Source organism: Miscanthus floridulus, chromosome 10, assembly GCF_019320115.1.
Source record: "Miscanthus floridulus cultivar M001 chromosome 10, ASM1932011v1, whole genome shotgun sequence".
In the NCBI taxonomy this organism is placed as follows: Eukaryota; Viridiplantae; Streptophyta; class Magnoliopsida; order Poales; family Poaceae; genus Miscanthus; species Miscanthus floridulus.
In genome coordinates, this window is record NC_089589.1 from 96,800,604 (window position 1) to 96,872,692 (window position 72,089).

Genomic DNA, 72,089 nt, shown 5'->3' on the forward strand with positions numbered 1-72,089 from the left:
TTTTTATCAAACACTAGTCACAACTTCTTGAATCTCATATATATACTTTCTAAAACTATATCACACACTTGTGAAATTTGAACTACATTTTGTTCAACCTTTCTCAAATGAAAAATGGCCTATATAAGGATTGTATATATTGATGAGCTTAACAAACTCGGTATTCAAAACTTTTCAATTTGAGACAATCTAGGGTCCCGAAAACTAGTTTGTAGGCGTCGAAATTTAAAAATCATAAATTTGAACCGTCCAAACTTTCTCAAATGGAAAGTTGACAAAAACAACAGTTGTAGATCTTTTTGAGTTTAACAAACTTGGTATTCAAAACTTTTCAATTTGAAGTCATTTAGAGTTCATAATACTAGAGTCAAAGTCATAACATATTACATAATATCCGTCTCTAAAACATAATATATTAAACATGCATCGTTGTATCATGCGGGCACAACAGTGAATTTTTTCTTGACGTATGACCCTTGGTTATAATCTTGTCGTAACCATGGAGTGTCTTCATCATTTAACATGATGCTTGGATCTTTCTTCACTATGAAGGGTGGAATTCGGACATTTCTTTCGTAATCTTCTGACATGTCTGACTTGTCTTCAATTCCCACTATATTTATTTTTCCAGAAAGAATTATGTGGCGCTTTGGCTCATTGATCATTGAGTTGATGTCTTCGTTTTTTCCTCTCTTTGATTTTGTAGACATGTCTTTCACATAGAACACCTGACTCACATCGGCAGCAAGGACGAATGGTTCCTCTTTGTACCCAATATTGTTGAGGTCCACTGTTGTCATTCCATACTCTTTGTCGACTGTTACCCCTCCTCCGGTCAGCTTCACCCATTGGCACCGGAACAAAGGGACTTTAAAATTAGGTGCGTAGTCTAGTTCCCATATCTCTTCTATGCGGCCATAATATGTTTGTATATTCCCATTTGGATCTGTTCCATCTATGTGAACACCACTATTTTGATTGGTGCTCCTTTTATCTTGGGTAACTGTGTAAAATGTATTCCCATTTATCTCGTACCCTTGGTACGTGAGGATATGCCACGATGGCTGCCTAGCCAACAAATACAGTTGCTCATCAATATTGTCATCGCCTTGACATTCTTTTCGCAACCAACCACTGAAACTTTTCATGTGCTGACGCCTAATCCAAGCTTCAGTCTTCCCTGAAAATTTGGATCGTAAGAACTCCTTATGTATCTCGATGTACGGATGCACCAATGATGAGTTCTGAAGAACTGTGTAGTGTGCTTTATTGAAATAATCGTCTTCCATGCCGATATATGTTTTCTTCCCTAAAGTTCCTTTACCACTAAGTCGCCCCTCATGTCGTGATTCAGGAACACCAATCGGGGCAAGGTCAGGAATAAAGTCAACACAGAACTCAATGACCTCCTCTGTTCCATAGCCCTGGGCGATGCTTCCTTTAGGCTTAGAACGGACTTTCACATATTTCTTCAAGACTCCCATAAACCTCTCGAAGGGGAACATGTTATGTAAGAACACAGGTCCAAGAATACTAATCTCCTTCACCAAATAAACTAGGATGTGTGTCATGATATTAAAGAAGGATGGAGGGAACACCAACTCAAAGCTGACAAGACATTGAACCACATCATTCTGTAGAGTAGCTAGTTCCACTGGATTGATTGCCTTCTGAGAAATTGCATTGAGGAATGCACATAGCTTCATGGTGGCTAGACGTACATGTGGAGGTAGAATTCCTCTTAAAGCAACTGGAAGCAATTGCGTCATAAGCACATGGCAGTCATGGGACTTTAAGTTTAGGAATTTCTTATCTGGCACATTTATTATACCCTTTATATTGGAGGAGAATCCCGATGGGACCTTGATGCTGCTTAGACATTCGAACATGTTGTCCCTCTCTTCTTTGCTAAGCGTGTAGCTAGCAGGACTTAAGTAATGACGTCCATCATCTGTCTTCTCTAGATGAAGATTGTCTCATTCTTTCATGCCCTACAAGTCCTGGTGTGCTTCAAGTGAATGCTTTGGCTTCCCGTACACACCCATGAATCCTAACAGGTTCACACAAAGATTCTTTGTTAGGTGCATCACGTCGATTGCGTGGCGGATCTCTAGGACTTGCCAATAGGGTAGCTCCTAAAAGATGGACTTCTTCTTCCACATGGGTGCGTGTCCCTTAGCATCTTTGGGAATAGATTCACTGCCTTGTCCCTTTCCAAATACTACTTTCACATCCTTGACCATTGCGAGTACATCTTCCCCGGTTCGGTTATGAGGCTTCTTCCGATGGTCTGGCTTACCTTTAAAATGCTTCCCTTTCTTTCTTACTTGGTGATTCAACGGAAGGAATCGACGATGGCCAAGGTACACGACCTTTCGACATCTTTTCAAATATATACTGTCAAGGTCATCAAAACAATGTGTGCATGCATTATATCCTTTGTTTGTCTGACCTGAAAGATTACTTAAAGCAGGCCAATCATTGATTGTTACGAACAACATTGCTCGTAGGTCAAAGTGTTCTTGTTTGTACTCATCCCAGACACGTACACCTGGTTTGTTCTATAAAACTAGAAGTTCTTCAACTAATGGCTTCAGATAGACATCAATATCGTTGCCAGGTTGCCTCGGACCTTGGATGAGGATCGGCATCATAATGAACTTCCGCTTCATACATAACCATGGAGGACGGTTGTAGATACATAGAGTAACTGGCCAAGTGCTATGACTAGTGCTCTGCTCTCCAAAAGGATTCATACCATCTGTACTTAAGGCGAACCTTAAGTTTCTAGCCTCATTTGCAAACTCTGGAAATTCCCTGTCTATCGCTCTCCACTGGGACCCATTAGCTGGGTGTCTCAACATATTGTCTACCTTACGGTCTTCTTTATACCACCGCAACAACTTTGCGTGGTCTTTATTTCTGAACAAACGTTTTAAGCGTGGTATTATAGGAGCATACCACATAACCTTGGCAGGGATTTTCTTTCTAGGACGTTGTTCACCCTCAACGTCACCAGGATCATCGCGCCTGATCTTATACCGCGATGCTTTACATACCAGGCATTCATCCAAATTCTCGTATTCATTGCCATGGTAGAGGATGCAGTCATTAGGACATGCATGTATCTTCTGAATTTTTAATCCCAATGGGTAGACAACCTTTTTTTGCTTCGTACGTAGTGGTGGGCAATTCATTTGGCTTCAGAAGCATCTTCTTTATGAGGTTCAATAAATTCCCAAATGCCTTGTCGGATATACCATTCTTTGCCTTCCATTGTAGCAATTCCAGTGTTGTACCCAGCTTTTTTTGCCCCTCTTCGGCCGTCGGGTATAGTAACTTCCTATGATCCTCAAGCATGCGCTCGAACTTAACTTTCTCTTTTTCACTTTCCCATTCTTGTTGTGCATCACGAATGGCATCGCCAAGAGCATCACCGAGATCATCTTCTACCGCTACCTCTTCTTCATCTCCCCCCATTGTAGTATCATCAAAGGCACCATACTGAGTAATAATGTCATCAATGTCTAAATCTTCTCCTTCACCTTCTTCCATCATGACCTCGCTTTCTCCATGCTTAGTCCAACATATATAGTTTGACATGAAACCTGACTTAAGCAAATGTGAATGAAGACTCATTGAGCTTGAATATTCCTTTAAATTCTTACATAGGGCACATGGACAGCACATGAAACCATCCCACTTATTTGCCTCGGCCACACCTAAGAAATAGTGCAAGCCCTCAATAAAGTCTTGGGAGCGGCGATCGGCATTGTACATCCAATGGCGTGACATAATCTGTATTACACGACAAATTATGAAAACCTTGAATATAATTTAGTATTTTATTACACAACATAAATGACACACACACGGTTGATTAATTAACTAAGTCTGGCTATAACGTAAGCAATCCCAACTATCACTAAACAAACTAAAACTACAATGCACTTCAGTAACATAATTATTTCGTGATCGTACGCAACTAAAACAGACAAATTATTCTTCTGTTGAATATCAATAAGCTTCTCCTGCTGGCTCACTGCCTCGTCAGCAGCAGCCGCTACCTCAAGCGCACCCAAATTCTGCACGTATGTAGCATAATCTTCCTCCCAGTACCAACCATCGCATCCATTGCCCTCCCACTGTAATTAAAGCCAAAAAATATTTAGTCAAAAATATTTAAGAAAAGCAGGTCAATTAGCCATAAAGATAAAATGCGTAAGAAACTCATATCGTGATCCGGGCACTTGTAGAAAACACAGCCCTTGTTGGGTCCCTATCTCTTGACTCGGTACTCCATCACAATCTTCTGCTTACACTTGCCGCAGATAATGAGAGGGAGTTCTGGCCTCAGTCGTTTCGCAACCGAACAAGAGGCCGATGATCCGGTACCAGTTGTCATCTACTTTCTATACTTATTTTTGCAAACTAGTGTAAATTTCATATTTTCTAAAATGATATATTTAAACAAAACTAGTACGGATTTCACATGTTTCAATAAATAACCACCCGTACTAGTTGACCTTGCTTACGTGATCATCTCGGCCAGCATTTCTCTACCGGACGGCACCGTACTTGGCCAAGGAAGAGCTCCGATTCTACGAGAAAGGGAACATGGTCTTCCACGACCGTTGCAGCTCTCCCTCGTAGCATCAAAGTTCCTCCTTGACGTCCGTTACCGCTCGGCAGAGAACATGTTGGCCGAGCTGAACACGGTCCGCAAGTTCAACTAGTATGGATTTTCTATAGTTTTCTAACTATTTACTAAGTTTTTCATTTCATGGAAAATTTAATTCTAAAAAAAGGCATGATTTCTATGTAGTTCATTTCATGGAAAAAATAATTCTAAGTGACCTGCTCGATATCGGCGAGCTCGTGGACGTTTAGGTTGCCGAGGATAGTAACATTTGTAGATGACATTTGTAGGTCTGAAGTTATCAAATATCCATCAAATTATAGCTCAAAAACATGTTTCAATAAATAACCACCCGTACTAGTTGACCTTGCTTACGTGATCAACTCGGCGAGCATTTCTCCACCGGACGGCACCGTACTAGGCCAAGGAAGAGCTCCGATTCTACGAGAAAGGGAACACGGTCTTCCACGACTGTTGCCGCTCTCCCTCGTAGAATCAAAGCTCCTCCTTGACGTCCGTTACCGCTCGGCAGAGAACATGCTCGCCGACTTGAACACGGTCCGCAAGTTCAACTAGTATGGATTTTCTACAATTTTCTAAGTTTACATATAAAATCATAATAAAGTCCAACATATAAAGTTACACATGTATCTACATCGCAAAATGAGATAAGCTACTGATAAAACATAAGAGGATTAAGTTTGTTACCTCCAAAATCGAAGAGCAACACCAATGGAGGGGGAGAGAGCAAGAACAACAGCAAGCTGAAAAACAGAGGCAGTGAGTTTGAATGGAATGGCTCGGGCTCGGGGAGGAAGAAATGAGCTGAATTATAGGTCGGGATTATTAGTCCCGATTAGGGGTCCAAACCGGGACTAAAGATTAATCTTTATTCCCGGGGCATCACCCAAACCGGGACTAAAAGCTTTAGTCCCGGCTGGTATTACCAGCCGGGACTAAAGGTTTACCTTTAGTCCCGGTTGGTAATACCAGCCGGGACTAAAGGCCCCTGCCCCACGGACGACCGTTGGGCAGGGACCTTTAGTCCCGGTTGGTATTACCAACCAGGACTAAAGGGTCCTTTAGTCCCGGGGGCAAAAAATGCCGAGGCTAATATCAAATTGGGACATCGTTCTAAAGTCTGTTCTCTAGTAGTGCTAGATGAGATAAAAAATGCAGATGTATGAATGTGTAGAAAACAACTCATGATGCATTGTAACAGGCATATAAAGACAAGGACAAGGTAACATCATATTGACTTAAGCACTAGAGAGCAAGTCATTTAACTAATTATTGCACATGCCTATAATGGTAAGGTAGCAAAAAAATAACACCAAGCATTCACCAATGAGGCACTCAAATTAATCTACTTTAAGAAATCATTTAGCACAAGCTAATCCTAGTAATCATACAATCAAGATCAAGCATAAGCAATCAACTCCAAGTATAAGCACAAAATCTAGACAACAACATAACAACCACTCAATTTAACCATAACTAGAGTTATAAGCCTCCAACAAGGGTGATCCTAGACTTTCTGGAAAGCTAATAAAATTATCTAAAACTTTGTTATTAACACCAAAAGCTGATTCAACAAATAACAAGGTCAAAATATATCATGAAGCAGAGCTTATACAACTAAGGACATAAAACTGATAGTAACTTCAGAAATGCATAACTAGAGTTCTAATCATCCAACAAATATAATTCTAAACTTTTTAGAAAGATTATTAAGTTATTTATAACTTTGTTATTATCATCAATATATGATTTTATGTTTAAATAAGCCAAACAATATAATCATTCAGATCTATTCAGAGCACATGCAAAAGCTGACAGCAAACTTGTAAAATCTATAACTCCTAAACCAACAGGCCTAAAATCATAAAATTTTAGGACAAGCAAGATAAGGAATTTATCTACAACTTTGGTATTAAACACATTCATAAAAACATCATTTGCACCATTAAGTTATCATAAGAACAGAAAATACATATGTAGTCATTTTAGAATATAACAATTTAATGTTTCACTTGTTTTGCTAACAAAGAGCATACACACATGAGCCATTCAAGAAATTCAACCACCACTAACATACTTAGCAACACTTTATTGAACACCAATCATTGAAAGCATCACCAAATACAATTACAAGCTTTATCTATAATTATGCTTTTATTAATCCTTTCACCTAATAAACATATATATAAATTTTAGTGATATATGAGAACAACTAGTTTGGGGCTGAGATTTTTATGAGTGATAGATGTCATCAAAACATGGCTACTACATGGATTTCACATGCTCAGGTTTTATAATTTAATTACTATGAAAAAAACAAATTGCTATTGCAAGAAAACATGTAAAAGCAAGATAAATCTAAAGATCTTTATTTTCTATAAACACATAGCCATATTATGGTTTCTCATGTCACAATATCACCATGCAAGGGCAAAGGAACCACATTTCACATTTTTGCATATATAAATTATTTATAAACCATTTCAAGCCATTTATCAAGCATTAACATGTTAAATTCATAACTCAGCTATAAATGCACCAAAAGTTATGGAATTTGAACCAGAGCACACACATGCCATAAGTATACTAGCATAAAAGTTTAGGTAATTTGGAACAATACAACAGTATGATAATAGCAAGCAAAGCAAGCTAGAATTAACCATTAATCATGATTAAATCAAAACATCATAAAAATAGTGATCAAATAACATGTTTAATATTTTTCTTAGTCAGCACATGCCAAAACAAGACTCACAAAATTGGAATCATATTTTTAGGACATTCCTACCTCGAGATAAGCATCTGACAAACTTAAAAGGATTTCTAAAAGCACTTTATAAGAATAAATAAAAACATCAGAAACTTTCTACTAACACATGTCATATTATGACTCCACTGCATATACCAACTCTCAAGCATTTCAAAAAGTCTTTATTTGCTATTTTATGTTTTTTCTATGATTTATTATGATTTTCAAAGTTTTAGCCAAATAAATGCAATAAAGGGAAACACATTTGCACCGAGGACCCCAAACTTTCACGAAAACAGGTTCCAGCGAACATGTCCTTCTAGGCACTGTTCATATGAGTCAACAACTTTGTAGTTAGGCCCTTCCCTTTCGTCAAATTCTTGCACAAGGTCCTTCACATGACTTGGAGCAGAGGATGCCCGTGAGCTCACCGTTTAGGGTCGAAGGAGGCCATGTCGTCAGGCAAGGAGTGGCGGTGGAGCATTAGGGGACCAGCATGCAACCGTGGGTGGCCTCGGCCCGGCCTGAGGTGGCCCTAGGTGGCGTAGCCATGGTAGCAGGTGGCAGCGACAGCCAGTGCTTCGGTGACAGCAAGCTGTAGGTGGCTGCCCGAATGGGAAGGTGGCGTAGAAGAGGCAGTGCTGAGTGAGGAGGTTGAGGGTGAGACCGGATGGGATGGAGGGGCTCAGAGGACGAGCGAGGACGGTGGCTATGGAGCTCGGTCGACAGCCATGGCGGCGTCTGTGCGCGCGGCATCGAGGGTGAGGAAGAGAGTCAGCGAGCGCCAGGGAAGGAGAGAGCGAATGAGGGAGGCTGAGAGAGGGCTCAGTCGCTCAATATCGAGGCAGCAGTGCCTGTAGAGATGGGGGCGCACGACATCCATCCACGTTGGCCATGTTGACATTGCATCGAGCACGTGGCATGCGGTGAAGTGGGCAATGTGGGAGCCAAATTGGGCTAGATACGGGCCGATTTGGACCTTGGGCCAAAGAGCAAAGTTGAAGCCCACCTAATTGTCTACAAAACTCATTAAGGATGCCTAGCCATTAGAGCTCTCCATTAGCAGTTAATTAAGCCCAAATTTGACAGTGTCAGCAACTAATCAAGGGTTAAGCTTCGCTCTGTTTGTGCTCCAATTACTTGGTCCAAACATGGTCAAACCGATCCCAACCTTTTGTATGTCCTTCTTCAAGATGTAAACTCCAACTTTTATATTTGTCTCAACTTGAGTTACTTAACAAAAATCTAAGAACGCGAGATGCCAATCATCATTGCCACTGAAATTCCAGACAGCCAAAATTTTGAGATCCAAAACAGCACTGGGTTCAGTTTTGAGTCCTTAGTTTGACTAAGTTAGGGACCAAACTAGCTCATGACCCTTAAACAAAGTTTGTTCTGCACACCTTGCTCTGCAACTTTGGTTAAAGGATCATGGACTGGTTCAGCTTGGTTAGAAAGATACAATTATCCAAAGTGGGGTACATGAAACTAAAACCGAGATTCAGTTAACTCCTAGAAATAGTTAGTCTTTGCTGATTTTAAAACTAACTTTGAAGATCCAAATGAACTCCAAACTTGATGAGACTTGCTTCATTATTTCCAGCACAAAGTGTACTTCAACTCATATTAAGGAATCCAGTCGAGTTACCATATGAATTTGGAAGATAAAAAATCACAAACATGTTAACTTGTCGGCCAGGGACAGAAAAATCCTAGAGACCAAAACAACACTGTATCCAAACTTGAGGCCACTGTTTGAGCCACTTAGGTGTTGAATCAGGGCTTGGTCCAAAAATAAAGTTTGTTGTACTCCATTCAACCTTCAACTTTTATTTAAGATCCAACTCCATATAAACAACCCAAATAGTTGGTCAACATAGGTCAAAACCATATCATGAGAAAGACAATTTTAGCCATTCCCACACTTAGAAGCATTTTTTTGACATTTGCTCAAAACAAACCCTTCATGACTTTTGTTCATGAGTTGAAGTAGAGTTGTTTGAGCAAGGTTGCAAGGTTTGGTCGACATCCCATGTTCCCATTTACCTGATGAAGCAATTCAAGAAAGATTATAACTCATTATTTCATGTGACTTCTTGATTCTAAACTTCATAAAACTTTTCCAATAGTCAATATAAATGGAAATAGATGTGAGGCACATGAAAAGGGGCCACTTACACATTACTCAAGCATACCTCTGAAAAGGGTCAATATAGAAGCAAAGGTGTGTTGTCCAAGTTTAAGTTGGGGCTCATTCTTAGAGAGTTGATCCCAACACCTTTGTCACCATATACAAGTTTGAACTAGAGCTCTTGATTACCACTGAACTTGTCATGTTGGAGCTTAAACCCACTGCTTAACTGGTGACAAACACCTAGGGTGTTACATCAACGTCATGCTGAAGGTGGCGATGGCTATCTTAGCTTCCAAGAAGATCATGCTGTCGAGCCAAGGTAAAGAACTACAAGAGAATCAAGATGGCGATTAGCACAAGAAGTAAGGTGGGCATCATGGTGATGGAGTTTGTGGAGATGGATGAGTCCAAACTTCTCTATGTTGGTTCAATGGTCTTAGAATGGTGTCTGTTATGTTCTGCTCATTTTGTATGGTATCTGAAACTGTCGTATGGTGTAATGCTAGTTAGTGGTAAAGGCTTGGTGATGCAACTTTTCTCTCCCTAGTTAAGTATCCTCTTACGCTGGAGGTTAAGCGTAGTCTATGGGTTAGTTAGTTCACCTCTTGCGCTGGAGGTCAAGCGTATCTCCTGGTTCTGTCTCATGTTTTTTCTTGCTCCTTAAACATTATAATGATGCTTGTATTTCCGTTCTATGAATGGGAATGGGGATCACCCAAACCTATAAAAAAGAATAGTTGGGGAAGAAGAGAGTAGCAGCTAGTAGCGAACCCGATAGATGGGGTGACGGACCAGGATCCTAAGGGTTCTCTTACCGGGTTAAGTACTTGAAATGGATTTGGGTCGGCTCACGATCAACTTGAAGGCATGAGACAGGGCAGGGCATGTACACCAAGCTAAGCAGGACCTAGTCAGATTCTAGGAAGTTAGCTTCTGTAATAGAGCTAGAACTCTTCTATTGTATCTGACTAGGACTCTTCATCATTGAGTTCTACGTACGCAGAAGCCAACCAAACATTGTCCCGGGTAACCCCATGACGTGTTAACGGTCATCAAACACCGACATGACCACAAATTTTAGGCCATGGTTGGCTTGGCTAGCTACCAGCAGCGGTCCCACCTCTTCTCGGATCGTGCTTCGCACCGACCAGGTGGTCCCATTCCTCGCGGCTCGGCTCACTCGCTTCCCGCGTTTGCCAATGGCCCACTAGAAAATATGAGCAAAAGTAGCGTGCGTGGAAGAATTGAAGACACGACCTATAGCTTAAGAATGTTATTCTCCTACCACTACACCACAAGATGCTTTGTGTTATAAATATAATATTTTTATTACTAAATTTATGAAATCATTTAAGTATGATTAAAAATATTGCCAAAAACATACTATGAGACATCTCAAAATATGAAAAATATACGTAATAGAGACAACAAATAAGAAAAAAGCCATGTAAGAGTGGAAATAAAATTAAAACATCAAAGAAATATTGAAATAAAAAGGAAACAATAATCAAATGTAAATATGTGGAAGGCAAAATATAATACAAAACAACATAAAAATAGCAATAATCAAATGTAAATAAGTTGAAGGATAAATAAAATTAAAACATAATACGAAACAATGTACAAAAAATGGAATAAAAATCACAAAGAACATCGCATGGATACTGTTAGAACAACATAAAATATACAAAGAACATCTCGCGGGGACTATGTGAATACTCAAAGATAATCGTGGAACATCTAATTTATACTAAGCGAACATCACGAAATACATTATAGAACACCATATGTATACTACGTGGACATCACAACAAGACATCTAGAAAAACACAAATAAGAAAATACATATAATAGTGGAAAGGAAAAAGAACATCTTGTAGATATTACTTGAACAATCACCAAACATATCACAGAACATCATCTCACAAGTACTATATGAACACTCAAAGATAATCATGGAAAATCTCAATTATACTATGACAACATTAAAAAACATATCGTAGAACATAACATGTATACTACACGAGCATCGAGCATCGAATATATCCCATGTATATATATATATAATAATTAAAAAAAGTAAAAACTAGCTGATAGGAAAAAGAAACAAGAAAAAAAGAGAAGACAAAGGATTAAATTCCTGTTAAATAAAAAGAACTAAAGGAAAACAAAAAGGTTGAAAGAAATGAAATAAAAACCCAAAGAATATTGAAAGGGAAAAGAACTAGAAGAAAGCAAAAAATATGACCATCGTTGAATTAAAAAATAAACATACACGAACAACATATTTATCGCATGGAATATGGAAAATAAACAAGAAATACATGAAAAAAGAGAAAATAAATTAATTAGAGTAAAATTGAAAATAAGATAATCTTAGAAAAACAGAAAAGAAAAGAGAAAGAAGAAAGAGTAGAAGAAAAGAATAAAATATTGTAAATAAACAAAAGTACATCATAAAATCACACATCTAATATTTGAGCATCATATGCATTCCATGAAATACAATAAATTTTAAAAGTAAAACATGAATATGATAAAAAGGAAAATAATTAATCATATTAAATGAAAATATAAAATATATTTAAATAAGAAAATCTATAGAAAACATAAAAATAAAAGATAATGAAAAATATAAGAAAATAAAGGTAAACAAAAAAAATATAATATCAAAATAAAAACAAAACAAAGAAAATAGTTAATTAGAGTAAAGAAAAATAAATAAAGAAAAACCAAATTAAAATAAAAATATAAATAAAAGACAATATAAATGAAAATGAAAAAAGAAATAGAAGAAAGAAAGAAGAGAAAAAAATGAACGTGTATACGCATCCGACCTGATCACTGACACCTTGGCGCGGATGAAAAACAGCCCCACACTTCGAGCGAGCCTTTGAATCGTGCGCTGGTCAGCAGGCGATTCCTGCCTCTTCTCCTTCCATCAAATGCCACGGAAGAGATAATTAGTGACTCGTCCCTTCGATAGCGTGAAAGCTCCACAATCGAAGTCCTCGCCGTCCTCACGCGCACTCAACATAGACTCTGGATCTAAGCATGGATTGCGTTTGCATCTATGGATTTGGCTGTTGGTTGAAACTGATTTACAGGGGGAGACATCAAGTAAGAAGGGAGGGCGAGTGCTAGCCAGGTCGAGTGTAAGTGAGGAGGACCAAAGAAGAGAAGATGCGTCGTGGAAGAGAAACTCTTGTATCGTGATGATGCAGTCAGGGAAGAGGGCGATTAGATGGACGTGAGCAAAGAAGGGCCTGATATTCCTAGAATTTTTATCGGAGTTTGAGGAAGTGATTTTTAATTTCTGATTGGATCAGTCCGATACAACCCAAAACTTAGGTCCTCTGTATTATCAACAAACTTTAGTTTTATAATAGGAGATGTGCAAAACAACTGTTTAAAAAAGGAGGTCAAGAGTGGAGTTTCTAAAACTCCAAAAAAGACTAGAACTTTTGCAATGCAATGTGGTTTTCAAAACTAGAATGATAATTACATCCAAACACCTTATAGATTTAAAACCAAACTATTTCACAAAATCATTGTATTTTTTTTCTAAAACAACAAAAAAACTTCGCATCCAAATAGGGTCTTAGTGGGTAGACAAGCAATCCAAACACATTACCTTTCAGTTCAAGACGGAAAAAAATTTTGGCCACTAATATACACAAGTTTTTAGTGCAGAAAAAGATTCCAAACAGGCCCTAAAATGTTAATGTATGTCTGTATCTGTATTTTTTATTAGACAGGAATCCAATATTGTCTGTATCTTTGATGGTGAAACAACCTAATGGATACATCACTCTCGTCCATATATTCTAAGCTCCAGCCTGGGCTGTTCGGCTGATGGTTTTTACGGCTGATAAGCCAGCTGATGTTGTTTTGTTGTGAGAGAAAAATACTATATCATAGCTGATAAACCGGACTGATTAGTTTCGAAACTGGAGCTATACTAATTACCAAATTAACAGTAATCGAACCTTGTTCGTATACATAATTTTTTATTTTTACATGGGTAGAAGTTTGATGGAGACATTAAAATTTATCATGAAATTACACTACTCCCTCCATGTTCCTGAAGAAAGTCGTTTTGAGGTTGTCTTAAGTCAAACACTTTTAAAATTTTACTACAAATAAATTCTTTTGGAATTGATTTTGAAAATCTAAAAGTGGTGTAAGTTCCATCTCGAAATATAGTTTTATAAAAGTATATATTGAATATAGTTTATAAATATTTTATAGCAAAAGGTTGTGGTCTAAGTTGTTTTCGGAGACCATGTCAATGTTCAAAACGACTTTTTTTAGGAACATGGAGGGAGTAATTATTATTTTTACTCGGGTAGAAGTTTTATGGTGACATTAAAATAGATATATCACTCGTCCACACATTCTAAGCTCCAGCCCATGAGTTTTGAAACGGGAGCTATACCAAATTGACCCTAACCGAACCTTGTTCATATACATAAGTTTTGATTTTTACTTGGGTCGAAGTTTGATGGAGACATTAAAATTTATCACAAAATTACACTGACTGAATGGTTGATATACATAAACACCATATATGTTGCAGGCTCATACTGTGCCACAAGTATTTTACTCACCAAATTACATGTACTGCATCACAAACAGTACGTAAACTGGATACAGAGTGCAAGTTTGATGCATGACAACATGCGTGTTCATGTATACACTTAAGATAGAAACCACGCTTGTGGAGTTGTCTTGTGATGTATGCTCCATCCTTCAGGGTTTGTAGAAGCCCATGACAGAATAAATGGTCTGCAGGAGGGTGGCGATGAGGAGGATTGCAGCAGCCATGAGGGAAATGAAAACCCACGGGTTCCTCATGTAGGTGTACCGGAAGATGGCCCAACACCTGTTCCAAGGCCTCCCGCAATGTGCATTCACCTTTCGACGAATTTCGTGCAGCCTGCTGTATGGGTTCAACACCGCCCCCCTGCTCAGGTTGTTGAACAGCTGTGCCGCCTCTTTGTCGCTGCTCAACAAGTTCTTGATGATCCCTTTGGATCTCAGCAGTGCGACATCGCTTTCAGAGTTAACGATGTTGTCCATGAAGATCATATAGTCTGTCGCCTCACTCCTGGCGTCACTATGTAGCCGTTCAAACGCCATCATATTAAGGAAGATTTTCGCAGTGCCATCATGGCCAATGGAGATTGTTGGTAAGCTAAGCACACGACTTTTGTAACCCATGACATTAGTGTTGTTGCACTTCCTCAAATGGATCCCTGCTTCTTTGAGTTCTACAGCACAGTGCATGCTCGGCTCCCACTTCATTTTTGTTCCTTGTGTGGCCGGATGGAGACCACAGAAGTGTTTATGATAAATGTCCAGGGGGTGGAGACACAGTTTGTCGTCGACAATACGATCCCTTTGCTTGTCTTTGTCCTCGAGTGGGTCCCACACAAAATTAAGCACCAAATTATTGATGTCTCTTGCGCTCTATGATCATGGTTGACAAGGAGATAGTATAAGAGCCAAGGTGACATACATGTTACTATTTCTGATCATAAATATACGTTTATATAGTGCTGTTCTAATAATTAAGTCAAACATTTTTAAAAAAAATTGACCATCAATTTCTGTCCTCGGTAAAGTATGTTATATGCAAAAGACAGAAAACCTAGTTGAGGAGCAAAGACCAGCCTTGTGTAATCTAAAATGAATGGACACCTTAAAATAGTCCACTAAACACATATTGTTGCAGAAGCAGTCTGTAGCCTCCATTGGAAGTTATTCAACAACCAGGAAAGGCAGCCCTTGCTTGGGGCCCCTCGGGTCAAGTAAGAAGCATAGGGACTGACAGAGGACGTTCGGAGGAAAGGACCTTTGAAGATCAGCGACCCTCGACCACAGGAGGAATGAAGAAGGAGAGTAGAGGGGAAGTTCAGGACCGAGTGCTTAGAAGGCCAATCTGATGGTCCTAGATGAGTTCCAAGACGACGAAAGAAATGCGAATCCTAAAGCACTGCCTTGTACGAGGATGGGAAAGATGCCGGGAGACTGACTGCTCAAGGAGGGGGTGATTTGGAGGGTGGGGAATGGATGGAATATCAAGATCTGGGCAGACCCATGGCTCCCTAGGGATGTGACCTGGAAGCCAATTACACCAAGGGTAAGAAATTTACTATAGCATGTAGAAGAGCTGATTGACCTGATAACTGAACAATGGGACACTCAACTCCTGTCTCAAACCTTTTGGGAGATTGACATCCGGATAATCCAGTCACTACCCAATCAAGTGGAAATGGAGGATGGAGTGGGTTGGCACTATGACAACAAAGGTCTTCGGTTCTCACTACGATCTGCTTATTAGGTGCACAGAGCTGCAGAGGCAAGAAAAGCACAGAGAGCTAGGCTGGGGGATCCGAGGAAAGTCGAGCAAGGGATGATTTCTGGAAGCAGCTTTGGAAGATTGAAAGCCCACCAAAAAGTTTAACATTTTCTATGGAGACTAGGCCACAATATCTTGGCTGTAAGGAAAGTGCTTCAAAAACGGGGCATGAAACTTGATACTAAGTGTTGTATGTGCGGAAGGATGGATGAGGATGGTGGACACCTTCTGTTGAAATGCGAAGAGGTGAAGGGCGTATGGCGTGAGCTGAACCTAGAAAATGTGCCCTGGAACCTTGCTGAGGCCGGGTCCACGAAGGAAATGATGGAGAAGGTGCTCAAACTGAAGCCTCCTGTGCAAACTACGGTCGTCCTGTTGCTATGGATATGGTGGGGGAAGAGAAACAAATGGAGGGAGGAAGGCAGACGGAGTCATGACTGCTTCTGAAACTGACAGACTGAATGCGAATCCGGCTAGGCGCCTATTGTCAGAAAGTCGACAGATTAACAGATGGAGGAAGCCTGGACCGGGAGAGATCAAAACCAATTTTGACGGAGCTTTCATTACCTGAAGTGGCGATGGGGGATGGGGCTTCGCGGTTAGAGATGAGACTGGTGCCGTGCTGAAATCGGTGAAATCGGGGGCTGGCTGGGAAGAACACCTGCAGGATGCTATCCATGCTGAACTCCTAGGGTGTGTGGTCGGACTGAGAGCGGCTGCTTCCTTGGGGATTACGGTGATTAACCTTGAAACAAATGCTCTGATGGTGAAGACGACAATGGAAGAGGATGACTACCTCTTGTCTGCCATGGGGGGGTGGGGGGGGGGGGGGGCGTGATCACAGAGCTCAAGCATTTACTAGCTACTAAGATTGCTGGTTTCTGGTTAAATGCATGTCCTCGTTCCTGTAATAGTCTAGCGCATGAATTAGCTGCTATTGGTTGTAAATTGCCCAGTGGTTCCCAAACTACTTCGGATGATGTACCTCGTGAACTTGAGGCTCTGGTGTCCAGCGAGTCAGCTGTGGTGATTGAGTAATATTAAGTGCATCGTTTCAAAAAAGATTCCCTAACAATTGGGCCGCCCGTTGGGACAAACTACAGCGTGTCGTGCACAAAACGAGCAAAAATGCCCATGCCCGATATTATATTCTAAGAAGCATAAAGCAAAAGTAGTGTGCGCTAAGCATGGATTTAAATAGCGGGCTATAGCAACGCTATAGCGCCGCTATAGCCTCTGGAGAGAGCTCCCGCTATGCTATTTCTATTTTTCCGCTATATCATTAATAACCACTATATTATGCTTTAACGTCGCTAAATTGATTAGCTGTGACTTTAAAATAGTGCTGCTATTTCAACTTTAGCTTTTAAAGTGACAATCTACTTATTATATATTTATCTTTTACTGTTAAGTTGATCTTTTAGAAAATTGAACACTTGAGTCTCACAAATTGTGCTATAATGCCATATTAAATAATATTCCCTAGACTCCTAAAGCCTTGAAAACATATTGGTGTTCAGTAATTTTCACGATTCTTGTGTTTTTATGAAATAATTACTTAATTTTTTTATGGTTTTCTTAAAAACCGCTATCTGTCATAGCTCCGCTATAGCTGCGCTATAGCTTTATAGCTTCTGGAAAAAAGATGCCGCTATTTACAATAACCCACTATTTTAAACCTTGGCGCTAAGGCTCAGAGGGATGAAGAGATCACATCTAGGTTTCGTCCCTATGTTCTTCCACCTCTATATTCCCTTCGAAGAAGTCAGGGCTCTAGAGCTGCAGCATTAGCTGAAAACCCTATCGGGCCTCATCATAGTCTGAGCCCTGGAAGAAATTTGTGCCACCTCTTAGGTCAGGGCCCTCTCGGAGATGTTCTAAAAAAGATTAATGAAGACCTTAGAAAAGACTCCTTCAATCTATATTGTCCCTATCCAGAAATACAACGTTAGGTGATTCTTGAGCGAACAGACACGCTCAAAGTGTTTGCGCCCCTTGACACGAAGCACAAGGAATATGGCACAAAAAGTTATGTATGGTGCAGTTATATCCACATACCTGGCCGCCCCCTCATCAAAGATAATGACCGTTGCCATAATCCAAACTAGGCTAGCTAGTTATCACCCTTTTCGTGGGTAGGGTGAATAGTGGCTAATGCGCTTCACTTCTCAAGCCAAAGATGCCACGTTTTGCCATGTAGCATGGGCATCCTCCCTGTGGATTGTGCTAAGCTTCTGCACCTTCCACTCCAAGCTTGCACCTTGTTAGCTCCTTTTTCTCACAATCTAGCTTTCGGGTAGCCTAGATGGCCCCTGCATCTGGTTGCTTTCGGGCAAAACCTTGACAATCTACAAGCTAGTGGTGTTCTCTACAAAATCAATGGTTTTTGTCCTAGCGGGGAATGGAGTTAAATGCGGAGGGAAAGATGATTGAGGCTCCTGGGGTAGTGAAAGGTTGAAGGTGGACAACCTGGATGCCCAAGGAGAAACAATGCAATTAAGGAGCACTTGGGTAGGGATCGCTCAAAGAATGTCATTGGCCTCATATCAGAGCAGCCTAGCCAACACCACAACTATGTTTAGTATTGGAAACACTGGTGTGCACCTTCATCATTGACGCGTTCGATGGCCTAGGAAACCCAGCGCATGCATGCCTCTTCCATGGCAGCCTCAAGCACATTCTAGGTGCCATCCATCTCCCTCATCGATTGTCTTAATGTGTTTTGTTTTTGTCATCTATGACGTCTTCTCCTTTGTGCCACTATCATATTGGTGTGCCCTCATGTGCCAGTGGCTTCTTTTGCGGCTCTACACTGCCTTCGACAACCTTGAAAGCCACATTGATGAGAATCCTCATGCTACTTCCGCTCATGCTCCATTAACTAGACATTGGCACAAAGGGCTACAATCTCCCTTGAGAAACATTCTTTGACTCAAGCTATAGTGTAGGGAGAGTCTGCACCACTTTTGGATTGAAGGGCATAGGGGGTAGAGGAGATGAAGGGATTCCAATTAGGGTGGCTGGGGAGTGGGAATCATATTGTACGGGCCGGTTAGCCTGATGCCGTGGATGTGTGCTCTAGATCTAAAGGGGAGCATGGTGTAGGCATGGATGGGAAGAAGCATGCCTCGGGGAGTGGGGAGGCATACAAGATGCTTATTAGCTGCTCACCATGGTCGATTTCAACTTTGAGGAGTAGATCAATCGAGTGGCCATTTCTGTGGTGAAAAGCAGAGAAAGAAATTATCACAACAACTAGAGATGGAGATCTATGAACTCGTCGTTGAGGATGCCTTGACCACGCTTGACCTTAGCCTCACCGTGCTGAACATTGGGCCCGCGTTCGTCGGTCCCATGGCCATGCTCTGTGCACTGGCCCCACATTCACCAGCACAACCCTTCTACTCACCGGCCCCACCACCCATCATCATCACCTCTTTCTGAACCATCGGTATTCACAACTCGAGCGGACTGAATTGCATTTATCTAGCCAGTGTTTTCTATCATATTGTGAGCTGCGTGTCTGTGAGTGGGAGAGAATAAGGCATGAGGGGCATTTGAGGTAGTACCACAATATGGTGCACATGGGCTAGATGGTGTTCCGAGCATACAAAGTGGGGTATTGTTAGATGATGAACAAACTTTAATGGTTGGGTTACAATATGACGAATACTAATAGTATATCTCTGGACCATAATAATTGTAGTGGCATGATTCCAATCATCATTTCAATAAATACTCCCTCCGTTCTAAATTATAAATTATTTTGATTTTTACATAAGTCAGAATGACTTATAATTTAGAACGGAGGGAGTACATATTAAAGACCCATAAAGGGTCCAATGCGAAACATGACAATACAGATCTTAATATACTAATTGGAATGTCTTCAAGTGAGTCTCCAATCTCCATGTTAATCCTTAAATGTGTTTGAACTTAGATGTGGATAAAAGGGTTTACAACAACTAATAAGATTAAGATGACAAATTAAGATTCCAAAAATGTAGATTAACCAATGTCACTAAAAGTAAAAGTTGATATAACTTAAGCTAAGGTTTCAACTAAATACATACTGAAAATCACATAGAGCAACTTAAACATAAAAACACATATAGAGTAATTGATAATCTATCACAACTGGATAGAAATTATAGTATATTTAAATATATAGGTATGTGTTATGAATAGTACGCTAAAAATACATAAAGTGCACTAATTAAATGTACATACCAGAAGTGGCGTGCCGCGCAAAATTTCTTCAAGCTTGTACAATGCAAGCAGAGGAATCTGGTTCTCAATTACGAGCATATCACACCGGATGCCTACCCACAAACAAAGCATGCCATGCACGCTGAAGACTGGATCGTTGGTCGCGTAATCACGAGGTGCTTCTTTATCTGAAACCGCCTTCAACATCTCCAACAAGAAGCACCCGTCTAGCAGCATTATCTTCACAAAGAGGTGTCTCTCTGCTTTGCGCCATTTGTCTTCCAGATTATGATATGCGTTCAGCAGCTTGTCTATGACCCCCTCAATCGCGGTGATGAACTCACTGAGCGGCTTGCCAGACCGCTTGACTATATGCAGCACCGCTCGTTCCTTGTGCTCCTCCATGTCGGCGAGGTGACCCTCGCCATGGTGGAATGGACCTAGTGACACCAACAACGGCCGGTAGTAGGCGGCCTGCTCGCTGTCGGTGGTCATATTCTTGACCCACTCCGGCACCCGGTAGATCGAGGGCTTGCTCCAACGCCCCATCTCGCCGAACAGGTCAGTTTCCACTAGCCTCTTCTCCATGTCTACTACCCAGCTTGGACTGGAACTAGCACTATTGACAGGCTCCCTGTCCATCTGAAACTCGTCAAGATGGATGTTGTGTGGTTTCCTAATAATGCCTAATGCGAGCAGTGGCCCTCAACTCAATGTGTACACAGGTGCGATGCGCCCTACATATATATATAGATAGAATAGGAGACCGGCAGTTTCTTACGGACGTATAGTCATACTTAATCCAGAGGCCAGGAATAAACTTTAACAAGATAAGCACGAATGAAGATAAGAATAAGAAAATGCATTTGTGTGAAGAAACAGTTATGTGTCGGCGATTCGGATTGGTTCACAACGGCGTCCCAAACGGCTTAATAAAGCAAGGCATTTGTGTGACAAAAGTGATTGGCATCGCTACAGAAAACTTGGTAGGAAGAAGATAGAGGAAGCTTCGGGTTTGGGGCCTTCGATGACACAAGCAAAGCACCTCGAGGAGAATATTTTTTTAACACTTTTTTGAAACTATTTTCAAATATGACACTTTTTTTTTCTTTCTAAAACTAACACTTTTGGCCGCGCCTATTTGCATGGCGCGGCAAAATCACGTTGCCATGTCATGCATGGGGGCGCAGTAGAAGCGATGATGTAGCAGCGACCAGGGCCGCTGAACGCTGACGTGGCCGGGGCTGCCGCGCCGCGGATCTGGGCGCGGCACGGACGCGCCATGGAGGCTGGCGCGACAATGCTCCCGCCGGCCACAACACTTCACGTGACCGACCGCTCTCTACAGCGCGCTTCCCCTGTTTTGTTCAACCACGCACGAGTGTGTCAGGCAACAAAGGGCACCCAAGATTCACCGATGCGCCGGTCGGGTCGGTAACACAGTAACACCTGCCGCCGCCCTGCCCTGCCGACTGGCCCAGTACACAACACTTTTTCCCCCTCTTCTCTCTCTCCGGGTCACGCCTCATGGAGGCGTGTGCAGTGCGTGTGTTACTCGTGATTTTTACTTAGAACCAGTCATCAGAATTACATATATTATTACTAGTGTTAGGACGACACCAGTACCTTGCATCGGCGCACTAATCTTTTTTTTTTTGTATGTTCATTCATCCTGCATGCACCAGCACCAGACGGATCCATTGTTTATTTCTTTAGGAAGTACATGCATGACGATGGATGCTTTGTCATGCACAACTCGATTGATCAAATCATTTTCTCTATTCTTTTTGTTAAAAAACGTAGGAGCAGACTCCCAGGCGTTACTGCGTTACCGACCTGACCGGCGCATCGGCGAATCTTGGGTGCCCTTTGTTGCCGGACGCACGCATGTGTGGCTGAACAAAACAGGGGAAGCGCACTGCAGAGAGCGGTCGGTCACGTGAAGTGTTGTGGCCGGCGGGAGCATTGCTGCGCTAGCCTCCATGGCATGTCAGTGCCGCGCTCAGATCCGCGGTGCGGCAGCCCCGGCCATGTTAACGTTCAGCGGCCCTGGTCGCTGCCACGTCATCGCTCCTACCACGCCCCCATGCATGGCGCGGCAACGTGATTTCGCCGCGCCATGCGAATAGGCGCGGCCAAAAGTGTTAGTTTTGGAGAAAAAAAAACAGTGTCATATTTGAAAATAGTTTTAAAAAGTGTTAAAAATAAAAAAAAAATACCTCGAGGACGACAAACCACAATCAGTATCTGAACTGTATGGTGTCATACAGAAATTTTGACGCAGATCACATGAGGAGAGCAGGAGAAGAAGCTAACGTTCGGTCACAATTAATTGCAAAAAGATCAAAACCAAAATTGGAATCGACCCAAAACAAACAGCTTCGAGCAAAAGCAAGGGCAAAGTATAGCTTCGCTCCCTAGGATCAAGTTTTCAACCAAGTGCGCACAAATGCAAGAAAGCTACTTTTCAAGAAAAAACACGCTACCAAGAAAGAACATGTAATACTCATAACACAACAGGTGTGCAGCCTAATTATATATGGCAAACGAACGGCACACATAAAAATGTGTCCTAAAATAAATAAAAGCATAGAAAAAATAGAAGAGGAAAAAAACCGGCTAGCCAACCCGGTCGTAAACTATACCTAATTATTAGCCTGTGAGGACTGAGATGATAATAGATCAACTCATTCCATTCCCAAACCAAATAAAAAAGTGAGGAGTGAAAAAAAGATAGGCCATCTTATTCCTCAAACCAAACACAACCTTGATGCTCCATGTGATGCCGACACCTGCGTGATTGGTTGGAGACTTGGAGTACTCACCCGCGATTAGTTGGGGAGGGAGTTGCATGGTGCTATTGCGCTACGCATCCTGGAGAGCATGTGTGGATGTTGGGATAAAAGCGTGTGTGGCGATTTGCTAGAATAGGTATATAAAAATCCAAATCGAACAGGAAGGCGGGGTCGCACAATGGGTCGTGAAACCGCTCATTGCACAACGGTTTACTAGTCCGTCTCCCTTCCATGATGCCGGCGAGCCCTGCCCCCGCCCACCTCAAACCACCGCCTAGGCCATCAGTGACCTCCCCGCCCACCGTCCACCCTCGCCGACAACTCATCGCCCCCACCACCTGCACCGCCCTTCCCAACGTCCTCCGCCACCCGCTCAGTGGCACCATCGCCGCCTCGCTCACCGCCCTCAACCCGCTACCAACGCCATGCCAGCCGCTACCCCGGGCCCCTCCTTCTAAGCCCGCTGGCCATGGATGGTCGCAATACCTAAAACCCTAACTGCCGCCTCGTCCACCACCCCGGCCACGGCGACCTCACCGCTGGCCATTCTACCCACTGCCCACCCCCTACCCCAACCCCGCCCCTTTCTTCCTCAATTTCGGCCACGGGTCGTCGTCTGAGCCGCTTCAGTTAGCGGCGCACGTGCACCCGATCGTGATTGGGTTACGCGTCACACATTATCTTGGTCTCGCACTTGCCATGTAATCTTGACTTTTGCCTTTATGTACGTAGTGTGTCATTTCTTGTTACTATTGCCCTAGTTCTTTTTTTAGATATTGTATTCCCCTCCTACAGCTCGACAAAGATGTATTCGTATATATATTTGTAAATTCAGTTTAGATATGCATTATTATGCCAATGATTTTTGAAGGGCCGTGCCATACCCACATGTATATCGTCTAAAGTAACGGTTTTGTCATTTCCCTTTACTAGTGTGCTCATATTTTCTTCTAATGGAGTTGCTCTTTCAGTAGTAGATGCGTGCGCGTCAAAAACGAGATACATATTATGACTTCGTCAATCTCAAGTTATGTTAGCTTAGCCTGAGCTCTAGCTAGCTCGTTATATCTATTGGTTCTTTATTTACTTTTTTTAGATAATGCGAAGAGTATCCAGCTTCATCCTCATTGAAGAGGAGTTAGACGAACTTATTACAACTTACTTAACAACTCTGGATAAACAAAGTTCTTGTAAGAAAACAACTGAAAACCCAATTTATAATCAAAGAAGGTCATCCATAGGATGCAAAGAGACTTATTGCCGCGGTCTCCAAAAGTTCAACAAGCCTCCACCAAGAGTGCTTGTTGAACCTCACACCGCTACAATTGGGCCCAGAACCAAAGCCAATGGGTCCCCTAGAATAACACCTGCAAAAGAGAATTGGTTTGACAATTATCGAAAACAACTTTGTTCCTTGTTATCTAGATTGACCATGTAAGGAAAATGGACCCTTCGTCCATTTAGTTTGGATTTTGGTGTTTGATGATCAACATGACCAAGTTGGACTAATGAGTTTGCAAGTGTTCATTTTATAGTCCAATAAGGTGCAAAAGTGATTCGGACTTAGGCGACGTGGTGATCCGAATGATTAACAGCTCAAGCAAGACATTAGAAGCTAAGAAGAAGACCTACAAGACACTCGAAGTCCAAGGCAACAAGGATGAGTAGAGATGTAGTGGGTAGAGATGTGGTGTTTGAGGAAGGAGAAGCTTGGAAGTGGGTACTGAATTTAGGGAAAATTCAGAATTTGTGCTTGATGAGACTGTAAGTGAGACAGCACAGTTGTGGAGTCGTGGCGCTCTAGGTGGTGATAACCATGAACACCATCCAGTTGATGACTCAGGGGGTGCATCTGGGAGTGTGCAAGCTACTGGAGATGTAGTGGGTTCAATCCAACAAGGAAGTGAAGCATTGTCTGACATTGTTCATGGTCAGGCAACAGATACAGAGAACTCTGTGAGTCAAGGGGCAGAACCAGATCAAGATCTTTCTGATGATGCAATGGATGTTATTCATGATGATGGACCAGTTAGATTTAGAAGTCAGAATGAGGTGTATCAAGATTCAGTAGAAGTGGATTTAGATTCAGATACTGAAACAGAGATCAATGCTCTGTTGGCAGTGATGGAGGAGCCATCAAGTTACTCAGATGCAGCTGGTGATAGTGACTGGATAGCAGCAATGGACAGTGAAATTCAGTCTATTAACAAGAACAAGACTTGGGAGTTAGCAAAGTTACCAACTGGTCACAAACCCATTGGACTAAAATGGGTGTACAAACTGAAGAGGAATGCAGAAGGTGAGGTAGTGAAGCAAAAAGCTAGGTTAGTTGCCAAGGGTTATGTTAAAAAACAATGCATTGATTTTGAGGAGGTTTCTGCTCTAGTGGCAAGGCTTGACACTATGAGACTGATTCTGGCAATGGCAGCAAATAGAGGTTGGAAGGTGCATCATTTAGATGTAAAGTCTGCATTTCTGAATGGAGAGTTGATTGAAGATGTGTATGTGTCACAACCTGAGGGGTATGTGGTGAAAAGCAAGGAGCAGACGGTGCTTAAGCAAAGCAAAGCATTGTATGGGCTTAAGCAGGCTCCTAGGGCCTAGAATGTGAAGCTTGATGGAAATCTGAAGAAACTTGGGTTCAGGAGGTGTGCAACAGAACCAGCAGTGTATACGAGAGGAGTTGGAGTGTCAGGAGTAATTCTTGGTTTATATGTTGATGACTTGATAGTGACCGGGGGAGATCCAGCAGAAATAGAAGTGTTCAAGCAGCAGATGACCTCAGAATTTGAGATGAGTGACCTAGGCTTGTTGTCATTCTATTTGGGAATTGAGGTGGATCAGCAGGATGACTGCATTACTATCAAGCAATCTAGCTATGCTAAGAAGGTACTGTTGAATATAATATGGGCTTGGCCCATATAATATTTAATAAATCAAATAAAACTCTATGGTACGTAACATTAAGTATTGTATGGCTTAATACCATACGGGATTTTGACTGAACGCTGACTCAGCTTATATGGTTGGAAATTATTCATCTAAATTGAAAAGTTGAGAAAAGGATAAAGGCGTGCCACACGCGCGCGTGCCGCCGCCGCCGCCGGCCGGGCCGTTGGCACGGGGGCGTGGCCAGTCTTTTGCCACTTAAATCCACAATATCATGGGAGTTTCGCTCTTTGATGGTGGAGGCGAATTGACTGCGTCAGTTACCGTCCCTTTCGCTTTCCGTCTCCTGGGATTCTCTGCTGCCTTCGTCTCCTTCCCCTGTCACAGCCATATATCCGTACCCCCGTCAGTCTGCACCCGTACACCGCAACCGCTCCCGAGAGAATCTACATCTCCACAGCCCTCTGTCTTCCCCGTCTCGTATCTCTACGCGCACGGAGTAGCGGGAGAGCAGGTGCCTCCGGAACCCTCGTCCGCGAGAGAACCTTGCACGGGGTGCGCGGCGATTAGGTTATTGGGGAGCGATCCACGACTGCTCGTCCAGATCCCGTCTCCTTCCCGGTGATTGCCCACGGAACCGCAAGCTGTCTTCTTCCTGGTGATTCGTTCGTGGGACAGCACTGCGAACATCTTCCTGCATCGACTGTGGTCCGCGACTTCGAGCAACGCACTATGTCGACTAGTGCGAATGGAGCCTCCGATGCCCTTGGCATGGGACCCTCCGCTGGGTACAGTCTAATCTCTGTGATTTTTATACTTTGTGTTTTTACTGTATTCACCAGTATGTCGTCTCTGCATGCTGTAGTGTTCATAAAAAATATACAGATACACATATATGTCATCACAAACCTGCTGATATTATTTTTCTGGATTAAACTGATAATGAAATTGCCTAAATTCCTAACAATCTAAAAACATAATGTTAGGCAATTTTCTGTCAGTGGTTTTGCTGCTGCTTTGAAGCCAAATAATTTTGATGGCAAGAATTTCATGATATGGCATGCCAAGATGGTAGTGCACTTCATCCCAAGTATGAGAAAAACTACATATCTTGCACATCAGGCAAAGAGTTATGGGATGCTCTTAAGGCAAAGTTTAGGGTTTCTGATGCTGGCAGTGAGCTGTACCTTATGGAGCAGCTGTATGACTGCAAAATGGTTGAAAACTGTTATGTGGTTGAACAGGCTTATGAGATACAGGCGCTAGCAAAGGAACTAGAACATTTCCCATGTTTTTTGCCCGACAAGTTTGTGGCCGGCGGTATAATCGCTAAGCTGCCACCTTCTTGGAGGGATTTTGCTACTTCTCTAAAACACAAGAGACAAGAGTTTAGCGTGGCTGAGCTTATTGGATCTCTTGATGTTGAGGAGAGGGCGAGAGCAAAAGACAATCGTGGAAAAGAAGTTGAGTCTTCCGCCGCCAATATGGCGCAGAAGAAAAACTCATTTGCATCTCGTAATAAAAAGAAGAAAAACATGCAAGAGAACAACAATGCAAAGCCTAAGCAAACTGCATAGTTTAAGAAGAAAAACAACAAGAAAGGTGGAGGTTGCTTTGTTTGCGGGAGTGATGAGCATTGGGCAAGTGCGTGCCCAGACCGCAAATATAAGCAAGCAAAGAAATCAGCAAATGTGATCATTAGCGAGACTGGAGGAGGAACATCTGGGTATGGTAATTCTTTACCCTTTGTTCTTTTAGTTTGTCTTTCACCTGAGTGGTGGATGGACATCGGTGCTAATATTCATGTGTGTGTTGATGTATCTTTGTTTATTTCCTATCAGGTCGGCAGGAGTGGAGCCTTGCTGATGGGAAACGGTTCGTATGCGCGTGTTCTTGGTGTTGGTACGGTCGTTCTAAAGTTTACTTCGGGAAAGACGATGCTATTAAAGAACGTGCAGCATGTCCCCTCCATCAAAAAGAACCTTGTTAGCGCTTCTCAGATGTGTCACGATGGCTTTAAAATTGTGCTTGAGTCCAATAAATGTGTTGTGTCGAGACATAAAACATTTATTGGAAAATGTTATGATTGCGGAGGCTTGTTTCGCTTATCTTTGCTTGATGATGTATGTAATAAAGTAGTGAACAATGTTAATGTTTCAGATGAGTCGAATATATGGCATTCACGACTTTGTCACATTAATTTTGGCTGTCTCACGCGGCTTGCAAATCTGAATTTAATCCCAAAATTTAACTTAGTCAAAGATTCTAAGTGCCAGGTGCGTATGCAATCGAAGCAACTGCGCAAGCCTCACAAGGCTGCTAAGGCGAGGAACTTGGCACCATTAGAACTCGTTCATTCTGATTTATGCGAAATGAATGGTGAATTGACTAAAGGCGGTAGACGATACTTCATGACATTTATAGACGATTGCACTAGATTTTGCTACGTGTATTTGCTAAAAACAAAAGATGAAGCGTTGCATTATTTTAAGGTCTATAAAGCCGAGGTAGAAAATCAACTTGAGAAGAAAATCAAGCGTTTGTGGTCCGATCGCGGGGGGGAATATTTCTCAAATGAATTTTCTGAGTTTTGCGCGGTGCATGGAATTATTCATGAGAGGATGCCACCATACTCACCATAGTCCAATAGGATTGCAGAGAGAAAGAACCGTACTCTAACTGATTTGGTTAATGCCATGTTGAAGACTGCCGGACTATCTAAGGAATGGTGGGGTGAGGCTATATTGACAACGTGTCATGTCCTGAATAGAGTGCCCACAAAGAACAAAGAAATCACACCATTCGAGGAATGGGAGAAGAAGAGATTAAATCTCTCTTACCTACAAACTTGGGGTTGTTTGGCAAAGGTGAATGTGCCAATAAACAAAAAGCGAAAGCTTGGACCAAAGACTGTTGATGGTGTCTTTCTTGGTTATGCTATTCACAGTGTGGGTTATAGATTTTTAATTATAAACTCTATTGTTCCTGTGATGGTTGTTGATACAATCATGGAATCTAGAGACGCTACATTTTTTGAGAATGAGTTTCCCATGAAAAATGCACCTAGCACAACTGGTCATGAATTTATAATTCCCTATGAGCATGAAAATTTTATTCCGATAGAATAAATTGAGGGACCCTATGTGCAAAATCCTGAGGAGGATGACATTATAGTCACCAGAAAAAGCAAGAGACAGAGGACTGCAAAGTCTTTTGGTGATGACTATATTGTGTACCTTGTGGATGACATACCAACGACCATTGAAGAGGCATATTCCTCTCCTGATGCTGACTTATGGAAGGAAGCAGTACGGAGTGAGATGAATTCTGTTATGTCTAATGGAACTTGGGAAATAGTTGATCATCCCTATGGGTGCAAGCCTATAGGTTGCAAATGAGTGTTCAAGAAAAAGCTTAGGCCTGATGGTACTATTGAGAGGTACAAGGCAAGGTTTGTGGCTAAGGGTTATACTCAAAAGGAAGGTGATGATTTCTTTGATACTTATTCACTAGTTGCCCGATTGACCACAATTCGAGTTTTGCTTTCCCTGGCAGCCTCTTAAGGTCTTATCGTTCATCAAATGGACGTTAAGACAGCTTTCCTAAATAGAGAGTTGGAGGAGGAGATCTATATGGATCAGCCTGATGGGTTTGTAGCAAATAGTCAAGAAGGCAAGGTGTGTAAATTATTAAAGTCATTATACGGCCTAAAACAAGCTCCTAAGCAATGACATGAGAAGTTCGACAGAACTTTAACATCTGCTGGCTTTGTTGTGAATGAAGCTGACAAATGTGTATACTATCGGTATGGTGGGGGTGACGGAGTCATTTTGTGCTTATATGTTGATGACATACTGATCTTTGGATCCAGCCTCAAAGTGATCGAGGAGGTCAAGGAATTTCTATCTAAAAATTTTGAGATGAAAGATTTGGGAGAGGCTAATGTTATTCTTAATATCAAGCTTCTAAGAGAAGGTGATGGTGGGGTAACTCTCTTACAAACCCACTACGTGGAAAAGGTGCTGAGTCGCTTTGGGTTCAGTGACTGTGCACCTGCTCCTACACCTTATGACCTTAGCATGCTATTGAGGAAAAATCGGAGAATAGCAAGGGATCAGTTGAGATATTCCCAGATCATTGGTTCGCTCATGTATCTTGCTAGTGCAACAAGGCCTGACATCCCATTTGTTGTGTGCAAACTGAGCCGGTTTGTGTCAAACCCAGGAGATGATCACTAGCGAGCTCTTGAGAGAGTGATGCGCTACCTAAAAGGGACCATGAGCTATGGTATTTGTTATACCAGACATCCGAAAGTGCTAGAAAGCTATTGTGATACCAACTGGATTTCTGATGCTGATGAGCTTTATGCCACAAGTGGATATGTGTTTTCGCTTGGAGGTGGTGCTGTTTCCTGGAAGTCTTGCAAGCAGACTATCTTAACGAAGTCTACAATGGAAGCAGAACTCACAGCATTAGACACTGCTGGATCTGAGGCTGAGTGGCTTCGTGATCTCCTTATGGATTTACCGGTTGTTGAGAAATCCATACCGGCTATTTCTATGAACTGCGATAACCAGACTGTGATTACAAAGGTTAACAGTTCCAAGGATAACATGAAGTCCACAAGGCATGTTAAGAGACGACTAAAATCTGTTAGAAAATTGAGAAACTCTAGAGTAATAGCGTTGGACTATGTCCACACGTCTAACAATCTGGCAGATCAGTTCACTAAGGGTCTATCACGCAATATGATAGAAAGTGCATCGAGAGAGATGGGTTTGAGACCCACTTAAAATTTACTATAGTGGTAACCTGTTCTATGTGATCGGAGATCCCATGAAGTAAGACGGTGAAACAAGCTAGTAGTAAATTATGAGGAAAGATCCTTAGTAAGACTCATTTCTGATGCATTTCTTTCCTTTCTGTAAGGCAGGCTGATTTTTACCTTAATGCGTTCCAAGTGGCTTGTCAAAGCAAAGATGTTGTCCTACAGAATATCTTTTGAGGAACACACCTATATAAGTCAGACTGTTGGTCATAGTCTATGAGATTTGGGTGATCTCTAAATACTCATGAAACGTACTGAAGTATGACTTATATGCTTCAAATAGAGGGGATGCCTTTTGCTGCCCAGTATCAGCTAAGGACTTTAGTGACATTCACCTCACACAAAACTATCAATTCAAGGCTTAGTCTATTGTTCAGTTGTGACTGAGTGAAACTATTGTTCTAGACGGATGTTCAATTTAATAGTCTCCATCGAAACACTGGTATATAAAAGAAATATGGTTCTGAGACTACTTTGTTACAAACCCTAGAGTTTGGTGGGGATTGTTGGATATAATATGGGCTTGACCCATATAATATTTAATAAATCCAATAAAACTCTATGGTACATAACTTTAAGTGTTGTATGGCTTAAAACCATATATGATTTTGACTGAACGCTGACTCAGCTTATATGGTTGGAAATTATTCATCTAAATTGAGAAGCTGAGAAAAGGATAAGGTGTGCCACACGCGTGCGCGCCGCCGCTGCCGCCGGCTAGGCCGGGTCGTGGCCGTGGGCGCGGGCGTGGGCCGTGGCGAGGCGAGGCCAGGCGAGGCAGGCAGGCAGGCGGCGAGCAGGCGGGCGTGGCCAGTCTTTTGCCACCTAAATCCACATTATCACGGGAGTTTCGCTCTTTGATGGTGGGGGCGAATTGACTGCGTCAGTTACCGTCCCTTCCGCTTCCCGTCTCCTGGGATTCTCCGCTGCCTTCGTCTCCTTCCCCTGTCACAGCCATATATCCGTACCCCCGTCAGTCTGGACCCATACACCGCAACCGCTCCCGAGAGAATCCACATCTCCGCAGCCCTCTGTCTTCCCCGTCCCGTATCTCTGCACGTACGGAGTAGCGGGAGAGCAGTTGCCTCCAGAACCCTCGTCCGTGAGAGAACCTTGCACGGGGTGCGCGGCGATTAGGTTTTTGGGGAGTGATCCGCGACTGCTCATCCAGATCTCGTCTCCTTCCCGATGATTGCCCACGGAATCGCAAGCTGTCTTCTTCCCGGTGATCCGTTCGTGGGACAGCACTGCGAACATCTTCCTACATCGACTGTGGTCCACGACTTCGAGCAACGCACTATGTCGACTAGTGCGAATGGAGCCTCCGATGCCCTCAGCATGGGACCCTCCGCTGGGTACAGTCTAATCTCTGTGATTTCTGTACTTTGTGTTTTTACTGTATTCACCAGTATGTCATATCTGCATGCTGTAGTGTTCATAAGAAATATACACATGCACATATATGTCGTCATAAACCTGCTGATGTTATTTTTCTAGATTAAACTGATAATGAAATTGCCTAAATTCCTAACAGGTACTTTCGCAGTTTGGAATGGCTGACTGCAATCCAACAATGATACCAATAAATCCAGGTGTCAAGTTGCATGATGACAAAGGTGGTATAACCATTGATGCAACTGAGTACAGGAGGGTTATTGGGTGTCTCAGGTATCTACTGCATACAAGACCAGATTTGGCTTTCTCTGTTGGTATGGCTAGTAGATTCATGGAGAGACATACTGTTATGCACTCCAAGGCAGTGAAACAGATTCTGAGGTATCTGAAGGGTACCATTCACTATGGGGTGGTTTATACCAAGGAGGAGAAGGAAGAGAAGCTAGTTGGCTACTCAGACAGTGATCTAGCAGGTGATTTGGATCACAGGAGGAGCACTGGAGGGATGACATTCTATCTGAATGACAGTTTGATCACTTGGTGTTCACACAAGGAGAAGACAGTGGCATTGTCATCTTGTGAGGCTGAGTTCATGGCTGCAACAGCAGCTCCAATGCAGGCAATGTGGCTCAGAAATCTGTTGAGTGAGCTCACAAAAACCAAGCCAAAGATAGTGACTTTGTTTGTGGACAATAATTCAGCTATTCAGTTGATGAAAAATCCATAGTTTCATGGGAGAAGCAAACACATTGATATCAAGTATCACTATATCAGAAAGTGAGTTGAGGGAGGAGAGATTGTTGTGAAGAGAGTTAGCACTTTGGAGCAGAAGGCTGATTCTCTGACCAAGGCTCTGCCAGTGGTGAAGCTGGGGGTGATGAGGCACCTTCTCGGTGTCCGTGAGCTTGAGGAGCATCAAGCTTAAAGGGGGAGAATGTTGATGTAAGCTTGCTGCTGTGATGACGTGTGTGGAGTTGCTGCAGAAGCCGTGGTGGCGGGAGCGGCAAGTTTGAATTCAAACAAGGAAGAGCGGGAGCAGTTGGCGGCGAGCAAACTGGTGACCGCGCCCACGTCGTGCTCCAGAGCGAGGCAATTGCATCGACAAGCCCTTGTATCTTGTGCGTGGTGCATTAGCTATTAGTATAAATAGCTGGGTGTTTTAGCTATTAGTATAAATAGCTGGGTGTTTAGAGAGCTCATTAGCGCATTGTAACCGCACTTTTCACATTTGTACTGCCATCGCATATCAGTGGAAAACAGCACTGCCATCCGACAGTTGCTGTTCGTGTACATCTGTGTTCTTGCGCATTCTTGTTCATAGGGCTAGCCAATTTGATCCATAGCGTTGTTATTGTGATCCTAATTCCTACACAGACCATCGCCATGGCAGCCAAGCAGGAGCAAAAGAAGAGCAAGGATCCACACGCGCGGACCGTAAGAAGAGCAGGAGTGTCCGATTTCTGCATCTGCAGTTCTGCACACCCCTGCTGCCCGCCGGTCCCATAAGAAGAGCATGAGCATCCCGAGGGCGGTGGTCACCGTCTAATGTTCTATTCTAATCTGCCTAGAACAACGGTCGCCGATGGCGTCCAGGCCAAACTCCTCGACCTCCTCACTGATGTCCGTGTCAAACACTCAAACGGAGAAATCATGCGATGGACAGGAGGTGCAGGCAGCCGACAGTGGCTCAAATGGAGAAATCAAGCAATTCAGCACAATTTGTCGTCAATTTGTATTTGGAAAAAATCAAGCAAGTGTCTAGCAGTGCTGTGGGACTGGATTTTTGGCGGCGAAACAGATATGAAGTTGGAGTCTCCACTGCCATTAATGCCATGAATGTGTTTCCGAGCAGTGCATAGCTGGTCGTCGCCGGCAGACAGGCATGCGAGGTAGTCAGCAGGCAGTAGCCGTGGCCGGGGATGATCCGCACGTGATGGAGAAGCAGATCAAGGCCTCGCGCTCTAGCGAGTGATAGTGTCCGGCACTGGAGACGGTGGCGGCACTCCGCGACAGGCCCGGCACATCCATTGACGCGGCACTGAGCGCTCTGTTGGAGCGTGCTGAATTGATGGGCTACCGCATTCTGTTGGAGGAGCAACGCAAGATGTCATAGTGTGCTATTTGATCCATAGAGCCAATAGTTAGCTGCTAATAATTTGTTCCATTGATTTAAACATGCTCAGCTAAGTAATAGCGTAGCTAATTGTTAGATGGATACTCAATTGACAATGACTATCTCACAAGTTATTGCAAACCAGTTAATAGCAGCTAATAGTTAGCTGCTAGCGCAGCAGGGATCCAAACATAGCTTTCACCTCAATAGTATACCATATTGCTCCGGGGCAGCAGCGCAATGGTAATTACAGTATAAATCTATGAAACAAATCAGGCCATCGATACCTTCAACATTAAAACTAGCAGCTCAGGCTCAGCGGTTTGGCCCAGATCTGCATCGGACGCCGTCTCAGAATGGACAAATAGCAGAAAACAGACCATCCATTAGTTAAAAACAACTAGCTAGAGTAAGGGCTATGCTAGGTATGTATGCACTTATTAGCTGGACATCCAAACATGCACGGGTTAATAGTTAGCTGATTAATTTTTAGCTCGCTAAATATTTTTTAACTCTAACTAATAATTAGTTTTAGGCTTTTTATTAGCCAATCAACACAGTTCCTATAGGTATATTTGTGACCACCACCAGTGCTAACATGGAATTAATACCATCGAATCTTTCTTCTCTCTCAAATCATTCCAACACACACAATACCTTTTTCACCAAATAAATATGATTATTGTAACATGAGTAGAAACAGTTTAGAGGTCTGCACATATACAGAATAGAGAGTCACATAATTAAACAGAGCTCAAACTTCCCGTAACATATATAATTTCTGTCCAAGTTGTACACACAAGAACTACCGAGGGAACAATAGTGGTCCACACATATACAAAGCCAAGGAAAGGTTAACCACATCCTGAGTTATTGTTAGCCCTTTCTGGTGTAGAACGGGACAGCCGTGTAGACGGTCGGCAGGAGGGCGGCGACGAGTAAGATGAAGGCAGCCACCATGGAGGTGAACACCCAAGGGTTGCTTAGATAAGTGTTCATGAAGCTGGCTCGCCACCTGTTCCGTCGCTTCTTGCAGTGGCTGTTTACCTTCCAATTCACATAGCCTAGCTTGCTGCCTCTCAGTGGTACCGGTGCTAACTTTGTGAGGGTGTTGAACATCTTAACCACATTCTTGTCGCTGCCTATCATGTTTGCAAAGAGCCCTTGGGATCTTAGAAGTGCCACATCTCTTTCTGACTCGATGATTTTATCGACAAAGGATATGTACGACGCCACGTACAAATTGGAATCAGGGTGCAGCCGCTCAAATGCCATCAGGTTGAGGAGATATATCTCCGTGTCGTCATGCAGCGTGAAGAGCGGCATGCTCAGCACACCCTTTTTGAAGTCAACATCATGGATGCTGTCAGTGCGGCTCTTCTTCAACTGGATCCCTGCCTCGCTCAGCTCAACCACACATGGCGTGCGAGGCTCAAATTCATGATCGGATTCTTTCCATTGCGTCGGGGTGCCACAGTAGCTTTTGTGGAAAATGTCTAGGAAGTGGAGCCCTAGCTCGTCAATGCCTTCCTCAAAGCATGGGGCTACTCCCAAAAGAAGTTGCACCATATTGTTGATCTCAGCAGCTTTCTGTGCTCACCATTAAAATAAAAACAGTATTTAGAGCCAAGACATTGGAGCAATGTGTCAAAGCAGATGGATATATTTGAAAAGGTGATTTATTTTTGTTCAGTACGTTTCTTTTCCCTTAAAAATATATATTTAGAGTTCTCATAAACTTAAATCCCCCTCATATATGGGTATATGCTAACAGAAATTCCTCTTTAAATATTTCACTCCTCTAACAGTTACCTTATCTTAAATAACATATAGGGTGAATAACATGACATGCCAAATTTAAGGAGGGGGATTATTTACGATATCACCAAATATAGGATGTTGAATAGGGGAATTGTTGGAGGGTGAATTTTGTTTCGTAAACCTTAATTTTGGTTCTAAGAGGGACTGATAGGTGAACTCTTAGAGATTCTCTAACAACATGAGAACTCCTTATTTACATCAAATTTCCGAAGCGTCACAATACTCGTAAATAATTATATATATGAACTTTTGTTTGAAAAAATGGGGGCAATACACTATGGTACTCCGATTACATAGTAAGAGCATCTCCAAGGGTCTTTTGTATACTCAATCTCTAAATTCTCATTTGGGGAGCCATTTGAATAAAAATGCATTATATATCTTTTCACTTTCCAACAACTTCTCTATATTGTGTGCGCTTTGGAGAGCCATGCCTGCTCTCCATCTTTGGCTAGTGATAGTCACGGAATAGAGAGTACGTGGAAACATTTGGAAACCAAATTTGCTTCGCAGAGATGTCAGAATGGTACCACATGGTCCTAATGGTAAAAATTGTACATGTAATCTTCGGAAAGGAGATGAAGGATGGGAAGAAAAGAATGAGATAGAAGTACACGTCCTGTCCCTAGCGTAACTTTCAAGAAGCAGTCCACCTTCTTTAAGTTTTTTTCTTATTGGTCATACTTGGAGGTCCCCCATTGCTAGTGCTATTTTTGTGTTGATCCTCGAGTTTGGGGACCTAGATGACACTATTTTACTAGTTACAGGATCCAAATATCAAAATTTAACAGTTGGGGAACGAAGTGACACCAAAGTACAAGTTTATGGACTCAAATAATGAAAAAAAAATGGGAGTTGAGGACCTAGATCACACTGACGTACAAGTTTACAAACCGCTAGTGAATTTTACTCTAATGGTTTTACTTGAACAGGCAGTGGCCGATGAGGCACTAGTGCTGCCCCCACTGTCAAGCCAGTAATGATGACTCTGCTATCACAGCTAAAGATGGTGAAATTCCGAGAAACATGGGCTCCACAGCAGCGCACATGTTTTTTCATCCTATACGGGAATCAACTCCTTGTGTGTAGACTATTATGATGGCCAGGCTTAGAGGAATAGATGAGGTAGCCACGAGTGAGGTATATCGTCCGGGCGGCATGAATCACTATCATCCGATCCCACTAGACTACACCAAGGTGAAGGTGAGCACCGTGAAGCTTTAGTTCTACCACTGGAAGATAGACCACCAAACTCCCAAGGGCATCCATTTGGTTGGAGGATGCATGAACATATGTTCATCCTATGACATAAGAGGGATATTATATTGACTGCTCCTTCGCCATCTCGGCTTATGCTACCTGAGTGGCAACCCATTCTTGAAGAGAAAGATCATCAATGAACACTGCCTCATGACCAACATTTGCTTGAGATGCAAAACTCGCCAGATCCTTAACCTCACCGAGCAGAAGATGAGCCTTTCACCACAAATAGCTGCTGGGATAATGAGGAAAGCCCTACACGACAAGCAGTAACAACAATAACATGCACAAAAATTCACACACCAGAAGGGGTCGCCAAGGAAATAGAACGTCAAAAGGTGTCCGTGTGATTATAAGATCCTCTGGGAAGGTTGTTGAAGCCTTAGGAGTGCCAAAGTAGCTGGCAATGGGCATGCACAACAAGGAAAAAGCCCCACATACTGAGAAAATCATCACCAGCAAACGGTAGCCCACCGCCCGAGGCACCAAGAGGAAGTATCCTACTATGGAGGCCATCAAAGATGAGCCGGATTACCTAAAGCACTATAAAAGAGCCAAGATTTTCCTACCCAACTAGGCACTCAAATTATGTCCATGGGGAATGAAGATGTTCCATGATTGATAATTTCGTGCACTTTTGATCGATATAAATGTGATTATTGCAAAATTCCCAAAAAAAAACACATTTGAAGGCCCCGTGGGATCACTTGCCTTCGACTCTAACGACATCCAGACAATTTTTTGGCTCGCTACATGGAAATCACAATCAGATTTGTGCGTGGTGCAAGTGCCTCTCCATTTGACAGAATTTTAATCTTTAGAAGTGTGTGTATATGGTTATATATTGAACTGAGACGTTATTTGCAGAATGCATATGAGGTTGAAAAGACACCTTAGGGGTACTTAGACCCTCAAGAAGTGCATATATAACCTTTAATTACCCCCCACAAAGTAGAAACTGGATGGCAAATGCAAGAGCAACCATGGAGGGGAAAGAAAAAATCCGTACTACAGCAATACACTCGGAGATGCTAAAGGTTGTGGTGTAGGTTGCACGAACTTGGAAGAACATGGAACACAAAAGTCTCATAATTTGCCCCTACAACTTTGAGTATGTTCGATTCTATCATGTACCCTACCATGGTTTCGAAAAACGTATTTGGTTTGATACACTACCGTGGTTTGTGAAAACGTATTCTATCGTGTGCTTCAATTCATACAACAACCACTAGATATGCATTGTTGTTGATGTCAAGGTAGGAGTAGCATGTCACGGATCCACTAGATATGGATAAAGAGACCTACAAAGACTTTCTATGCATTCTCCAGACTCATATGTACCATCCTCATTAGCTAAGATATGCACATGTAATTGTTATGCTGAGTTTTGAATACTAACTTTGTTAATACATTATTGGCATAAATGCATTATGTTGATCAACTTAAGGGGAGTTTAATCCAAAAAGGCCGAGTGAGTTATATATCAAAACAAAATGGCTAGTATGTCTCACTATATTTTAGTACTTCAACATTACTGATGCATTACATTTCTACCAACAAAAACTTGGTATTTTAATACACAAAACATGGTGTATCGACGGAGTACCACGTACAATGCAAATTGTGGATATTATGTATGCGAGCACATAAGGTCACCGAGAGGTACTTGAGACCCCCTGTGAATGTAATTAAGTAACTAGGCCATCTCTCTATACATTTGTCTCAAGCTAAAAGTGGGCCATGCATCTTTGAACTCGCTTTATAGAGAGGTTGACTCAAGCTAATATAAGTGGGTTCTAGATACATGGGAAGAAAAGTACGTACCGGGAATTCGCCACTCTGAACAGCTAAAAGCCTTTGCAGAACGATAAGAGGTAGTTGGTTTTCCATAGCGATCATGTCTCTCTTCATGGTTGCCCACAATTTTATATAGCTTCTAACACTGAAAATGGGGTCGTTGGTTGCATAATCAACAGCAAAATTTCCGCCTATTACGATTCCTGCTGTCCTTGCCCACTCCAACAAGAAGCAGCCGTCCATAACCATCATCTCCACGAAGCGACCCTTGTTTGCTCCACGCCATTTGTCATCATCCAGGTCATTGTAGGCAGCCTGTAGCTCATCTGCAACTTCATCGATGGCTGCTACAGAGTCCTGTAGAGGCTTCCCAGACCGGTTAACCATGTGCAGCACCGCCCGGCGTTTGTGGTCCTCCATGGGCAGGAGATGGGGCTTGCCATGGTGTAAGGGGCCCAGTGACACGAACCGCGGACTGTAAGCCTCGCTACTGGTCGTGTCCTTGATAAACTGCGGCACTCGATAGATAGAGTGCCGATTCCACCGCGCCATCTCCACCGAGGGGTTGGCGTCTTCGCGCATCTTCTCCATCTCCACCACCCAGCTAGAACTTGATGCGTTGATGTCATACTTGTGCTCCATATTATTAGGTAATTTTCACCTCACGTTTTCTGTGTTTTCCCAGTTCATGGAGTGGCACTCACCACCTATACATGAGGTTTTCTCTCTATATATATCGAATGGAAAAAGGTTTGATGGTACCTGCGGTTCAGTGAAATGTGCTGGGGACGTCATTTCGACGGTGGCTTTGGCTTACTTTGGTCGGGGTTCAAGAACAAAAGGACAAGCCGACAACCAGCAAGGCATATATACCCTCCCCTTCCCCTGGATGGTGGTGTCCGCTTTGATCAGATGCGCACGTACAGTACAGTACAGCGGTAGTAGTAAAATAAATGTGCAAAATACGCAGGTGATGAGGCTTTGCGTATACAGAGAGAAGACCACAGGATGCTGCTGTCAGGCGGCGGCCTGTTTGGTTTGGAGAATGACCCTATCTGGAATCATCCTAGCCACTATCCGAACCTGATTAAGCCGTTTGGTTTGTATCGTGGATTGAATACGTCCGTCACGAGTACGTTCCTTGCAGCACTTGGATAGGCCATTAGCAAGATAAGGCTCTCCTGGACAGATTCACTCTTGAAAAAACGTCGGACGAGCGCATGCTGGACCACCCCATGACGAATGAAGTCAATCCCGAAACCTAACAGCCTGTACTTGACACTAGTACACTCGAGATTTCTCTTGGTGTCACGCTTTTTTTTCATGGCGGTTGGGAAAGAGGTGGCGCCAGTAGAGAGAAATGTGTGGGCCAGCATAAAGGACCGCCTGTGTAAGAGCCTTTACACTGGCGGTTCGTATAAGAAAACCGCCAGTGTTAACGGCCTATTTACACTGGCGGTTTGCATTAGCCAGCTGCCAGTGTAAAACCCATTTACACCGGCGGCTTGCTTACATAAACGGTCAGTGTAAATAAACATTTACACTGGCGGTTTTGTTATGTGAACCGTCTGTGATTGTCTTTTACAGTGGTGGTTTTTTATGTCAACCGCCTGTAATACATCTGATATAAATACACACCTTCTTCCACCCCTGACCAGCACTGTTCTGCCGGACCTTCCATTGGTGGCGAACTTGGAGGTCCAAAAATCGCAAAATACAAGGGGGAAGGTTTTGCTCTTCATTTCTTCGGAGGAGGTGGCTTAAGAAGGTTAGTTAACACCTCTCATAGCTCTTTTTGCATTAGTGCTTCTCACTTTGAGCTAAAACTAGATCTAACCAGAGAGAGAGAGATCCATGCTTGTGTTTTGTCAGAGAGAGGTTTTGCTCTTCATTTCTTCGGAGGAGGTGGCTTAAGAAGGTTAATTAATGCCTCTCATAGCTCTTTTTGCATTAGTGCTTCTCACTTTAAGCTAAAATTAGATCTAGCTAGAGAGAGAGAGAGAGTTTCATGCTTGTGTTTTGAGAGAGAGAGAGAGTGGTAGTAGATTTTTGTTTAGGATTTCAATACATGGTATCTTAAAAATGGTAGTATTAGAGAGAATTGGTATTATCATTTGCTTTAATGGTTGTTATAAATAATGTGGGAGTTAAAATATGTTATGAAATAAATATTAAATATTGTTAAAAGTAGATCTAGCTAGATTTTTTGAACTAGTGTTTTGACAGAAATATTATTTAAAAAGATTTTAAACAATCTAGTTTATTCACCAAACTAAATGTTTTGAAATTACAATAATTTTTAGTTTATTCAAATAACCACAATAATTTTAATTTTAATCAAATAATTTTAAATGTACCCATTTAATTACACATTACCATTATAATTTCTGTACAGCTGAAGATAGAAACATCGTTATGGATGTACAGCTTATCAAGATTAGACCCGTCATACCATTTGGAGGTTCGTAAGTTTCTTGATGCCGCTAGGAGGCATGCATGCAGACAGAAGACGAAGTACATATGTTGTTCGTGCATCGAATGCAAAAATGTTGTTGTATTTGAGGCTGCAGAAGAAATCAGTTCTCATTTGGTTCGCCGAGGTTTTATGGAGGATTACATGATTTGGGTGAAACATGGAGAGGGTAGTTCCGCGCCTTCTGCAGAAGCCAACCCAGTTATGCAGATGGACTGAATATGGATGACGGGACACGACACCGTAGGCCCCAGACTGATCCTGTTATGGCGAATCTTAGTGATGATGATGATGTCGGCGTCCAAAATGCATGTGAAGACGTCGACGAAGTTCAAGTCATTGATGAAAGTGAACAAGCATAGTTTTTCGAGGCATTGTTGCATCGTTATCCCGATCCTTCTATGTTCCATATCAAAGGAATGGAGGCCTTAAAGAAGGGAGCGACAGAGCATTTGTACGAAGAGTCTAAGGGTTGTACCGATGAATTCACCACACTAAGAGTTGTCCTTCAGTTTTTAGGCTAAAATCTCGGTATGGCTGGTCTCATGCTAGCTTCAATGAGTTTTTGCGTGTTCTTGCAAAACTCCTTCCAAAAGGGAACAAAGTGCCTGCTAACACATACTATGCAAAGAAGCTAATCAGTCCACTGACTATGGGTGTCGAAAAGATCGATTCGTGTAGGAATCATTGTATCCTATATCGAGGTGAAGATTACAAAGACTTAGAGAGTTGTCCGAATTGTGGTGCGAGTAGGTACAAGATGAATAAAGACTATCGGGAGGAAGAGAATGGAGCTTGCGTAAAGACAGGGAAGAAGCGAAAGAAGACCCAAAAGAAGACCAAAGAGAGTTCAAAAACCAATAGCAATAAAGAAGTAGACTATTACGCGCAGAGAAGGATTCCTGCTTTGGTGATGTGGTACCTCCCCCTGGTTGACCGATTGAGGTATTTGTTCACAAACCTTGAGGATGCAGAACTTATGTGCTGGCATACTTCTGATGGGCACAAACACGATGGAAAACTTTGACATCCATCCGATGCCAAGCAGTGGCAAAATTTCAATGACACATATAAGGAATTTGCTGACGAACCAAGGAACATAAGGTTCACGCTGAGTACCGATGGAATGAATCCATTTGCCGAGAGGAGCAGCAAGCACAGCACATGTTCGATGATCCTAACCATCTACAACCTTCCTCCATGGCTGTGCCAGAAGCAAAAATACCTTTTGCTAACCATTCTTATTTTTGGACCTACACAACCCGGTGTCAATATGGATGTGTTCTTAGAGCCCTTGGAAATGAAAAAACTATGGGAAGAGGGTGTGGCCATGTGGGATGAGTTTCGCAAGGAGCCATTCACACTACAAGCAATGATTTTTGTTACCATAAATGATTACCCAGCTCTCTTTTCATTATCGGGGCAGTTCAAAAGAAAGGTTGGTTGTGTAGAATGCCTTGACGAAACCTCACACGTGTACCTTGCTGCATCTAACAAGCTAGTGTACATGAGGCACAGACGCTTCTTACCGAGAGGACACAAGTACCGCTTGAAGAGGATGGACAAGTACTTCGACAATAGGGATGAAGCAAAATATGTTGCTCCATCAGGTAGAAGTGCAGGTAAAAGAGTGTTCCAAATAGTCAGCAAAGTCACATTTGTTTTCGGGAAGAAGACCAAAGATGGAAAGAAAAGAAAGGATGTAAAGGCATCAGAAGGGGACACATTCAATAAGATGTCAATGTTTTTCAAGTATTTGCCATACTGGAAAGACTTAGACATACGATACGCGATCGATGGTATGCACGTCCAGAAGAATGTTTTCACTAGCTTAATTGGGATCTTGCTCGACGTAAAGGGCAAGACAAAGGAAGGACTCAATTCGCATTTGGACCTAGTCAATTTAGGCATCAAAAAAGAATTTCGCCCTATACCTCAACCAAATGGGAAGTACCTGCTCTCAGCAGCAAGCTACAACCTCAACCCAGAAGAGAAACATGAGATTTGTGTGTGGCTGAAGACTTTGAAAGTTCCATCTAGATTCTGCTCCAACATCAAGAGTCTTGTGTCAATGAAAGACCTTACACTCACCAACTAGATTATCATGTCATGCTGACCACTTTCCTCCCTATTGCTATCAGTGCTATAAAGCTAGTGTTTGTAAAGATGGCAATCACAAGATTGTGCTGCTTGTTCAACAAGATCTCATAGAATGTAATTGACTATGATGAATTGGAGTCACTGCAGGAATTCACCGTGGAGACATTGTCACAGTTGGAGATGTGCTTCCCTTCATCGTTCTTCGACATCATGGTACACCTGGTTGTTCACTTGGTGGGTCAAATAGAGGCATTGGATCCCATGTATTTGCATGAAATGTGGACATATGAGCATTTCATGTCAATTCTGAATGGGTATGTATCAAATCATGCTCACCCAGAGGGGTCCATGATAGAGGCCTACACTACCGAAGAGGCCATTGAGTTTGGAGGTCCATTATGCAATAAATGCCTAAAAGACCAGATTGCAATAGGTTTGCCTCTGTCCCGGCATGAGGATAGGTTGTATGGAAAAGGGCAAATGGGATGGAAGCCATTCATCCCGTTGGATTACAACACAGTCCTAGAGGCACACCACAACATCCTACATCAACTCTCGATAATGGAGCCATTGATCGAGCAACACATGAATGAGCTTCACGAACAAAACAATGGGCACATAGAAGATTTGGTCATGAAGGAGCACAAGCTTATGTTCACCACATGGCTACAGGATAAGAACATTCTAGATGAGAAAACAATGGAGGAACAAACCATCAAGAAGCTGGCATCTGGACCATCATGCCAGATCACTACATGGTAGACGTATGCCATTAATGGCTTCATGTTTTGTGTCAATTCGAAGGATAAAAAGAGTGTGGCACAAAACAGTGGGTTCGTTTTGATGCTTTAGATGAAAATGGTGAATATACTACATATTATGGCTTCGTTCATGAAATATGGGAACTAGAGTATGGTGTCAATTTTTAGATTCCCGTCTTTCGATGTCAATTGGTTGAAGGGCAACGAGGTGTCAGTGTGGACAACTATGGGCTGAGAATTGTTGACCTCAGTAAAGTAGGTTACAAGGATGACCCATGGGTCCTTGGTAACCATGTTGCACTAGTCTTCTATGCACAGGACGTAAGCATTGAGAACAAAAAGGTAGGAAAGCAAAGGCATGTAGTCGTCTCTAGGAAACAACAAATTATAGGAGTTGATGGTGTGCTTGATCCCGAGGATTTTAACCAGTTCAGCGATATGCATCTCTTTATAGACCTACCAGAGAAGATAATTAATGTAGATCAAAGTATCCCAACAAATTCATTGCCCTATTTGCGCCCCGATGGACATGCAAGAATAGTAGCTGGCTAAACTCTGTGCTTGATGTCATTTATCATGTAATTCATGTATGAGCTTGTATGAATGGTTTATCATGTAAACTCTGTGCTTGATGTCATTTATCATGTATCATGTATCTAACAATGTATGGTTATTGTGCTCACGCTTCCACAGTTTCCCAAGTTTCCATAGTCCAAATAAATGAATTACTTGGTACAAATCATAATAATTTAGATCAGTTCATTACAAACACATAATGTGGGGGGTACAAACCTAGATACCCACGGCAGACCACATGGGCTGCGCCCCCAGGGGCAGCCCAGCCCACAAGACGAAGCCTTGCGGGGCATGATGCTGCTCGATGCCTCCCGCAAGACATCAGGAAGATATCCTGAAGATACTACGAGATCTGTTAGGATACATATGATCCCATGATACCTGTAATCTGTTATTACTTTCTGGTTATCTCCTAGATCTAACCAACTTGTAACCCTGCCCCCAGACTATATAAGGTGGGCAGGGACCCTCTCCAAACTCACGCAATATCATACGATAGCCAATACAATCCAACAGACCACAGGAGCAGGGTATTACGTCATACTGACATCCTGAACTTATCTAACTTGTGTGTCTCTGTTGCCTTCTTGTTCTCAATTACACGCATCTCTACCGATCAATCTACCTTCGTAGGATACCCCTTGGAGGACTGCCGACGATATTCTATCGATAGTTGGTGCGTCAGGTAGGGGTGTGCGTGTTGTTTCCATGTCAAACAAGATGGTACATTCCGCAAGCTCTTCATCCTTCCCATAGCTCGGCCAGATCTTCAAGGTCAGATCGATCTCGTGGATCATCAACGCTCACAGAGTCAGAGAGCTCATCGAGCCGGTGTAGATCAATACTGCGCCGATCACCCCAACACCTGCGACTGCAGATCCAATCTCGGACCCGCTTCTGAGGTCATCTTCACTAACAACTCACCGCCCGCTCCCCTGCTACCAGTGGACGCGAATCAACAACGATGATCTAATCGCATCCATCGATCAGGTCGACTAGAAGCTCGCCGATTGCCTCTCCATCACAGAATCGGCTCTGACCACTCTGGTTCAGCGCCGACCACCCTCCGATCTAGATCTATCAGAGGCTGCTCGGGAAACTCCAGGTGTGATGGCCCTACCCTTCGGGCTCACCAACGTTGCCGCCGCCTATCAAGATGCTCTAAGGGGCAAACTCGCCGACCAGGTTGGAGATGTCCATCCTCTCAATGACTAGATCGACGACTAGCTCCCGCTAGCTATCAACATGCTACAGTCGGCCGATGCCCCAGACCATCCCTCCAAACCATCCTAGAGGAGAATCTAGACTCTGAGTCCTAGGGCTCTATGGAGACTGTCGCCAAAACCACCTCCGAGCAACCTCCCTTCCCTCCTTTCCGTGGAGGCGCAATCTTCAACGTCAGTGTTGATAGCCCCCCGTGGGAAGGGGAAACCGAGGAGGACCGCGCCGCCCGTGTCAACAGGAACATCAACCATGCACAGCGCCGAGCAAATGAGGTTGCCCTTGTGATGGCCGAGGCTCAGCTCAATTTGCAAGGAAGGCCACGCCAACTCCAATGCAACCTCAATGATGAGTTTGTCCATGTTGACGGCCACGACGTCTACAAGACCCAAAGCGCCAACTTGGCCGTGGTCGCCAACGAGCTCGCCCGACTTCTATAGACACTGGAGGTCGCTAGGGTTGCCTCCATGCTTAAAGCGGCGCACTGTCAAGTCAACGAGATCCGCCAGGATCAGAGGCCTTCATACTCCACAAGCTCAATTCACCGATCAGCCACCCAAGTTGTTTCACCGACCGGCACCGCGACGATAGATAACCCCTCCAGGGGGAGCTAGGGGCAACCACATCAAACATCCTCACCAACATGACTAGGAGGTTGACCAGGACATCCGAGTCCACCTCAATAATCTCTGAGATGCGCGATGACGTATCGACGAGCGTCGCTTCGATCGCCATGAAGAAGAAGTATGCCGCTGTCAAGAGTCAGAGCAAGAGTTTGGTAACCCAGACTCTGCTCTCAAGCTGCTCAATGTTGGCAATGCTGCGGATCATGGCGTCGATAATCCCGAAGGGCCCCCAGCATTCATGAGGGCACTTCGAACACTCCAGTGGCCCCGTGGTTTCAAAATCACTAGGGTTGAGCCCTATGAGGGATGGATGAACCCCACACAGTGGCTACAGGCTTACGCCACTGTTGTATGTGCTGTCAGAGGAGACACCAGTGTCATGGTGAACTATCTTTCCATCCTGCTCACGCCAACCGTGATGAACTAGTTCACAAGCCTTGCCCCAGACTCCATCAGATCCTGGGAAGAGCTAACGAAGGTCTTCACCAACAACTACATGGTTACGTGTACTTGGGCGGGCACCAAGCATGATTTGAACCACATCTACTAGAAGTCGTCTGAGCTCCTCTATAGCTACATCAGATGCTTTTTCGAGATGAGGAATTATATTCCTAACATCACGGAAGCTAAGGTCATCTCCGCCTTCGTCCGAGGACTCCATCACCACGACCTTCGCTCCAAGTTCAACTGCAAGCCGCCCGTGGGGATTGGTGAGATGATTAAGACCGCCAACCAGTACGTCGACGCCGAAGAAGCTGAAGTGCACTTCAATGAGGATGCAGGCACTCATTGCCTAGCTTGCCACAACGACGATCGCCCCGATGACCGATGCCACAGCGACCGCTGCTACGACGACCGTAGTCACCATCGGGACAATGGCCGTGATCGGCTAGAAGGAAGTCTGGTCAATATCACCACCATCGACCAGACCATATCGTCACCGCTGTCGATGAACCTCGCGCCAAGCGCAACTTTGACGAGCAATACAAGAAGATCCTCGATGGCTCGTGCCCTCTCCACAAGAATGCTAAGCATAAGATGAAGGACTGCCTCAGCTTGGCTAAGGAGTTCTAGGCTAAGAAGCTAGACGACGACAACAATGATAGAGCTAGAGGCTGCCGACCACCTAGGGGCAACAACAATGCCTTCTAGGATCACGACAAGGTGGTCACCACAATCTTCGGCGGCCTTGTCTCCACTAAGAGCAGAAGAGAAAGGAAGCTCACCGCCCGCCGGGTGCTTGCCATCAATGCGGAAGACGTCGTCGCCAACCCCAGCTATCGCCCCTGGTCTAAGGTCCCCATCACCTTCAGCAGGGCCGACAAGTGGGCGAACATCCCTTACACAGGGCATTTCCCCCTTGTCCTTGATGAACCGTCCAGAAAGTGCTCTTCAGAAAAGTGCTCGTCGACGGTGGGAGCGCTCTGAACCTCCTCTTCACTGGAGCCCTAAAGGAGCTAGGCCTCGAGATAGGAGATCTCACACCCTCTGACTCCGCCTTCTAGGGTGTGGTACCTGGCAGGGCATCCAAATCGCTTAGAGAGATCACCCTACCAGTATAGTTCGGCATGGCTAGCAACTACCATATCGAACACATCAACTTCTACATCACTGACTTCAACACCGCCTACCACGCCATACTTGGTCGACTAGCTTTGGCCAAGTTCATGGCCATACCGCACTACGTCTATTTGGTGCTGAATATGCCTTCGCCTAGAGTCCTGGCCCTACGGGCCAACCTCTCCATCGCCTACGCCTATGAAACAGAGAGTCTCGCCCTTGCCGAAGCCACCGACCTCTCCATCCAGATGGCTAGCATGGTCACAGATGCTAAGACAGTGCCTGCCAGTGACCTGGAGGTCCCATTGCTAGAGCCTCCTCGTGCTTCCACCAAGTCCAAGGAAACCAAGGAGGTTGGCCTTGGCCTCGACGACCCCTCCATGACCGTGAAGATTGGGGCTCACCTCGACCCCAAATAGGAAAGCGCGCCCATCTCCTTCCTATGTGCCAACGCCGATGTGTTTGCTTGGAAACCTACAAACATGCTGGGGGTACCACGGGAGAAGATTGAGCACTCCTTGAATGTCTCACCAACCGCCAAACCGATCAAGCATAAACTTCGACGATTTGTGCCAGACAAGGAGTCTATTAGGGTAGAAATAAAATAGCTCCTAGCTGTCGGATTTATAAAAGAAGTGTATCATCCTGAGTGGTTAGCAAACCCTGTTCTTGTTCAAAAAAAGAATAAAGAATGGAGAATGTGCGTTGATTACAATGATCTTAACAAACACTGCCCTCAAGACCCCTTCGGTCTGCCTTGGATAGACGAGGTTGTAGACTCCACTGCTGGCTGTGAACTGCTCTCCTTCCTCGACTGCTACTCTGGCTATCATTAGATATCCCTAAAGGAAGATGACTAGATCAAGACGGCATTCATCATGCCTTTCGGTGCGTACTACTATACCACCATGTCCTTTGGACACAAGAACGCCGGGGCGACCTACCAAAGGGCCATCCAGACATGCCTCGATCAACAGATCGGCTGCAACATTGAAGCTTACATCGACGATGTGGTCGTCAAGTCCAAGACCATCGATAATCTCATCGCCGACCTTGAAGAAACGTTCGCCAAATTGAAAAGGTACCGATGGAAGCTGAACCCTTTAAAGTGCATCTTTGGAGTTCCATCTGGTATACTCCTGGGCTACATCATTAGTGCCCATGGCATCGAACCCAACCCCAACAATGTCTCTGCCATCACCAACATGAAACATCTAACCTGCGTAAATGACATACAGAAGCTTACGGGCTGCATGGCTGCTCTAAGCCACTTTATATCACGCCTCGATGAAAAGGGACTACCGTTCTTTAAACTCCTCAAGGCCTCCGAGCACTTCTCCTAGTCGGAGGAGGTAGATATAGCTTTCAAGCAGCTCAAGTTGTTTCTAACGAAGCCTCCGATCATGATGGCGCCTCGACCAGATGAAACTCTGCTGATCTACATCGCCGCCACTTCTCACGTCGTTAGCACAACTATCGTCGTCAAATGCGAGGAGGCCAGGCACACCTATAAGGTGCAACATCTTGTCTACTTCATCAGCGAGGTCCTTAATGATCCCAAAACTCGTTATCCTCAGGTTCAGAAACTGCTATATGTTATTCTGATCATGTCACGCAAGCTCTGCCATTACTTCAAATATTACAAGATCATCGTGGTCACCGAGTTCCCTCTGGGGGACATTCTCCGCAACAAAGAGGCCAATGGCCGCATCATCAAGTGGTCTTTCGAGCTTGGCACTTACTCCATCAAATTCAGAAGCAGGCCTACCATCAAGTCACAGGTGCTCGTTGATTTCGTCGCTGAGTGGACCGAGATCCAAGAGCCCATCACTGCTACTTGCCCCGAGCACTGGGTGATGTACTTTGATGGCGCCCTCAACATCAATGGTGCTGGTGCTGGCATTCTATTCATTATGTCGACCAAGGATAAGCTCTGATAAGTTCTCCGAATACATTTTCTAGCCTCCAACAATGCCGCCGAATACAAAGCATGTCTCCACGGACTCCGCATAGCTGTTGAGCTCGGCGTCAAACGCCTCATGGTATATGAGGACTCCACACTGGTCATCAACCAGCTCAACAAAGACTGGTCCTACTCCAGTGAGAAGATGGACGCATATTGCGTTGAAATCATGAAACTCGAAGGAAAGTTCTACGGTATCGAGTATCACCACATGGTACGAGATCAAAATCAGCTTGTCGACCACCTATCTAAGATAGGCTCTTCTCGCGCCGTGATTCCGCCTGGGGTCTTTGTTCAAGATCTCTTTATGCCACCCATTAAGGAAGAGAAGGAAGTTCAAGAAATTCCCCCCGCCGAGCAGCTGGTACTTACAGTACCCTCACCGGTCGCCGATTGGAGGGAATAGTTCATCAAGTACCTCACCAGCACCGAAGTACCCGCCGGCAAGACTGAAACTGAACGCCTAATCCATCAAAGCAAGCATTATGTACTGGTGGATGGGAACTTGATGAGGAAAAGTGCCAAGGAAGGGATACTGTAGAAATGCATCACTTAAGAAGAGGGAGTGAAACTACATCTCGAAATTCACTCTAGTTCCTACGGCAACCATGTGGCCTCGAGAAACCTGGTTGGCAAAGCTTTTTGAGATGGTTTTTACTGGCCCATGGCCATCTCTAATGCAGAAGACCTCATTCGACGTTTGTGAAGGATGTCAATTTTTTGCCAAGCAAATACACATGCCAGCACAAGAGTTGCAGACCATCCTAGCTTCATGGCCTTTTGCATGCTGGGGACTGGATATGATCGGGCCCTTCAAGCCAGCGCTAGGTGGTTTCTGATACGTGTACGTTGCCATTGACAAGTTCTCCAAGTGGATCGAATACAAACCGCTTGTTTCGGCCACTAGAAAGAAAGCAGTCGAGCTCTTCGAAGATATCATCCACAGATTCGGTCTCCCAAATAGCATTATTACCGACCTCGGAACTACATTTACTGGACATCATTTTTGGGACTTCTGCGAAGACTGATGCATCTCCATCAAATATGTCTCTGTTGCCCATCCTAGAGCCAACAGCCAGGTCGAACGGGTGAATGGCATGATCCTTGATGCCCTCAAAAAGAGGCTATATCAGAAAGAAGAAAAGCATCCAGGCAAATGGCTCAAAGAGCTACCAGCTATGGTATTGGGACTGCGCACTCAAGCTAGTCGCAGCACCGGTGTGTCTCCATATTTCTTGGTCTATGGCTCCGAAGCCATACTACCAGCGGACATTGCCTTCCGAGCACCTAGGGTGGAACATTATGATGAAGAGTAAGCTGTAGCTGTTTAGACAGAGGATGTCGATAGGGCCGAGGAAGAATGCCTAATCACCTATGTCCGCATAGCCAAATACCTAGAAGGCTTGCAGAGATACTACAACTGCAACATCAAAGGTCGTTCATTTGCTGTCGGCGACCTCGTTCTCCGCATAAAATAGAAAACTGAAGGGATGCACAAGCTCTTCTCCCCATGGGAAGGGCCCTACATGGTCAAAGAGGTTACCCGACCAGGGTCTTATCGGCTATGCGACTTGGATGGACTCGATGTCCCCAATTAGTGGCACATCGAGCACCTTATACGTTTCTATCCTTGAAATGCTCCAGATATGTACTCTCCACTCCATAATGAATGAAATTTTGGTTGCCATGATTTGTCTCCATTATTTCTCCATTATGGTTTAATCTCCATTTGTGGTCACCAGCTCTAAGCTACTACTTAACAAATGCCAATACGTGATCTCCATAAATGCTCCGCCACATTTCTCCATATCTCCAAGATATTTCACCGATAACCGAGAAGCACACGTTCTGTTCTGTGCTCTATGGAGAAGACCCAGCCTCCGATCTCTCCCTACACGTGCTATGGGCTCCGCGCTCTATGTTATGGGTGGTTGGATGTGGTTCCTTTGTCATGCATGTTCCTCCTACATGTGCACGGGCTCTGCGCTCAACGTTATGGACTATGGGCTAGCTAAGGCCAAGAGCTCAGTAAAAGAACTAACTGCTTGGACGCCACTTATACTACGTATATCTCCAAGTTATTTCACCAACCGCCGAGCAGCACATGTTCCACTCTGTTCTCTATGGAGAAGACCCAGTCTCCGATCTCTCCCTACACGTGCTACGGGTTCTGCGCTCTATGTTATGGGTGGTCGGCTGCGGTTCCTTGGTCACGCATGTTCCTCCTACACATGCACGGGCTCCACGCTCAACATTATGGACTATGGGCTAGCCAAGGCCAAAGATTTCAGTAACGAACTAACTGCTCGGACGCTACTTATACTACGTATAATTATGTTAGGGTTAACATTACAACAATTCTTCAACGAAAAACTAGCAAACTACATAAACATGCACATGTCATTGTACAACATTTAAACATATATAAATGATTGTCGTGTTCTAACTACTCTCTCTAGTTATTACAGAATGTTCTCTGAGTAGATCATTGGGCTTTGCCATCACCGTCCATCTCGCCGAATAGGTCGATGTCGCCGGCCAGCTTCTTCGCCGCGTCTTCCACCTCATCTTCTAGCTGCTGATGCTCCATCGCACCCGTCCCTCTGGTGAATCCGACCCCTATCGCTTGAAGGTCAATGGCAGGATAGTGGGACCGAACCACTGTAAGGGCGTGTGTAACGGCGATGATGATGGCATCACGGTTGAAGCTTTTGAAGTTCTCCCACGCCGCCTTGCACCTGTCGATGATGGTGTCTGGACACGGTGGCCTACTGTTGGGCTAAGGAGCCACCTCCAAGTCGAAGCAGTCAAGCACCGGTTTGACTCCAACAACTACGGCGTTGAACTTGCTCCTCTAGGTCCTGGCCTCCTGCTCTAGCACATCAAACTATGCCTTTGTCCTCCGGCGATAGTCTGCAGGCATCACAAGGGTCTGTCAAAGCCAAGAAATTACTCCAGCAGTGACTCCGACCACGAAGAACTCACCTTTCCGCTCCTTGGCCAGCTTGTCTGCCTGCCCAACTGTCTTTTTCTCCTCCTCCTGGAGTTGCATGATGGTTTGGCACAGCTGGCCGAGCTTTGCATCTTTCTCTACAAGCATAACAGTGGTCAGCAACAATATGACTGTTCAACAATGCAAAGCAGAATCACCGATACGCCATACCTTTTCACTACTCAGAGACGATCCTGAGCTGCTCGGACTTCCATTCTAGCTGCGCGGAGAGACTCGTCACATGCTCGGAGCTACGTTCCAACTGCTCGGACTTGCCCCATAGCTATTAGAACATGGCTGCCAGCTGCTTGGATAGGATGCCCTTCTGGTATTCTAGATCCTGCACGTTGGATTCAGCAAGATCCCGCTCGTGTTGGGCCCTCTAGACGTTTATCTCCATGAGTTTCATCGCCTCCTTTAGCTTTGCATTTTCATCGGTGAGGGGCTCCATCCTCTTGATCAGCTGGCACCATTGCTCGACAGTCCGAGCTATCCCCTGCAAACGCACCAAGACTATGAAGAACTCCGATCTCCAACATCAAAGATGAGCATTGCAGATGCATTACTGACCTTGATTTGCTTCATCACTGTGGCAAGATAGGACTCCAATCTCCTGAGCTCCCTGGTGGTGTCCTCCTCTTCAACAACCACCACTTTGTCACCCCGCTTGTGGAGGATTCGGATAGCTTGAGGTCATGATTCCTCACGCTCAATCTCTTCCACTTCGTCCTCCTTCGTAGCGGGAGGCACCACCTAGGGGCTCGGTGGCTGGACAGCATGGCCGACCATGCCCTCCGACGTCTCTGGGAGAGCAGCCTGCTCTTCTGGCCCCACTGGTTTTCACATCCCAGACTCCAGCGTGGTGTCGGTAACTCCAGCATCCGCCTCTAAAGACCCAGCGGCTTCTACCGTTGCCTCGGGCATCGTCGTCGCCCCATCCGCCGTCGGCGCCAACCGTTCGTCGCCACCAAGTACATCAACAGCGGCGGTCAAATCCTTTATAGGCCGCTGAGCACCCAGGGACTCTAGGATGGGGTCTGCTGGCATTGCCTTTGCCCTAGGACCAGCCCTCGGCTGCTCGTCAGTCTGGACGGGCGGGGTCAGATCCTTCGTATGCCTTGCTTTGTATCAGATTAGCTCGTCAATCGCCAAAGAGATAAGGATATGATAGCAAAACAACTCTGAGGCAAGAATACTTACGTGTTGGACTGCCGGTACACTTTCCTAAACCGACACTACCTACCCGAGCCCCCAGGCGCGGCCTGGGGTCGACTCCCGTGCCCTAGGGTGGAGGTCTCGCGGTCTTTGTCGTTGGCCTCTCCTCCACCTGCTGCTCCAGGACTCCCCTCGCCAACTGCTTGGGGACTCCCTCCCCACCTTTTGATCGCTCCTCCGCATGCATGCTACGCGTAGGCACTTTAGTTCTCGAATGAGGAGCTACTAGAGCCCCATCGTCGTCCGACCACTCAGACATCGTCGCACTCTGCGTCCAAGTGGTCCGATCACCGCCAAGCGAGATGCCACCTGGTTTATGGGGGTGGCACCCGCCATCTTCCTCTTCTTCTAGGCCGGCTCATCTGCTGCTACCCTCTTCCCCAGACTTTCTCCACCACTGAGGGAGGACTCTCTGTTCGACTAGCATTGGCGCCTTTGGATTTCGATGATGCGCTAACGGCACCCTCCTCAGGCTAAGCTGGTGGCCGAGCATCTACCGCCTACAGCCAATCGCCCCTCGACACACCCAAGAAGTACACTGCTTGTTCCTGCGAATGGATCTTTCCATAAGTGCATCAGTTCACTGCTCGGCAATGGTAAAGGATAAAAGCATGAGGAACAAAACAATTAGGATGCTTACCTGAGGAGGCAGGTTCATACAGTTGAAGGCCCTCGTCTACTTTGACATGCTGAATGAGGCATTTGGAGCGAATAGCTCTGCGGCCCACTCTAGCACTTCATCCTTCGTCTGCCTCCCCATGCTCTCTCGGGTATCGTCATTGTCACCCTTGAAGTCATAGCCCACATGGGCCCTCTCCTTGCAGGGCTGGACGTAGCGCACTATGAAGCTCGCTGCCACCAGTCCACCGTTAATTTTCATGTCCTTTATCAGGTCAAGGAGCTCCCTCACCTGCTCCATGTCGGTACTGCTCGGCTTCTCCGACCAGCTCCTCTGGTTCTCTGGAACGTGGTCGACGTCGCAGCGGATAGCAGGATGGCTCTGCTTCATGTAGAACCACATGGCATTCCACCCCTTCAGCGAGGTGTTTAGCGGTACAATGATGTACTCACCCGCCATCCCATCGTGGAGTTGAAGATACATGCCGCCTACCACCTTCGAACCGCCTCTACCCTTCTTCTTCAGCCAGAATAGATGACGGAAGAGGTTGAAGTGGGGAAGAACTCCGGATATGTCTCATAGAAATGGATGAAGATGGAGATGTGCAAGATGGTGTTTGGGTGGAGGTTGCACAGACTAATGACCCAGAACTCTAGTAGATCCCTCAAGAAGGGATGAACAGGAAAACCTAACCCACGCCAGAAATAATCCGCAAAAACTACGGCTTCGTTGGTATGGGGCATTGGAAAGGGCTCACCGCTGGCTGGCCGCCATCCAGCAGTGACACGGTCTGGGAGAATGCCCGCTTCCACCATCATGTTGATCTCCACCTCCCCCATGACCGACGGCATTCACTCGTTGTTGCGGCTGGCTCCGACGGTCGCCTTCTTCGGGTTTCTAGCTCCCTTCTTCGGCGCCATCTCTCAGATCTGTTTTTGAATTGGCGGCAGGAGCGCGTATGAATATAAAAGTGTGAGGGCTGAGGAGGAAGATGAAACAGCAAAATGGCAAAGGTGGGAGCGCGGAGTGTGGCGGCGCTGTTATAAAGCACTCCCCCCACCTTTCGCATTCAAGGGGTTTTGGGAAACTGCTCCGATGATTTGCGCCACTCCGAATTCTCCGCAACAGCGTGGTGGGCCGTTAACTAGGCTTTCGTGCAACTACAGCCCATATCACCCATTTATCGCCGTAATTTGTTACTACTCACCGAATATTCAGCAACTTCTCCGTCATCTGTTATGGCTCAGTAATTACTACTGTACAGCCATTACTCTGGTTTTTTCTCCAAGATTTGTTTTCTCCATGATTTCCTCTTGTGGCTCGGGGACTGCGTCAGCACTACAACTTGGTTCTTCACCACACTAGGGACTTTCATCTGTTGACTGTTGTTTCTAACCCTGGCACCACATGACCACGTCACCTACTGTCATACTCGGGGACTAAGTGGGCACACTTCACCTTACAGTGAATGTGCTTTTCTCATCTCGAGGCTACACCCGGGGACTGGCTGCCTGCTCGGCCGGTCTTCTACTTTTCTTCTACTTTGGACCCTGGCACCACATGACCACGTCACCTACTGTCAGGCTCAGGGACTAAGTGGGCACACTTCACCTTGCGGTGAGTGTGTTTGCTTTAATCTAGAAGACTCCACTCCTCCTGAAGTTGAAGAAGACTATCTCCCTTTCTCATGGTCGGACTCTAAGTGGGCACACTTGGTCCACTACGAGGAAATTTTCAATTTTGAACTTGAGCTCCTTACATCCTTATGGCAAGCCTTACTTGGGATACACTGCTCGGCGATGGTTCACACTGCTCGGCGACGGTTCACAGCTGCTCGGCGATGGTTCACACTACTCGACGATGGTTCACAACTGCTCGACGATGGTTCACACTGCTCGGCGATGGTTCATAGCTACTCAGCGATGGTTCACACTACTCGGCGATGGTTCACAACTGCTCAGCAACTCATCATGGTGGTCGGACCATGAGTTTGACTGCTCAGCTTTGTTCGCACCTGCTCGGACAAGCTCAAGACGGCATTGCACAACAGATACAAGGCGCTCGAGGACTAGCTGTGCGGGGTACAACCCTGGATACCCATAGCAGACCACATGGGCTGCGCCCCTAGGGGTAGCCTAGCCCACAAGATGAAGCCTTTGCGGGCACGACGCTGCTCGGCGCCACCCGTAAGACATCAGGAAGATATCCTGAAGATACTATGAGATCTGTTAGGATACGTATGATCCCATGATTCCTGTAATCTGTTATTACTTTCTGGTTATCTCCTAGATCTAACCGACTTGTAACCCTGCCCCCGGACTATATAAGGCGAGCAGGGACCCCCTCCAAACTCATGCAATATCGTACGATAGCCAATACAATCCAACAGACCACAGGAGTAGGGTATTACGTCATACTGATGGCCTAAACCTGTCTAACTCGTGTGTCTCTGTTGCCTTCTTGTTCTCGATTACACGCATCTCTGCCGATCAATCTACCTTCATGCGATACCCCTCGGAGGACTGTCGATGATATTCTGTCAACACATAATAATTTAAATTTGTTTATTACAAACCATAATAATTTATTACAACCAACAGTAATTTAAATTTCTAGAACTTCCCACCATCGTACCATGGGCTCGGAGAAGTGCAGATCATTAATTTCGTATGCCAAAATGTCACTAATGCAGCGCAATGTATTACTAGTGCACTCTCCCTTGCTTCACAAGATTGTTCACGTGGTCTACTGATGACAATCAGCATTGGTTGAGAATCTTCCCTCCTAGTCATAAGAATTTTTTCCTGGATTTCCTCTGAAGTGAGAACAGGGCCACCATATTCCCATTTATAACGATCCAATTGATACATGGCCTGGTTTATAATAGTTTCAAAGCTACAACTTGTGTATGTTATGTCATTCTCCTGAATCTGCAAGTGTTGGGAAAACTGTGGTTATTAGAACTATGCATATATATAGACATAACAATTAATCTGGATATAAGTTATGAGACTGACCACATTATCTATGTTGTCCTCAGCAAGCTATGCACAAAACAGTCCAATATCATGGTGGAGGCCCACATTCAAAGCTGCAATCCTCATGGAGGAGTATGTAGGAATATTGTACCCAATATTTTGAAGCGCCCTTAAACATTCTTGCACAACATATTTTTGTGCACTAATGTCGTGAGGTTGACCGCTGCCAATCCTATCGATGTATAAAACCATACCTTGTTGGTTGCCCGCTCTAGCGAGAATAGAAAAGCCAATTCAACATTGCTTGAGTCCACCATCTATAGGGAAAGTACCCACATTGATGTAATCGACCCCAAAATTTGAGAGTGTCTCTCTGAACCATGGTATAGGGTGAATTGTTTACATTTAAGAATAATATATATCAGAACAAAATATCTATAGAGGTGTCTTTAAAACATGTTACTTACTATGCTTGGATATGGGTGTTGTGCTCTCCCCAATGTTGGTCGGAAGCCCAGATCATATGCATAATTGCCAGAACTTGGCAAATCCGACGAAGGGAGACTGTCCATCTCTTCTCCTAAATTTATGTCAAGGAAGAAAAAAGTTATTAATAACTTTATAACTTATGCACGAACAAGGTGTGTTGACCCATGCTTTGCTACGAGCCATACAACTACTAAATTCAAAGTCAAAGTGTAGACAAATATTCCTCACATGCATTGAAGAGTTAACAAATATTCCAACAATTGTTTGAAAAATACAATTACAAGCATAATCTTGAAAAATAAACGTAGACTAATCTATCAACTGCAGTACCACATAGCAGAGAACAATTCTGAATAGCGATTACAATCATGCTGGGCGTTATTGGATTTCCACCCTTGTCCCGCTTCAAAACCTCGGCCTCCTGCTTGCAAACCCATGCTCAACCTTTTTCTCACAAGTGCCATCTTTCATGTATGCACCAAATGCCATAATGGCTTCATCTTTGGTCTCATATCTCTTATACCAATTGTCACAAAATCTTAAGATTTGTTTCTGGCAGTCAGCCCATTGATGGTAAACACCGGGCTCTTTGCCACGGAAAACAACATACCAAGGCATGGTCCTACCAAAACATCAATTAGTTAACAAAAATCATTATGAAAAATTAGCCACGGCCAAGCTAAACGAGGGCACCGGCCACCGGCGGCGAGCGCGCGGGGCACGGGGCGCGGCGGCGCGCGGGGGGCATGAGATGCTGTGGCATGCATGTTGGGCACGGCATGGGGCGAGGCGGCACACGCGCAGCGCACGGGACGTGGCGGCGCGCACACAGGGCACTGGATCTAGCCGGGAGGCCACCGGTGGGCGCGCGGGGCACTGGATCTAGCCGGGAGACCACCGGCGGATGTCGCCGAGAGTGAGTGTGGAGGGGAGAAGGGGGGAAAGGGATTGCAGAGAGGACTCACCATGGGCGCGCACATGGTGCACCGGCTGTCCGGGCCACTGGACGGAGAAGGACACGGCGGAGGAAGGAGGCGGCGGCGGCGAGGATGGACGCGACCGCGGAGGAGTGAGGCAGAGGTAGCCGTTAGAAAAAAAAAATCAGCTTCTAAGTGTGTTATATATAGGGGGTAATTTACACAGGCAATTTTAGCAAATAACCTCCCGTGGTAATCATTAATACAGGTGGTTTTCTTAATAAGCCGCCAGTGGAAATAAAAAAAATAAAAGGGTGTCCCAATAGGGAATCGAACCCACCACCTGAGGATTATGAGTTTCAAGTGTGACCATTGTGCTATGCTTTTGAGTTTTGACATTCTTGCTTTCGGAATTGTTTTAACCATAAAATTATTTCAAAAATGACAGCTTCAAGCTTGATTTTGAGACACCAAATGATTTCTACTGAAAAAGCCATGATAATGAAAGTTGTAGAACTCATCAAGATCTACAACTTTTGTTTTGGTCATCTTTTCATGTCACTAAATTTGAACAATTGAAATTTATAATTTCAAGAAATGACAGCTTCAAACAAGAATTTGACATACCAAATAATTTTTACTGAAAAAGTCATGAACATAAAAGTGTTAGTACTCATCGAGCTCTACAGCTTTTATTTTGGCCATTCCTTTGTCCGACAAAGTGTTAGTCAACATTATTCATAAATCCATAAATCTCTCACATAAGTCATGAACATAAAAGTTGTAGAACTCATCAAGCTTTATAACTTTTATTTTGGTCATTCCTTCATCCGAAAAAAGTTTTAGTCAACATTGTTCATAAATCCATAAATCTCTTACATAGTTTAAAACTATGTGAGAGATTTATAGATTAAAACTATGTGAGGGATTTATGGATTTGTGAACAATGTTGACTAACACTTTGTCGGATGAAGGAATGATCAAAATAAAAGTTGTAGAGCTCGATGAGTACTACAACTTTTATGTTCATGACTTTTTCATTTGAAATCATTTATGGTTTTAAAATGTTGTTTGAAGTTGTCATCTCTTCAAATTCATATTTTGAGTTGTTCAAACAAAGTCGCATGGACACATGACCAAAATAAAAGTTGTAGAGCTTGATAAGTTCTACAACTTTTATATTCATGACTTTTTGAGTTCAAACCATTTGATGACTCAAAATTTTATTTGAAGTTGTCTTTTATTGAAATTCAAAATTTGAATTATTTTAAAATTTAGTCACACGAAAAGATAACTAAAATAAATTGATAGAGCATGATTTTAGAGAAATTTAGGAAAAAAATCATCACATTTGGAGTTATTATGAGAGAGAAATACAAGTTACAAATTTTAGGCAGTGATTAAAAAGAGAAATCACACTTGTTCATGTGACAAGTGTGATTTCTCTTTTTAATCCCTGTCTAAAATTTGTAACTAGTCTTTCTCCCTCATACTAACTCCAAATTTAATGATTTTTTTCCTATTTTTTTTCTAAAATTATGCTCTATCAATTTATTGTGTTCTTACTGCTATTAGTTGGCAAACTTCTGATGTGCCTTTGTTTGAACAATTCAAATTTTGAATTTCAACAAATGATGGCTACATGCTTAATTTTGAGATACCAAATGATTTCTACTAAAAAAGTCATGAAAATAAAAGTTGTAGAACTCATCAAGATCTACGACTTTTGTTTTGGTCATGTTTTCATGTCACCAAATGTGAACAACTCAAGTTTTGAATTTCAAGAAATGATAGCTTCAAACAAGAATTTGACATACCAAATGATTTCAGATGAAAAAGTCATGAACATAAAAGTTGTAGTACTCATCAAGATCTACAACTTTTATTTTGGTCATTTCTTCATCCGACAAAATTTTAGTAAACTATATGAGAGATCTTTGGATTTGTGAACAATGTTACTAAAAGTTTGTCGGATGAAGAAATGACCAAAATAAAAGTTGCAGAGCTCGATGAGTACTACAACTTTTATGTTCATGACTTTTTCATTTGAAATCATTTATGGTTTCAAAATTTTGTTTGAAGTAGTCATTTGTTGAAATTCAAAAGTTTCATTGTTCTAATTTAGTGACATGACAAGATGATCAAAATAAAAGTTGTAGAGCTTGATGAGTTCTACAACTTTTATGTTAACAACATTTTTATTTTAGATCATCTACTGTTCTAAAATTCAATTTGAAGTTTTGAAATTCAAATTTTTAATTTTTCAAATATATTTTTTATTTTTTTTGTAAAGTTGAAAATATAGAATTATATATATATATATATATATATATATATATATATATATATATATGTATATATCAGCAAATTGTATATATATATATACATATTTATACATATATGGAATATATAAAAATATTCTATACATTTCGAATTTGAATGGAATACATAAAAAGAATCGAAAATTAAAATGGAAAAATATTTTTCCTGGCGGTGGCTAAAACAAACCGTCAGTGGAAATCTATCTACACTGGCGGTTGATATTATGAACCGCCTGCGAAAATCATTTGTACAGGCAACCCAAGCCACCTATACAAATGCGTAGTATATATGTCTGCGCGCCAAGGCCTCTGAAAATTTGAAGTCTGGTGGCGCATTTCTTCTTCCCCGAGACACCGTTAGGCTACCCAAAAATTCCACCGCCGCCGCGCCATCCCGCCCCACACCTCGCCGTCCCCGCCTGCGTCGCCGGAGCCCCGCCCACCTCGGAGCCACGCCGTCTCAGCTGGAGCCCCGCCCGTCTCGGAGCTCCACAGTCTCGCCGGAGCCTGCCTCGGAGCCCCGCCCGCCTCGGAGCCACGCCATCTCGGCCGGAGCCCCACCTGCCTCGGAGCCGCGCCGGAGCCCCATAGTCTCGCCGCGCCCCTCGGAGCCCCTCCCCGTCGTCAGAGAACCCTGGGACGATTGCGCCGTCATCCAGGTCTACCGCGCGCGCGTCGTCCAGGTCTGCATCTCGCCTCTGTGCTCCTAGCGTGCTTCGTCGGCCCCCGTGCCACTGTGCGCTGCCTGCCCCTGTGCCGCCGCGCGCGCTTCCTGCCCTGGAGCGCCGTCGGGCATGCCGCTCGCCTACCTCGGCCGGCCCATCTGGCACACCTAGGCTAAAACTCTAACCGGCCCATTAAGGGCTTGTTTCATCATTTTTACTTCTATATTATGTGTAAAAATAAATTATTTGTATTGTCGAATATTAATTTTATATTATGCTGGTTATTATTTGTACATTGTTGGATATAAAAATAAATTAATTCTAGGGTAGCATATTTGAGATTGCTTAATTTATAGTAATAGTTTTTGTTATCCGATGGGTGTGGAATATTTGTGGTAGCCTATTCATGATATGTATATTTATTGTACGTGCTATGTATTTTCATGCTATGTATTTATTGGATGCACATATATTTTCATGATATGTATTTTCATGCACATATAATAGATGCACATATATTTCCATGCTATGTATTTATATATTGTACGTGCTGTTAATTGATGCTTACATAACAATAATTATTCACTAAATCAGAATTAGCTTGATAAGTTCTCCAAACAATGGTGACAAGGCGGGTGCCCAACCAAACAGTGGTGATGATGCGGGTGCCCAAGGACCAGTCTCGCAGGACAACACCACCAGTAGTGGACCGTGGAGTTCGTGGTCCGATCCGTGCCCTAGCATAGATAGGGCGGCTCGTTGTGCTGAAACCCGAGACCCTACTTACAATCCAATAGAGGAGGAGGTACAATTTAATAAATTCAATGAAGGGCTACGAGGGGTTGTTATTCATATCTATACCTACGTACCGAATATATATAGATATATGACTGGTTGTTCTTCGTAGATAACTTCTCAATTGCGGAACCAAACAGAGGAAGATGCATCAGATTCTGCACCAGAGGCAACTGAGACCACCGCCGAAGATAGGAAGCGGAAACGTGGGGATCGGGGCGTAAACTAGTGGCCGGATCGTACATATTCTGTTACAGAAATAAGCCCGAAAGGAGAGCCCGTACAACCTGTAGAGGTGGCAGCTAAGTATCGAAACGCCATTGGTTAACTTGTTAGGGACAATCTTGACATCTCAATCTCTAATTAGAAACTAGTGCTGAAGAAAACCAAAAAGGACTTGTGGAAAAAGTTGAGAACAAGGTTTATTTTCCGAGGCGATCGCGAGACACGAGCTGTTGCGAAGGAGTATGCAATGAGGCAGTGTGCAATCAGCTTTCATAACTCAAGGTCTGAATTGAATACCAAGTTCGTGAAGAAAGGGTTGGACACAACAAAGAAGTACCCGAAAATTCCAGCAACTAACTGGAAGACCTTTGTTGAGCAGAAGACATTGGAAGAGTTCTTATCTAAGAGTCAAGCCAATAGTGAACTTGCAAAGAAGAACATATACCACCACCGCCTTGGCACTGGTGGTTACAAGCGTGCGATTCCCAAATGGCAGGCAGACAAAGCTACTAGGAAGGCGGCAGGGTTACTGGAGGTACTCGAAAGGGTAGTAAACTGGCTTCGTGCGCGACAACCACAAGAAAGTGCGTCTGGTTTGTCGTGGCCAGATCCAATGACTGATGAAGTAGCCAAGAATATTTTGGCCATGGCAGCTAAGCAGAAGGAAGGATCATTCAAGCCATCAAGAGAGAGGGACACCCTTAGTGTTGGTTTGGGTAACCCAAAGCACCCCGGTCGTGTGCGAGGCGTCTCGTCCCGATTGGGCTGGAAGGAAGGATTTCCTGAGCATGCTGAGATGTACAAAAAACGTGACCGCTACAAGGAAGTTTTGAGAGATATTTTTAAGGAGGAGGCTAAGCAAGAAATGAAACAGATGTTGGTTAAAATCATGGCCAATCCTGATTCTGAGATAAGGCAACAATTGGCTAGTGTTTCATCAAGTCAACAAGTGCCCACAATGCAGCCGCCGCAGATGATCACACACACGCCACAGATGCAGATGGTCATCATGCAACCCGTGGATTCTCTAATAGTTCCAAGCAGTATCGAATCTATGGCAAATAGGGAGCACTATGCAGTTGATGACCTCGTCACATCAATAGCTTGCTCCCTAGTTATACCATATGGTATCACCAATGTTCATACGACAGAAGTTGCCACCGGTATGGTGATCCTAGGCCGTGACTACCACAACAAGAAAATGCCAAAGGAGTAATGCAGGGTAGAAGTGTTGATAGTAGTGGAAGGACATAGGGATGACTTCCTAGACATCCCCACTCCTGACGATGTCGAGAAACACGGTCAAGCTATCAACGAGTTCATCTTATGGCCCAACGGGACATTAGGTTGAATGATACTATTCCATCAATGCCATTTTTCATAGCGGATGATGAAATAGGGTTCTCACATGCAGCCTCGCCATCTCAAACCCCTTTAGAGCCCGAACCTAACCCAACATCTCCAAACCCACCATCTCGTAACGCACCACCATGACCAGAACCTAATCCACCACCACCATTTAGCCTCCACACCATCTCAGAACCTGTACCTAGCCCACCACCATCGACAACCATGAATCCACCATCATCCCCGGGCAAGAAGGATGCCTCGTCCTAATTCTGTGCCAAAAATGGTTACGCCTTTCGGTAACGAGACATCACTGGGAGTCATGAAGAAGTGGATGGCCATATTTGCAAGGAGACCAAGCACACGTTCCATTACTGAAAAAGCTACCAGCAAGTCCGACTCCAACAAGATCACCATACGAAAGCCAACGAGAGAGGATTATGATAATATCCCCACCAATAAATATGTGCCAGGCAGGTCTCTACTCCAGTGGTGTGAACTCCATTGTGTTTCACGTGCGATGAAGAGGTTGCATGACTGGTATATGAGAGCATCTTCGGTTGGGATCAATGCCTTCAGCGCGGTTGTACCACCACTAACTTTTATGGGTGACCCTAGCAAGGTTATGGTTGACTTCGAGGACATTTGGTTGATGTCTCGCCTTCGCAAACTCAACTTCCAGCTCATGAGCGTGTGGTGCCTGTAAGTGTTGCTCGTACATAATTATGTTTTATTACTGATATAATGTTAGGGCATATGAAGTATCATCTGACAAAGTCACACGCTTTACAGAATGCAACAAGTCGACCAGGAGATGCGGTTTACTGAGGATCCACTTCTTCACCAGGGGAAAAAGGTTGGGTATCTCGACCCGGCCAGAATAAGCGAGATCGAGCACACAGTGGTTATGGGTCCTGATCATGACTTGTTTGTGGGCAAGAACGAGGCTGAAATAGCAAAAATTAGAGTGCAAGAGCAAGACAGGCAGGAAGTTGCAGTGGCCACCTACATACGAAACGTGTTTCTTCAATACGGAGAATTATATGTGCACCATACATGTTCAAGTATGTGTTGGTCGTAAACTCCCTTAATAATTTTTATTGACAAAGTTCTTACAGTCTTAACCCATGGCTTCATTGAATCCGTGCAGGGACCATTGGGTCTGCATGTACATTTGGCTCTACGATGCACGGATTTTGGTACTTGACTCCGTAGATTTCCCCCAAAGCAGTTATCAAAAATTCATCGATATTTTACAACAATAAGTCGAGATTTGCATGCGTGCTTTTCCACATTTCTGTATTATCTACGAGAGTTTAGATATGACTTGTTGAATTCATTCGAGCTCTGCAGGGCATACAAGTTCTATAAGTTCAAGGGTGGACCATATGATTTTAAAAAAGCCAGAAAACCGCTACATGTGCGGAGTAACTATCCGGTAAATTTTAAATAAGCATACATATATTTGTCTTCTATGTTTGTACGTGTAGCAACTATGTAGTAACCAATTGCCAACTCTTATATACATAGTGCCACAAGCAACCACCAAGATCGGTGCACTGTGGGTACTACGTGTGCGAGTTTCTCAGAGAAAACAGGAGATACACCAACAACCCTAGCAAAGTAAGTAATAGTCATATGTCAAGTTTTGTCACTACTGATGCCTTCTCCGTATTGGTTAGTTGTAAATGTATGATGACTTATTATATTTTGCAGGTATACAAGTGTGATCCCACGAGTAAGCGCCTCCAGATAAAGAGCTCATGGACATTTGCGAGGACTTTAGCCGGTTCATCATGAAAGAAATAATTAACTTCGATGGGAAGTATTTTGATCCGGAGTCAGAATTAGCTCGACCACAGTACCATGATCTCGTAGATATTACCAGGCTAGAGCTAAACCACAAGGATTATTAGAGGAGTACGTCATGGGACCGAGCTAGCTATGAGTGGAAGAAACTTTGTTTTATGTTTACATTATTAGCGTGTGATGACTTTGTTAGACTGCAACAAATATTGCATTTTTCATGCATGCGAATATACTTTTCTGTGATTTCTATTTGGATTTGTTTTAATTTGTATACAATATTCACTAGCGGGAAATATATGGTGCCAAATTTTGATTTTTTAAAAACAATTCACTGGCGGTTTTGCTAATAAACTGCCTCTGGAAAAATTATTCTAGAGACGGTAGATTTAAGTCAACCGCCTGTGCTAAAAAAGTTACACTGGCGGCTAACTTAAATGAACCGCCAGTGAAAATGCTTTAACACTGGCGGATTGCTTACTTCGACCGCCAGTGTAAATATTATTATCACTGGCGATTGTTTTAGAGAAACCGCCAATATAAATTTATTAACACTGGCACATCTTAACTAACCGCCTGTATTATTTTTGTTTTCCACTGGTCTTTCACACTGGCGGTGGGTTCAAACGCTAGTAGAAATGCATCTGGAACCGCCAATGCTGAGCTCTAGTGTACTAGTGTGATATCATCGGTTCAGGACGCATATGAATGTGTGCATACTTGCAGTAGTCGTAGCTAAGACAATTAGACAAGGTTCTCGAAAAGATGTTGCTCTAGAACTAAGATAATAGGGGAATGGTCCGCTCGCGAGAAAAAAAAAAAGAACTGAGATAATAGGAACAACTGTCAGGGACTCCTAGCTCATCGGCACATATGCATATGGCCAAGCAGAATATCACGGGAGAGAAGCAAGCCTAAAGGAGGTGGGCAATAACAGGCCATGGGCCGTGTGAATGTGTTCGGCCTGGTCCATAACTGGCCAGGATGTTGTTCTCTAGATCGAAGTCTAGATTCACGGATTATTGCTAGGTCTAAACCCAACATCACTGTCGAAATTACATATGACAGTGGGTAACCAGCAATGATAAGCTTGCTTGTTATTGTTACGATCGGATCTAGACCCGGTGGAGCACTATCGAGTCTAGGGCCTCCACTACTACGGAGAAGATTTTTTTGAGGCGGTCGTTTTGCATTATCAAAGACGGGCAGGTCGGCCGCCTCTATAAAATCGTCTGCGTTAATCAGCCATTTCCCTAGGTAATCGGGTTATCTGTCTTTATGTTAAAACTAGGTAGCATGTCCGTGCGTTGCTATGGGATAACTAATAATTTATACTAAAAACACACGAATTGCACAATAAGATAACAATATTGTTAAATTAAATACCAACGATAAAGTGACATTTAATCCAAAAAACAAAGTTTATGAATTTAACACAGTCACGAAGTACGCGGTGTCGCAGGCTCATAAACTCTAGAGCTTCCAGAGATTGGGTCGAATCCAACCTAGAGCCTCGGAACCCTACATCTTTTCCTGGACGGGCTTCACTTCAGATGCATCGGTAGCAATATCAACAATCTCCAGTCGATGGACCAAGTCGTATGGATCCCCATACAATGGCTCAGACATGTAGATTTTGTTCTCCTTATACTTGGGTACACTTGTTCCACTAAAGCTTTTATTGAAATGTTTGGACACGAACAATGTCTGATCACCGATGTCCCTCACCCTGGACCACTTCGGCGTACGGTCGTGGAGGTTGCACTTGTAGATCGCGCTACTGTAGGTGAAGCTCTGTGTCTCGTGGAACGTGCTCACCATGGCACCCACAATGTGCAGCTCACCGTTTGATTTCAGGTAGCTGCGGTGGCAGAGCCCCACAGGTGGCGACAGCGATGGCAGCAGCGTCGCGGTTGGAGTAGCGCCGGCGACGTTGCTGCTGTAGATGGAGATTTCTCCAGTGCAGTCGATCGCCAAGAACTTGTCTTGCCAGTGGACGATGGACCCCACAGAGAACTCCAGTTTGGTGTCGAGCAACGTCCATGTGCTGTCAACTCCAACCCGGCAGAACGCGACCTCTGTGGAGCACCCAAGCATGGCCATGGCCACGCACTCGCGGCCGGCGGTGTCAGGCGGCGCCGAGAGTACGATCTCACAGAAGAACACGTCCCTCATGTCTTCTAGCTTGATGGCTCTACTTGCGGCATCCGCGTCCCCGTAGCCGTTGGTGGGATGGAGGACCCACCGGCCGTGGACCCTAGACACGCGTTCCGATGAGGATGCCGCCACGACTTGTTCGCCGGCTGGCGGGAGCTCAATGCGGGGGGCACAGCCACTGGCGAATGGATTCAGCAGCGTCACGGACGCCGCCTCGTCCATGAGCGCCAGCCACCCACACGAGGAGCCGCACGCCACCTTGCCGCGCACGTCGGGCAGCGTCTTGGACAAGACCTTCTTCTCCGGGATGCAGTAGAAGCCGACGCGGTCCGAGTCGGGGTTGAACGAGAGCAGCAGGAGCGGCCCGAAGGTCGCGAATGGGACGGCGGCGCACCATGGGGAGCAAGTGGATCGGAAGGACGCCGCGTCCTGGCCTGACGCGAGACGCTGCCCGATGAACTCGAGGAGATCCTCTGGCAAGCCGGATCTCCAATCAGGGAGAGGTTGGGACCTTCTCTTGGGATTGGGAGGCTGAGCCATGGAAGATAGATGACATTAACTATGGTTCACGCAAAAACAGCAAGCGAGGCAGATGGAACACGTGAGCATGAAACCAATTGAAAGGAGGAAAAAGTTGTCCCTTTTGTAAATGCAAAGAGGGGAAGTAATTAAATGTAGGTAGATTTGAAGGTTCTCAGAAATGCAAAGATGTTCCTTGTCTTAATTATCTTTCCTTCTGTGTTAATTCTCTTTCCTTTTGATCGTTGCCATGTATGCTGGTGCATGCAAACATGCAATGTGTATATGGATAGCACAATAATTTTCTACTTCTTATTTTGCCGTGATTTCTCTATCACATGACAGGCAATATTTAATCAAGGAGATATCGTGAGATCGCAGACGTAGGCAGACGGACGAATCAAAACAAATATCGCACAAAAAAATGTCCACACTTTATTTTTTTTTTAGTTGTAGAAGATATCCATTTCTACCATCGGAGGAGAGAGGAAGTTTATGTTTTGTCCATCCATTTTGCCTTCATCTCTCCTCAGTCTTGTCTCCTTCCAGCTGCAAGCTGCTTGTGCTCACCAAGGCGTCCTACGGCCCCTGCTTGTCATCGCAATTCTAGCTCCGCGCCACCCATCAGACTGCGCTTGCCATCACCATGCCGCCAGACAATCCCCGGCCCCGCTCCCTACCGCCCTTCCACCTCTGTGTTGTCCGCCATCACCGAGGCACCCGACAGGCCCCGCTCGCCGCCGGCACATTAGCCATGCTTACTGCCTACCCCACCAGCCAACTACTTCCTCTAGAGCTTGATCAATGCCAACTTTCTTTGCCTCAGCACCCATGGTCATCGGATTTGTGCTGGGGCGATGTTGAGATGGCACCAATAGGCGATCACACAGTGGAACAGTCCTAGCGGGCATGGCATGGTCGAGCATGAGCCCATCAGGAGCTAGCAGCGTCTCGTCGCACCTATATATGTCGGAGCAATGCAGTTCATAACCCACTGGGGGCGATATGATCGATGGACACCCGGCATGGGCCACACAGTCCACGCCTCCACGGGGCGCGCTGCCATGCATAGTTGTGCCAGCGAGTAATGGTGGCGGGCGCACGGCTTGGGTATCGGCTGGCACACTAGTTCAAGTTGGATCCGTGTGATATGGCTCAGGAGCATCAGTTGTCATCTTGTAATTCTTCTCCCTCCTTCTAAGCTGGAATTAGCCTTGTTTGGCAGTACGGTATCATTTCTCAGTTGTAAACCATTTCCAGTTGTAACTTTTGTGCACAAGAATACGACTGTTTTATATTACCCTTGAAATCTGCTGTTTGGATAAAAGGCATCGGTTTGCATCTGCTAGCTAGTGCTCCCTCTGCTGTGCGTGCTCCCATATGTTGGGGTTTAGTCCCACATCATGTAGCGATGGTGGGGGAGCACAATATATAAGGCGGAAGAAGCCCTCACCTATCAGGTTAGTCTTTTGGGTTGAGTAAGGCCCAAGGCCTTATATGTTGTCGGCTCCGGTGAACCTGGGACCTGTGGGAGCGCAGGCCCGTGGTAACGAGCCGGACCGGCTGCAAGCCAGCTCCAAGATCGTGAACTCGGTGGTCACCACCGGTTCCAACAATTGGTATCAAAGCCGGTACCCATGGTCAGAAAAGCTAAACCCGATAAAAAAATCTCGAGCGTCACATATGGCGGGGGCACCCCGATGTGTGACTAAGGAGGAGATTGTTGGGGTTTAGTCCCACATCGTGTAGCGATGGTGGGGGAGCACAATATATAAGGCGGAAGAAGCCCTCATCTATCAGACTAGTCTTTTGGGTTGAGTAAGTCCAATGCCTTATATGTTGTCAGCTTCAGTGGACCTGGGACCTGTGGGAGCGTAGGCTCGTGGTAACGAGCCGGGCCGGCTGCAAGCCAGCTCCAAAATCGTGAACTCGGTGGTCACCACCGGTTCCAACAATTGGTATCATGAGCCCATGGTCAGAAAAGCTAAACCCAATAAAAAATCTCGAGCGTCACATATATGGCGGGGGCACCCCAATGTGTGACTAAGGGGGAGATTGTTGGGGTTTAGTCCCACATCGTGTAGCGATGGTGGGGGAGCACAACATATAAGGCGGGATAACCCCCACCTATCAGGCTAGTCTTTTGGGTTGAGTAAGTCCAATGCCTTATATGTTGTCAGCTTCAGTGGACCTGGGACCTGTGGGAGCGTAGGCTCGTGGTAACGAGCCGGGCCGGCTGCAAGCCAGCTCCAAAATCGTGAGCTCGGTGGTCACCACCGGTTCCAACAATTGGTATCAGAGCCGGTACCCATGGTCAGAAAAGCTAAACCCGATAAAAAAATCTCGAGCGTCACATATGGCGGGGGCACCCCGATGTGTGACTAAGGAGGAGATTATTGGGGTTTAGTCCCACATCGTGTAGCGATGGTGGGGGAGCACAATATATAAGGCGGAAGAAGCCCTCACCTATCAGGCTAGTCTTTTGGGTTGAGTAAGGCCCAAGGCCTTATATGTTGTCAGCTCCGGTGGACCTGGGACCTGTGGGAGCGCAGGCTCGTGGTAACGAGCCGGACCGGCTGCAAGCCAGCTCCAAGATCGTGAACTCGGTGGTCACCACCGGTTCCAACACCATATGCTCTGCTCTGCTGCACAACACAACGCAGCACACAAATCCACGAGTAATATATAGACAACTTAGAAGGCTAACATGGAAGTGGTGATCCGAGAAATATTTGAGATGCTTAGTTGAA

At 44.4% G+C, this 72,089-nt stretch overlaps 4 protein-coding genes and 4 pseudogenes across 4 annotated transcripts; 4 read left to right on the top strand and 4 right to left on the bottom strand.

Moving 5' to 3' along the window:
- Positions 1-14,295: 14,295 nt before the first annotated feature.
- On the bottom strand, positions 14,296-14,832 carry LOC136489099 (UPF0481 protein At3g47200-like). Its single transcript, XM_066485826.1, has one exon. It carries the CDS (start codon positions 14,830-14,832, stop codon positions 14,296-14,298), a length of 537 nt encoding a protein of 178 aa, XP_066341923.1.
- Positions 14,833-19,964: 5,132 nt separating this feature from the next.
- Positions 19,965-20,704, bottom strand: LOC136489100 (UPF0481 protein At3g47200-like). The gene is made up of 2 exons (XM_066485827.1): positions 20,138-20,704; positions 19,965-19,979 (listed from the first exon to the last, which is right to left on the bottom strand). The coding sequence occupies exons 1-2, from the start codon at positions 20,702-20,704 to the stop codon at positions 19,965-19,967; spliced, it is 582 nt and encodes a 193-aa protein (XP_066341924.1).
- A 14,308-nt stretch (positions 20,705-35,012) lies between these two features.
- LOC136489101 (UPF0481 protein At3g47200-like) lies at positions 35,013-39,656 on the bottom strand. The gene is made up of 2 exons (XM_066485828.1): positions 39,042-39,656; positions 35,013-35,726 (listed from the first exon to the last, which is right to left on the bottom strand). The coding sequence occupies exons 1-2, from the start codon at positions 39,654-39,656 to the stop codon at positions 35,013-35,015; spliced, it is 1,329 nt and encodes a 442-aa protein (XP_066341925.1).
- A 3,161-nt stretch (positions 39,657-42,817) lies between these two features.
- LOC136489102 (uncharacterized) lies at positions 42,818-44,349 on the top strand. The gene is made up of 2 exons (XM_066485829.1): positions 42,818-43,516; positions 43,735-44,349. Exons 1-2 carry the CDS (start codon positions 42,818-42,820, stop codon positions 44,347-44,349), a joined length of 1,314 nt encoding a protein of 437 aa, XP_066341926.1.
- Positions 44,350-49,737: 5,388 nt separating this feature from the next.
- LOC136489103 (uncharacterized) lies at positions 49,738-64,483 on the top strand (annotated as a pseudogene).
- LOC136489104 (uncharacterized) lies at positions 64,484-65,127 on the top strand (annotated as a pseudogene).
- A 52-nt stretch (positions 65,128-65,179) lies between these two features.
- LOC136489106 (uncharacterized) lies at positions 65,180-66,122 on the top strand (annotated as a pseudogene).
- Positions 66,123-68,136: 2,014 nt separating this feature from the next.
- LOC136489107 (uncharacterized) lies at positions 68,137-69,360 on the bottom strand (annotated as a pseudogene).
- Positions 69,361-72,089: the final 2,729 nt, after the last annotated feature.

Excerpts from the sequence above, each read along its gene's own strand:
- LOC136489102 (XM_066485829.1), top strand. The coding sequence starts at position 42,818 with ATGTGGGATGAGTTTCGCAAGGAGCCATTCACACTACAAGCAATGATT. Across the intron at positions 43,517-43,734 it reads TGTGGCTGAAGACTTTGAAA|GAATTCACCGTGGAGACATT; the intron begins GTTCCATCTAGA and ends GAGTCACTGCAG.
- LOC136489101 (XM_066485828.1), bottom strand. The coding sequence starts at position 39,656 with ATGGAGCACAAGTATGACATCAACGCATCAAGTTCTAGCTGGGTGGTG. Across the intron at positions 35,727-39,041 it reads TTCAGAGTGGCGAATTCCCG|AAAGCTGCTGAGATCAACAA; the intron begins GTACGTACTTTT and ends TGGTGAGCACAG.
- LOC136489100 (XM_066485827.1), bottom strand. The coding sequence starts at position 20,704 with ATGGAGAAGAGGCTAGTGGAAACTGACCTGTTCGGCGAGATGGGGCGT.
- LOC136489099 (XM_066485826.1), bottom strand. The coding sequence starts at position 14,832 with ATGCACTGTGCTGTAGAACTCAAAGAAGCAGGGATCCATTTGAGGAAG.